The following is a 60,948-nucleotide window of genomic DNA, read 5'->3' as shown; positions in this document are numbered from 1 at the left end:
TAAACAATTACTCCTTTAGATACTACTACTATGTGTTTTTCTTCTGCTTTATATTACGACACGAGAAAACACGGCGACCACGTTAACATGCATACACACGCCTACTACAATATACAAGTTTTAATTTGATACAGGTATATCTATTTGTCCTCATGTTTCTGAATACATACTATCTTTATTGACCATTGACCTACTTATTATCTCCTGTGTCCTATCTTTCAACCGCAGTTGCCGTTCTACACAAAATGGCTCAGAAGCTAGCTGGGAAAATAGCGGTTGTAACAGCCTCGACGGACGGGTAACATATTTTTCTTCATAAATGTAGCCGGTCCGCCATAACCGTCGAAATGTTTGTACTCGTACAACTGTCTGGGAGCAAAGTTTTTCTGTTATAGTAGACTAGACAAGAGTGATCTACAATTCTGTGTTGTCCCGTTAGAGTGTACAGCTAGATTTGCATAGCATTTCGCCTCCTAAACAAAATAACGATTTGCTCATTTGGAAATTATGTAAGTAATGCAAGTACTACTTCACTCGTTGAACAAATTCAAAATGTACAAATGTACATAAAGACATGTGCATGTGTAACAGGGTGAAAACACCACGCCAAAGCTTGTTTTATTCTTAATAACATTTATTCAATGCATAAAAAAACCCTAGAAAAGAAACAAAGACAAACACTTAGTATTGCACACACAACATCAGGGGACATAACTCTCGCACTGTATAATTACCTATTTTTTCCTCTATTATCTAAATTATGGCGAATATAAATTGTTTACCAACTTTACAATATAATTAGATTATTTAAATTAACATTAATTATACAGTACTGTTATATGATTAAATAATACAAAACACAGTAAAATACTTCTATGACTAAATTGTCTTACTTTCCTGAAAAATACATATACTATCCATATTTCATATTCATTAACATCGAATATACATTTCAACGTAATAATTTTGTATAGTAAACTCACCCTACATATGGTGTAGAGGTTTATAGAGGTTCTCTAATATACACACTTGAAACTATGCTGTCTCCCGCTATCACTCTCCAATTATCTATAAAATTAATACAACTACTTAATACTTGTCATATACCGTTTAACATGACAATAGACAACACAAATTGAGAATTAAAAATATGATCAGGCAACTTTGTAGCACTGCAGATAAACTTGGGATAGCCAAACTTCCAAAGAGAAAAATGATACAAGTATTATACTATATACTTTATATTAAAAAAATACATTTATTCTACAGGACTAATTTATTGTAATATATATTAAACAATAAATTAACTACAATATTCTGAAATATTAATAAACATATAACTTACCAATTATAATGTATCTCCGTTTCTTTCTAATCAAAAATGCATCTTTCCCCTTGGGAATCTAAATCTGTTCTCTAACAAAGAACTGAATACCGATGTTCAAATCAAGCTTACTTTCCCTCTCATGATGGAATCTAGCCAATCAAAATCGTCAATGTCGGTTCACTGGACAGGTCAGTAGCTGTCATAGGTCAAACTTGTGCATGTACGTGTATTTACCATATATGGGATTCATACAGGTAATAGTGAGTACAATTCACATCACAAGACATACTTACCTGGCATTCTATAACTAAAAAAAAATACATATAAAGTTAACAACCTGACCCATGTCAGAAGATATAAAATATGCATTTCTGACATTGTCAAAACATGCCCTAGTACTTAGGTAAAATTAAAAAGCATAAATAACACATTGTCACACATGTATACTATTGTATTTACGCATCACCGTAGTACTTGGAGCATCATTCATATATGGTGGGCTATTCAAATCGTCCTACGTCCGTGGTTCGTGATCCGTCCGCCAGTCCGTCCGTAAACAAGTTTTGTTATCGCTATTTCTTCAGACGAAACCGTTGGATCTTTCTCACATTTCATCTGTAGGTTCCCCTTGGTCCCCAGTTGTTTCCGTTTGATTTTGGGACTGATCAGAAAAACAAAATGGTTGACAGGCGCCATGTTGGATTTTTCAAAGAAATCTGTTATCGTTATTTCTTGAAAAGAAATTGACGGACCTCTCTCAAATAACATATGTAGGTTTCCCTTGATTTCTAGCTGTGTCCATCTAATTGTGGGGCTGATCAGAAAAACAAAATGGCCGATAGGTGGCCATCTAGGATTTTGCCTAGTAAAGTTTGTTATTGCTATTTCTTGAGAAGTTCTAGATTGATCTACTTTAAATTTTATATGTAGGTTCCCTTTTGTCCCTATTTCTTGAGAAATGCTGCATAGATCTTTCTCAGATTTTATTACAGAATCCTCTTGGTCTCTAGATGTGCCCATCTAATTTTGAGACTGATCAGAAAAACAAAATGGCTGACAGGCAGCCATCTTGCATTTCGCCTAGTAAAGATTGTTATCTCTATTTCTTAAGAAGTGCTGAATGGATGTCTCACAATTTTCATACATATGTTCCCTTGGTCTCTACTTGTGTCTGTTTAATTTTGGGACTGATCAGAAGAAACAAAATAATTTTCAGGCGACCATGTTAAATTTAGCAGGTAAAGGTTGTCATCGCTATTTCTGCTAGAATGTTCAAATTTCTTATCATGAAGAGCAAAAACAGAGAAAAAAAGAGAAGAGAAGAGAAAAGAAGGGAAAAGATCCAACTTTCAAAGAGCAAGTAAAAATCAAACAATGATGGGCGCCAAGATCCCTCTGAGATCAAAACAACCGTCCTTATCCCGAGCATCCTTGGATAAAGTGGGTGGGGATAAATCAAAATTTCTCAACGAAAAATCTAAAACCCTTCTTCTTGTGAACAGCAGTTTGTGTCAAACATTTTTTTTTTTTTTGCATATTTTGTCAGTTTCATATTTTGTGCAAAATGTGTTTTCTTTCCTTCAATATCCTTTTGACCAAATTTGGTCAAATTCAATCAGGCGTTCTGGAATAGCAGAATAGCAATAAGGAGAAAAAAAATTGAACGATTTCTGTTGTCAAGTCCATGTCGAATAGAATGTTTCACGATACCACATGTATGATGTACATAAGCCACGGTATGTAGTGCAACTGTAATGTCATACGACTTTTCAACGGACTTTTCCATTTTCCTTTGTTGATGCAGTATCGGGTACGCCATTGCAGAGAGGCTTGCTAAAGATGGAGCCAAAGTGGTCGTGAGCAGCCGGAAGCAGGCTAATGTGGACGCTGCCGTTAACAAGCTCAAGTCACAAAACCTGGACGTCGTAGGTGTGGTATGTCATGTCGGGAAACAGGAAGACAGAGAACGACTTGTGACCACGGTAAGGGAGCTAATGTAGATAAAACAATGCTGTATATGTTAACAATGGAAGGATATGCGATATCACAAGGACTTATCGTTAAAGCCAAAATGATTGAAAAATAGACATAAAGAATGACATGGAAATTTGTTTTCAAACCATTCGCAGATCTTCTTGATCCATCTAAAATACATGCTCGCTACTCCCGGAGTTACGATCACTTCCGCTCTCTGCACCATGGAAGTGATCATAACCCCAGGAGTGTCGAGAATGTATCAATATGGTGTTCATTTTCTGGTCATTTATTACGAAATTTATGCTCTGAAATTCTTTTTTGCTTAATCAGCATTTCACAACTCACGCTTTTTTAAGACAGGTCAGATATTTTCTTAGCCATTGTTGATTATGCCCAGACTTTTTTTTTTAATTCGAACAATCAAAAGTTTTCCACACCCACTGGTTAATTCTAATCGAGCTTTTATCAAATAAGACCTGCTCCATTTGGCTGGCTGAATTAAAATGTAAGCACGAATGATGTTAATATTATTGTTCCTAAATGTTCGAGTAAAATTATTCACAGCCTATAAAAACCGAACAACATTCATATTTTAACATCGTTTCTTTAACTATGTATCTATCGTTATTTTGTTTACATTACAGGCCATGGACCAGTATGGCGGTATAGATATATTTGTGGCAAACGCGGCCGTTAACCCGTACTTTGGTCCTATACTGAGTGTGAGTTTATCGAGGTTATCTACCTACGGATATCCGCAGGCAAACCTGTCAATAAGCTATTCGAGGGAGCATTGAAATTGCTTCATACGATGTCCTGATATAAATGATTACAATCATTACATGTTTTATTACTGGTGGAAGCAAATCACACTTCGATGTTGATATGAAATTCAGATTGAGCTGCGTGCAGTATCCGCAGATAATCTAAATGTGCTATTGGTGAATCTTAACCTCTATCGCGCTTACACTAATGTATATTTTTTGTTTTCTACAAACATTCCGACAGGTCGCCTCCAAATGTCAATATCAATACATGAAAAGGAAATCACTTGTCATAGTAACAGTAATGACATCTATTTTGAAATCTTGTTATCTGTTTATGTAGATTACGTTTTCTAACACCTGTGTATATATATTACGTTTCCTAACACCTGTGTCAGTATATTACGTTTTCTAACACCTGTGTCAGTATATTACGTTTTCTAACACCTGTGTCAGTAGATTACGTTTTCTAACACCTGTGTCAGTAGATTACCTTTTCTAACACTTGTGTCAGTAGATTACGTTTTCTAACACCTGTGTATGTATATTACGTTTTCTAACACCAGTGTATGTATATTACGCTTTCTAACACCTGTGTATGTATATTACGTTTTCTAACACCAATGTATGTATATTACGTTTTCTAACAGCTGTGTATGTACATTACGTTTTCTAACACCTGTGTCAGTAGATTACGTTTTCTAACACTTATGTCAGTAGATTACGTTTTCTAACACCTGTGTCAGTACATTACGTTTTCTAACACCTGTATCAGTAGATTACGTTTTCTAACACTTATGTCAGTAGATTACGTTTTCTAACACCTGTGTCAGTATATTACGTTTTCTAACACCTGTGTATGTATATTACGTTTTCTAACACCTGTGTCAGTAGGTTACGTTTTCTAACACCTGTGTATATATATTACGTTTTCTAACAGCTGTGTATGTAGATTACGTTTTCTAACACCTGTGTATATATATTACGTTTTCTAACACCTGTGTCAGTAGATTACGTTTTCTAACACCTGTGTCAGTAGATTACGTTTTCTAACACCAATGTATGTATATTACGTTTTCTAACAGCTGTGTATGTACATTACGTTTTCTAACACCTGTGTATGTAGATTACGTTTTCTAACACCTGTGTATATATATTACGTTTTCTAACACCTGTGTCAGTAGATTACGTTTTCTAACACCTGTGTCAGTAGATTACGTTTTCTAACACTTATGTCAGTAGATTACGTTTTCTAACACCTGTGTCAGTAAATTACGTTTTCTAACACCTGTGTATATATATTACGTTTTCTAACAGCTGTGTATGTATATTACGTTTTCTAACAGCTGTGTATGTATATTACGTTTTCTAACACCTGTGTATGTATATTACGTTTTCTAACACCTGTGTCAGTATATTACGTTTTCTATGTATATTACGTTTTCTAACAGCTGTGTATGTATATTACGTTTTCTAACACCTGTGTCAGTATATTACGTTTTCTTACACCTGTGTCAGTATATTACCTTTTCTAACACCTGTGTATGTATATTACGTTTTCTAACACCTGTGTATGTATATTACGTTTTCTAACACCAGTGTCAGTATATTACCTTTTCTAACACCTGTGTATGTATATTACGTTTTCTAACACCTGTGTATGTACATTACGTTTTCTAACACCTGTGTCAGTAGATTACGTTTCCTAACACCTGTGTCAGTATATTACGTTTTCTAACACCTGTGTCAGTAGATTAAATGCGGATATCAAATAATTGGGATTTCAGATATTTTTTGACATCGACATTTTTATATTATTTATTTTTGATAGTGCCCGGATATTACAAAGTTTGTGAATAATCACCTGTGTATGTATATTAGTTGGTCTATTGCCTAGTGTATGTACACATTTTAACACAATCCTGTATGTATATTACCTTTTCTAACACCTGTGTATGTATATTACGTTTTCTAACACCAGTGTCAGTATATTACCTTTTCTAACACCTGTGTATGTATATTACGTTTTCTAACACCTGTGTATGTATATTACGTTTTCTAACACCAGTGTCAGTATATTACCTTTTCTAACACAATCCTGTGTATGATATAAGTACCTTTAACACAATCCTCTTACTCAGATATAAGTACCTTTAACACAATCCTGTCAGATATATTACCTTTAACACAATCCTAACACCTGTGTCTGTATATATAAGTACCTTCTAACACAATCCTCTAACTCAGATATATTACCTTTAACACAATCCTCTAACTCAGATATAAGTACCTTTAACACAATCCTGTGTCATGATATAAATACCTTTTCACAATCCTCTGTATATAAATACCTTTAACACAATCCTCTGTCAGATATAAGTACCTTTAACACAATCCTGTGTCAGATATATTTTAACACAATCCTCTCGTTAAATACCTTTAACACAATCCTGTCAGTCAGATATAAATACCTTTAACACAATCCTCTCAGATATAAATACCTTTAACACAATCCTCTCGGATATAAATACCTTTAACACAATCCTCTAACTCAGATATAAGTACCTTTAACACAATCCTCTAACTCAGATATAAATACCTTTAACACAATCCTCTTACTCAGATATAAGTACCTTTAACACAATCCTCTAACTCAGATATAAGTACCTTTAACACAATCCTCTAACTCAGATATAAGTACCTTTAACACAATCCTCTAACTCAGATATAAGTACCTTTAACACAATCCTCTAACTCAGATATAAGTACCTTTACAAAAGATCACGAAGCAAACAGAATAAAATGCATGTATTTTCATTTTTTCAGATTTTCGACATTAACGTGAAAACCACATTTTTACTCTGTAAAGCTATTGTCCCTTATATGCAGAAGCGTGGGTAAGTAGCTACATATCTTAAAAAGATTAGTTCTGGCCAGCTTTCCACTTAATAAACGTGATCATTTAAATTTCCGTATATTCAAGGATATTTTCTCCTACTCACGATTTTCGTGTAAGAAGCCGTTAACTGACAGACAAACTCGTAACACTGGGTTTCAAAAGATGAAAATTATGGGGAAGTTTTACAATGGTCATAGTGATCTCATTGAGACATATTTTATTTGCGCGATGCTCATTAGTTTGCCCGCTGGCTCCGTTACTGTACACCCTTTTGTCAAGTTAGAACGTGACAGTTGATATTTAAGTTGACTAAGAAATATATGATGGATGCCGTCAATGAAACAGAAGACGCTTACTCTTCCTTGTCTCATTCTCATCCCACTACTTCAGGAGTCTTTTGTTCATAGTTTGTCCTAGTTTTATGTTGATATGTTGGTATAATTTGTGATATATATGTGTTTTGTTACATTATAATAGATGTATACGATTACATATTACCTGATTTTCATTGTATCCATTTAGATGCTATAACATGAATTGACCTTTTGACATGTCTTTATGCCGATCGTGATGATTTGAATTTATACCGGTGTGTCTTGACCTCGCCATATACCAGTGTGTCCTGACCTCGCCTTATACCAGTGTGTCTTGGCCTCACCTTATATTTGTATGTCTTGACCTCACCTTATACCGGCTGTGTCCTGACCTCGCCTTATACCAGTGTGTCTTGGCCTCACCTTATAGCGGCTGTGTCCTGACCTCATCTTATGCCGGTGTGTCTTGACCTCACCTTATATTTGTGTGCCTTGACCTCACCTTATATCTGTGTCTCTTGACCTCACCTTAGACCGACTGTGTCTTGACCTCATCTTATGCCGGTGTGTCTTGACCTCGCTTTTTACCGGCTGTGTCTTGACCTCACCTTATGCTCTTGTGTCTTGACCTTACCTGATATCGGCTGTGTCCTGACCTCGCATTACACCGGCTGTGTCCTGACCTCACCTTGCACTGGCTGTGCCTTGACCTCACCTAATGTCGATGTGTCTTGACCCAAACATATACAAGCTGTGTTTTGACCTCACCTATGCCGGTGTGTCTTGGCCCCACCTTATATTTGTATGTCTTGACCTCACCTTATATTTGTGTGCCTTGACCTCACCTTATGCCGGTGTGTCTTGACCTCACCTTATACCGGCTGTGTCCTGACTTCATCTGATGTCGGTGTGTCTTGACCTCTCCTTATATTTGTGTGTCTTGACCTCACCTTATGCCGGTGTTTCGTGAACTCACCTTAGATTGGCTGTGTTTTGACCTCACCTTATGCCGGTGTGTCTTGACCTCACCTAATATCTAAGTGTCTTGACCTCACCTTATACCGGCTGTGTCCTGACCTCATCTTATGCCGGTGTGTCTTGGCCTCACCTTATATTTGTGTGCCTTGACCTCACCTTATATCTGTGTCTCTTGACCTCACCTTAGACCGACTGTGTCTTGACCTCATCTTATGCCGGTGTGTCTTGACCTCGCTTTTTACCGGCTGTGTCTTGACCTCACCTTATGCTCTTGTGTCTTGACCTTACCTGATATCGGCTGTGTCCTGACCTCGCATTACACCGGCTGTGTATTGACCTCATCTTATGCCGGTGTGTCTTGACCTCGCTTTTGACCGGCTGTGTCCTGACCTCATCTTATACCGGTGTGTCCTGGCCTCACCTTATACCGGCTGTGTCCTGACCTCACCTTATATCTGTGTGTCTTGACCTCACCTTATACTGGCTGTGTCTTGACTCACCTTATACAGGCGGTGTCTTGGCCTCACCTTATACCGGCTGTGTCCTGACCTCATCTCATGCCGGTGTGTCTTGGCCCCACCTTATATTTGTATGTCTTGACCTCACCTTATATTTGTGTGCCTTGACCTCACCTTATGCCGGTGTTTCGTGACCTCACCTTAGATTGGCTGTGTCTTGACCTCACCTTATGCCGGTGTGCCTTGACCTCACCTAATATCTGAATGTCTTGACCTCACCTTATACCGGCTGTGCCATGACCTCACCTTATGCCGGTGTGTCTTGGCCTCACCTGATATTTGTATGTCTTGACCTCACCTTATATTTGTGTGCCTTGACCTCACCTTATATCTGTGTCTCTTGACCTCACCTTAGACCGACTGTGTCTTGACCTCATCTTATGCCGGTGTGTCTTGACCTCGCTTTTTACCGGCTGTGTCTTGACCTTACCTTATGCACTTGTGTCTTGACCTTACCTGATATCGGCTGTGTCCTGACCTCGCATTACACCGGCTGTGTCCTGACCTCACCTTGCAATGGCTGTGCCTTGACCTCACCTTATGCCGGTGTGTCTTGGCCTCACCTTGGACGGCTGTGTCTTGACTCACCTTATACAGGCGGTGTCTTGACCTCACCTTATGCCGTTGTGTCTTGACCCAACCTTATGCCGGTGTGTCTTGGCCTCATATTACACCGACTGTGTCTTGACCCCACCTTTTACTAGGCTGTGTCTTGACCCCACCTTATACAGGCTGTGTCATGACCTCACCTTATACCGGTGTGTCTTGGCCTCACCTTAGACGGCTGTGTCTTGACTCACCTTATACAGGCGGTGTCTTGACCTCACCTTATGCCGTTGTGTCTTGACCCAACCTTATACAGGCTGTGTCTTGACCTCACCTTATGCCGGTGTGTCTTGGCCTCATCTTAGACCGGCTGTGTCTTGACCCCACCTTATACAGGCTGTGTCATGACCCCACCTTATAAAGACTGTGTCTTGCCCTTCCCTCTACCTACTCTGTCTTGACCTCGCCTTACATTTGTATGTCTTGTCCCCAGCTTATGCCGGTGTGTTTTAACCTCACCTTCTACCAGTTGTGCCTTGACATACCCTTATTGATAAAAGTGAATATTTGACCTTTTTAAACTAGAGGCACGTACATCGGTGCGTAGAGCTTGAATCTTATGCGGGTTGTATCCTCACCCATCTTCATCATAGCTGCGTATTAAAGTTATTTTATTTTTATCGTGACTAAATTAATCTTCTGTAACACAAGATTTACATGCTGTTTAACGTTGTAGAGGAGGGTCTATAATACTCGTGTCTTCTACTGGTGCATATGATCCAAGTGCGGTAAGAGATATCAATTTTCTAAATCCCAAAACATTACAAACATAAGAAAATATCTATTTGATACTTTTTACTTCCAAAACTTTTATAACACTAGAAAAATTAGCAAATAAGGTAGCGCGCTTTATAAATGTTATATATCATTTTCGTTTTTAGTGTAGGCTGTAATACATTATATATCATTTTCGTTTTTAGAGTAGGCTGTAATACATTATATATCATTTTCGTTTTTAGTGTAGGCTGTAATACATTATATATCATTTTCGTTTTTAGTGTAGGCTGTAATACATTATATATCATTTTCGTTTTTAGAGTAGGCTGTAATACATTATATATCATTTTCGTTTTTAGTGTAGGCTGTAATACATTATATATCATTTTCGTTTTTAGTGTAGGCTGTAATACATTATATATCATTTTCGTTTTTAGAGTAGAGGCTGTAATACATTATATATCATTTTCGTTTTTAGAGTAGAGGCTGTAATACATTATATATCATTTTCGTTTTTAGAGTAGAGGCTGTAATACATTATATATCATTTTCGTTTTTAGTGTAGGCTGTAATACATTATATATCATTTTCGTTTTTAGAGTAGAGGCTGTAATACATTATATATCATTTTCGTTTTTAAAGTAGGCTGTAATACATTATATATCATTTTCGTTTTTAGTGTAGGCTGTAATACATTATATATCATTTTCGTTTTTAGAGTAGGCTGTAATACATTATATATCATTTTCGTTTTTAGAGTAGGCTGTAATACATTATATATCATTAACTTATATCATAATCAAGTTTTGAATAATGTTAGAAATATGAGTATGTTTGCATTGACTCATTATATACACTGTTTGATATACTATAAGATTATAGGGCCATACGGAGTCAGCAAAACAGCCCTCCTGGGTTTAAAGAAAGCTTTAGTGCATCAGCTATCGCCGATGAATATTCGGGTTAACTGCCTCGCACCTGGACTAATCAAAACGAGGTTTAGTGAAGCGGTATGTTCATAACTACGATCATTATCATACCTTAACCAGTTGATATCTTATATAGATATAAATACTCTGCCAACACCATTGTAACGAGTTCAGCTAATTTAATTTATATACTAACTGCGAAGTATACTCTTTCATGTTTTACCTATTTAGCAAATAAGTATATTTTTAACATTTGAGAGTCAAATATATACAATTGATGTTTTCGTGATACACAGAGAACCAACATCTGTACAAAGTTCTGGACAATATGAAAAATTGCGTAATTTGTAATCTTTTCAGATATGGAAAGATCCCAATAACTTGAAGATTGTTTCACAAGGTATCAAGCTTGGAAGGTAATTAAGTGTCCAAACCTTATGTGCTCTTTTCAGATAAATGTCTTGAGACAAGTTTCCATAGAAATTGGAAGTTATCTTATAGTTATACAAACACTCTCAAAACCAGGAACAGGGACCGATTTCTGCTAAAAGATCCCAAATATTATATATATAACATGTAATATTCCATAACTAAAGGCCCTTTGATCTGGAAAGGACTCAACAATATCGACGATACTGTATTGTATGACTGTAATATTATAATATCATTGCCATCCAATGATCATTAGGTAATATTTATAATGTAATTATAGAATCGGCGAGCCACATGAGTGTGCTGGGATTGTGTCCTTCCTGGCGTCCGATGATGCATCGTACATAACGGACGAAACTGTCATGGTATCCGGCGGGGCAAACAGTCAACTGTAGTGTCGAATTTTCTTCCGTGAAAGTTCTGTTGCTTACCCTTGCCAATCAATTTATGACTGTTATATAATTCATTGAATTGGTTTATTCACCAGATATGCTGTTTTAACATACGTTAAATGTTACCTCGGGTAAAATCCGAATTTAAACAAATAAAGCTAGACGTGACATTTATTAAGTATTGTTTATTGCTTATAGGTGGTCGTAAAATAGTTGTTATTTCATGGTAGGGACGTCGTTGTTCCTTCCGATAACATATTACACCACAAGTTTTACAAAATATATACTTTTATTACTGGCTTCATTTTATTCCAAAATACTGTAAAATCTCTGAGATATGATATCGGAAAAAGTGACTTCCGTTACACGTTCACGGTCTAAAGATATAGAAAAAGATGAATGACCCATCCTGCTATTAAATTCAATAGTTGGTAAAAACGAAGGTTGATAATTACAGTTAGATATATATTTAATTCAATAGTTGTAACTATCTGTAATAGCAATGATACAACAGGATAAAAGACACAGGAGCATTCTTTTATTCTTTTATGAAATACATTTAGATTAACCGAAAAACACCATATATAACAAAAAATATTTTATAAAGCCTTTCTAATATCTTTTATCTAAAAGGCTTTGAACACAAACAGGTATAAAGAACACAAGGTAATTTTGATCGGTATTGAAAAGTGATTGCCCTTACCAGTGAATACAAAGTACATTAAACCAAAATATACTATATGATATTTTGATTTGTTTTAGACTTAAAACTGACATTAATCATTGCCATACTTATTAAATACGTCACTTGAAATACAAGATATAGACTTTGTCATACTGCTTTTTTTCACTTTCGTTGTCACATTTTGAAAACACAGAGATGAATAAGCGAAGAAAACAACAAGTTATCAATAACTCATGAGCTACAATTAAAAACGTAATATAAAATGCTGCCAGTGAACCTCACTTTATCATGAAGACTAATTTATTCTAACAAACATGTTACGAGTCAACCAAAACTCCATTATCACAGGGAAATTATATAATTGAAAAAGTATTTTGCAACACCTGGTCCGGATGAAATAGTTTGATAATGGTTAGTATGCTAGTCGCTTGTCCATGTTAATGGTTTTATTTTTGGTGAATTTGACTTCCGTGACGGTTTGTATGGTGACACGCGATGATACATAAGTGTGACTATAATGTATTGATACTTTCACTTCCGATTGTGTCATATCTATTTTGTAGTTCTTCTATATACAAATTAGTCATGATTACATGTTGTAGTCGATATTAAATGTTAGCAAAGTTTAGAATTAGTTTAATTTCATCAAATTAAAAGTCAAAATATATTGAAAAGAAAAATTCAAGAATAATTTTTAACTACAATATGAAATATCTACCATATCTGAAATTCATTGTTTCTACAACAAATTGATCTTAACAAGTTGGCAATATTATGTTAGTGCGATGTGGAATATAGAAAATACATTGGAAATGCTTGATTAAATGACGAATTGCTGTACTTGACATACGTGATTCTGAGTAATGTTTCCTGACAAAATGTAAAACAATAACATAACATAAAAATGATATATTTGTTGAGTTCATATCGTATTAAATACATATTGATTAACATTTATCTTGTCAGTTGGAAAATGAAACCATAGCTTGTTATCAAGGTAGAGACGTAGGGGCGGGGTGGTGTTTCCTTCAATGTTTATTATAAGATATGAACAGATTTGATGTTACGCACACATAATTGACGGCACCGTGCATGATACCATACCTTAGATATAAGAACAGACATTCTACTTTATCTTAGTATCCGATTAATTCAGCATTCAGAAACTGAAATGTTTAACTCTAATTAATGCCAAGAAATATGTAATGTTAATGATACAATTCTTCGAGATACATCACCACTTTTGATATAGTTATATAGTGGTGTGACGGTCTCCATATTTATACATGATAAAACTACATGGTGATATAAAAGCACATCAGGAATGTATTGATACAACTCTGTGACAGTTTTGTATTGTGATAGACAAGTTGATATTACTTGTCACCTAAAAGGTTATATATTCATGGTAAATGTTCCTCTTCATACAGATGTGATGTAAGCATCGGGAGGTCGTTTCTTTGCAGGAAGTGTTTGACTTCGTTGTGGCACAGGGATACTTTCCATTCGTTCATTAGGAGTTGGCATTTTCTCGTCCAGATTTCGGTTGGGTTTGTTAGACGACGTATGGAAAGTTTGAAGTAAATTGTTGCTGAACGTCTTGCTGTTTGAATCCCTGTTGATGTTACGAATTTCCGCCTCAAGGATCATATCGTACGTAGACACGCAATCACTTCTTGATTGACCAATCCTCGTGGAAAATCGTTCTGCGATCTTGTCGTACGTGCTGATTCTTTCTTCACTCAAACACTGTCTACCAACGTCTGACTTCTTTCTCATAGGAACTTTTGCTAGGTCAACACTGACGCTATCACAATCAGAGCAAAGACAAGATGCGCCATTGGTCTTATCACATGAGCAGTCAGAATCAGTTTCACCCAACATCTGCATGGATTCTGTGCGCTCCAATTGATGAAATGAGAGGTTGCTAGACGCCCTGTTTGCCAGTTGATTCCACGATATACTTCGCAAAGGGACTCTTCCAATCCTGTACATACTAGAAGAATAGGTCTTTTTATTGTGTTTCGGTGGCTGATGTAAGGAATCATAACAACCGTCCACTTCTACTGCTTTGCCGTTTAATCTGTATGTAAGATATAAATACAAGTTAATGGAACAGTGAAGATCACAACAGAGTCACGGTTTATTGGTTATTACGTTAGTCAGGGAACGTTATGCCTAATTAAGTACTTTCAATCTGTAAAAAAAATACAGAAATAAATAGTTACACGTAAAATTAAATCATTATGATGATCTCCGTCACAAATCCACGTAATTACAATCTGCATATAAAACTGTTGTTCGTGAAATTAATTGAACACGTGTTAACCTACCAAATGTTTAATGTTATTATATCCCACAAACTGTTGAAACCAAAAGCCATGAAAAAGGTTTAAAAACTAGAAAGTAGTATTTCCTAAATATAACGTTCTGGACAAATAATCTGTAATGCGTAATGACAAATGATATCATTATAACCAAAGTCAATGATCAAATTACCACACATTGATTTCCATACTCGTTTTTCATTGCAATGATCCATCTGTGGGTCAATAAAAGATAAAGGTTAACCTACCTGTTATGAATTATACGAGCTACTACATCAATATCCGGTCTTCGCGTACGGTCCCGGTCCCAGCATTTCTGCATAATTTCATACAGCCAACCTGGACACAAATTGGGTTTCACCGGAGTGTCTCCTCTGTATAAATGTTCCAGTAGCTGAAAAGCACAAAATCCTTTTTAGTATTCCCATTAAAATCACGAATACTTGTGTTGAGCACCACCTCGGTGAACGACAGCTCATTAAATAGGTTATCACTTGCACTGCCTAAATTCAGAACTAATATTTTTCTATGAGTTTCTAACTACATATATTTAACGCACCATTACAACGCTACAATTATTTTTTATAAGTTTTGTTTCTCAAACTTACCAGATCAGTCTTCACAGTTGCAAACGGGACAGTTTTTAGGACGTTGCTACTCGGGCTTTCATTCAATGCGTCGAGAGCCATACAGAATTCATACAACGTCATGGCAAACATATACATGTCGCTTTGTTTCGAATACTGAGCGCTCTGCAAGACTTCGATTGGCATCCTGTATGTACCAAATGTTGAAATAAAAACAGTTTGCATTTTTGCCATAATTATTTTGTTTAAGAAATAAGTTAATTGAAGACATGAAAATGTTACCATAAAATGAAGCGTTCTGCTCGTTAGGTTTGCCTGTTTCCCGTTGTTGTATACCTTGTTCGCATTTGAGGAGTGACATTACTTACTTGGACAGACCAAGGTTTACAAGGCGGGTGTCGTCGATGAATCAAAAGATGCTTACTCTTCAGGAACACCTGGTATTACTCTCCTTGTACTTTTTCAGGGGTCTCCGTGTAAAACTTTCTTTTGTTCATATTTTGCACTTGCTCTATGGAATTTGAGTTTGGGTCATTATTATGTTGCCATGCTGGCATTTTCTTCATGTTTCCTGTCTTTCCTTACATTCTAGTAATATTTCTATGTTGGGTTGTACTCACCAGCGTTTTCGGTTGGGTGGTTTTTCTGACAGTATGCTGTCGTCCAACGTGCAATTGGAGCCAAGATGAAGAATTCGACCAAGGCGTGGTATGAAGACCTAATGAGAACAAACATGATGTAACAAACACATCTTATAAAGCCCGTTGTTTATACGTATATATCAGTTATACAAGGACATGCTGAGTACCTATACACGATACATCTCAGTCAGGGTTGACTAACAACAGGTAACAGGTGGAAATGTTCTAATTAGATGGTTAAGTGAATATGAATGCGCGCGCACATGAAACGCCTGAACATACTGAATACCATGCATATCCTTTCCCCAATATCATTCTGAGTACTACTTCAGAGAGGTCCATCTCATAATGCAGCACTTAACATAATCTTGGACCACTGTCCCTGGTAAGGTATTTTAAATATAATCATTGTATTTGTTTTTATGTACTTTTTAGGTTATTAAACGTTACAACACAACCCAAGCGTGGTGTAATACTGTAACTATCTCACCGTTTACAAATGTTTGATGAACCATCGAAAACAACTACAGTTAGGAGAATTTCTAAATTCTAATATCGCAAAGTAACATTCTCAACATTCCTTTTAGCGTTTGAAGGTTACAAGTATTATAAGCGGCCAACCTTTCCAGAAGACTCGCAGTAGAACGTGTTAGCAGCACACAGGTCACGAAGGATGAAGTCCTTGGAATGCATAGAGCTTACAAGGCCTGTCAGACTTTGTATAATACCGTAGTATTTCGCCATGTTTTCAGATATGAACGGACTGCCAAGTCGATTGGCTAAAGCAAACTCCAAAATGTTTTCTCCAGGGTCGCAACCATACACCTACAACAATAGACATGTGTTGAAAATTGTGGCGATGAAGTTACCAATTTTAGAACATAAATGCAAATGGTCATGTTATTCACACAACCAAATATTAAACCGAAGTCATATCTTTCTTCTATATGTCGAAATAAAATCGTTTAAGCAATTGAAACGTTAAAGCAACTTTCATCCACTTGCCTAAATGAAACACAAATTAAGACCAGCGTGATTGATAATTAAGGATGATATGCAGTCCAATGCACTCGTTCGTTAAGATAAAATGTATAGTTTTCTGAGAATATATCATTTAAATCAACACGATAGTTTGAATACTTATCCTACCAGAGTACAGTTGAAATCCATAGCTCCCGTACTGGCATGATTCTGAACAACAACTGGCCAGTGTCTAATGTGGAACCACTTCATCACGTGACCAGTTAGAAGAGGATACACGTTCTCTACGAATGGCTGTGTCACGGGCTCTGTAACTTCGATGTAGCCACCCTGTAAAATGTTTAGCTACTCATTGAATAGATTATCGCGAATGAAAGAAGCAGGTTAAGTTCCGACATCATGCGCATAGAGAAAGTCAAGTTACTTGATAGACGCTGTTTATTCTATGTATTTTGGCAAAATCTTTATGATTTATTCATGTTTGATCCTCTCCCAAATATATTTATACATGTATGAGCTATTTAAGAACGATATCATTTATCACCATACAGCATCAATGTAGATTGTATTTGTCATTTGTTAAAAAACGTCATTTTGTGATTTAAGGTTAAAGGAAGAATCAAATGCTGACACCAATGCACAATTACAAATGTAGAATCACTTTTGTAGAATTTTGTTATCTATTTCATAAATCCTCTTATTTAATGAATTCTTATGTCCTCAAGATGGAAAACAACTTTAAAATTTGCGCTAAAGTAAGTGAAGTTTGTAAATGCTACTTTTCCACGAAATCAGTTGATAATAGAATAGTTGTTTGTTAACAAATATGAAATCTGCATTCCGCGAAAGAATATGATATGACAGTAATTCATGGACGATATTATCTATCGAATCATATAATTTTCATACTTGGGATGAATAGCTTGGCTGATCCGGAGCCAGGAGGTCCTGTTGTGTCGCCGCAAGGATTGTGCTCACTGTCCGCTGGTTTCGGCGAGCATTCCAGTAAATGTATGAACTCCGAGGCCCTATGAAACATACAAATACATAATTAATATATATTTACTGTAAACAATCTTATTATTATTATTGCATTATACTACAAAACAAAAATTCCAAAAAATCTGTAAGCTTGCATGTTTAAGATTCTAGCAGTGTTACTTCACAATAAGCATAATTTACCGATTAAGGTCCTTATCATTATATCCCAATTTTTCACAATCAAATTACTGAAGTTATTGACGATTTTGAAAATACTGAAGTGACTGTATATAGTGCTATAGCATAGTAGTGAACTTTGAGGTTGACTTCAATAGCAATTACAAATACAAATAAACCAGAAGTTAGAGAAATAATTAAAAACTAAATTTAAATCTAATTAAAAACTATCATCAGTATACACAAAGATATACCAGGAGTAAGCTAATTAACCAGAGCAGTCTACATTTTTAGTGTTGAAATTTGATCACTTTAATGATAATTACACAACACATTACTACGTATAAAGAATATCACGGTAACACTTGTATTAATGAATTAAATTTTAAAATTTAGGTTCCATCGCTACAATTTACATTAGGAATTTCCATTTGCTATTTAAGATAAATTATTTTCAGAAGCTTTGTTGATGGAAGCCCATGGAAAAGCCATTTCTTACTTTCTTCATAAAACATCAAAGAGAATGATCTTAAGAAACCTGTACCGGAATTAGACGATAAGGAAAAGGATGATATACCTGGTTTAACAAATAAGTAGAAAGAGCTGCGCGAGGCAATTAGAATACATGAAATAAAGGGGAACATTGTTAGATAAAGAGCAAATGAATAGATGAATGGGAGAATCCTTCAAGATACTTCTTCAGCTTAGAAAATAGAAATTATACATAAAGAATATCCCTAAAATGCAAACAGAAACCGATGAAGTAATAACTAACCATGATGATATTAATCTGATAAATTTTCAGAATTCCTGTAATGTTTCTTAAACTATATAATACAGACTCAGTATATTATTACAGTATCATAAATAGCAATAATAATCTTCAGCTGTCAATTAAAAAAGTCTCCTGTCAAAATGTTGTTTATCACACAGTCTCAAAATCAAATGAGCACAGCAAAGGGCCTACATATCATTTTTGAGAAAAAATAATTTCTCAAGAAATACCGAGAGCAAAATTCCAATATTCAAATCGGCCAATTTGTGTCTATGATCTTAAAAAAAGACTTGAAAGAAACATATAGATGAAAGTTGTCACACATCTGTTCAGTAGTTCCAAGAAAAAGTGATCAACAAAATTTGACTGCCAAAATCCAAGATGGCTGCCTGTAGGCCATGTTGTTTTTCGGATTAATAGAAAATTTGATAATGCACAACAATAGGGAGTAAGGAGTCCCTCCATATAAAGAATTATCTGTTCAGTTCTGCTCCAGAAATAACGATAAGATTTGGTCAAAAGTCACACAATTTAGTATTTTAGTCAGATAAGTAGAGCCAAACAATGAATTAAACTGTCTATACAGCTGTTTTGTCCTTCTAGAACTTGTCAGTGATGCTAATGACCTACATCTGAAACCTAGGATGAGAGTGAGAAACATCCAAATAGAAACGTTAAAGTCTTAGATAGGGAGTTGGCCTCTTTGTTCAAGTACATGCATATATTGTGAACCTAGTCACTATTCGAATGAATTAAAACATTAGGGACTAAAAGTGTCTAACATCTCAGTTCCGATTGTGCAAACTATTAGTTCCAAATTATCAAAGATGCCTTCTGTTGGCTATCTTGTTTTTGAAGTGGTCTGAAAACGAGACAATGCACAACTGGAGACTAAGGGATAAGTACATATGAAAAAATTCAGACCAAGTACTTCTCCAGAAACAGCAATAACAAGAATTGGTTAAAGACTGACGGACCATGAACTACGGACGCAGAGCAATTTGAAAAGCAGGTGGTGGGGCAAAACTGATAAGAACTCAGGTTCACGGGATAAAAGATAAAATGATAACAGTTGTTCAAATTATCACGCATTTTCTTCCGCTTCGTCTTGTTTTTCTTTGGAGGAAGGTCAGAGAAATTCTAGAAAGCATAACATTAAAAGCTCGTACCATTCGATTCATCACGTGTGTTGTTAATGAAAATACATGAAACCTCGAGTGTGACAGTGAAGTGTTACCGAATGTGTTATTTGTCATGTGAACACTTTTCTGTGATATCCCCAGGACTTAGATGATTTTCCAAATCTTAAGAAACTCGCGGAAAAATGTCTTATTAGTAGCAAAGCTTTCGAACGTGGCACGCAGTTAATGACTGTAGAACACTATATCTTCGTTCGTGACAGATGTGGGATTCCCGTGATACAGGTCTTACCTTGTTTGCCTTTGCGGAGATCGCGGAATAACTTCGGTATACCCTTTAATGAAAATAAATGAATATATACATATAAATTAAGAGAAAATGATGATTATATAGATATATGTACCACTGGTACACGTTATGAAATTTAAAAAAGAACAAAACCATTAGATATAAATGAAGCATTCTGATTGGACAATTTTAGAATTTACAAAAGTCATAACTATAATACCAGTGCATGTTATAGATAGGGGTTAAGTAACCTGTACGTTTATAATACGCCTACACTGTATCAAAGCTGCATCTTAAATTTAATGAAAGGATGAGACCAGCTATAGTTTCTCGTATATCATTATGTGTTTAAAACACGAGAGGCTTCATACCCGTTCAATGAGCATTGACTCCTTTTGTTTGACGGGAAGTTCTGGGTACATTCTGTCTTCGTCACATGCTCGGCTTACAGGCAACCGTGTCTCTGTCAAAGAATTTACATTATTAAGGCTAATTTACTTTCTGGTTTGATATTGATATCTTCTTCTTTGTGTTGTAGTCAACGAAAATGTTTCCTGTACGTGTAAAAAAGTGACATAAAAAGCATACGTTAATTTGGTTTGCTGAATAGTTAGCATGTGCATTAAGTCCTAGTATTGAACCATGCCACAAATTATTATTATAAGATAAGTAATGAAACATCTTAATCATTTTGATGAAGTTTATCCGATAAATAATGAACGGAATAAACATAGATATCAGTAAAGTAAAACAAAGGTTAGTTATCTATAACACTATTTATTTGGAGAACAATTTGTTGATTTATTCGTTTTTATAGTTTTAATAATGGAAGAATACACCCAAAATATGTTTTTTATTAATATTATAATTTTTAACAACAGTAACAAAACAAAACATCTTAACGTTTTTCTCTCTATCCTAATTCTGTATTTTATACCCAGAAAAAGAATAACATTATGAAGTACAAGGCAGCTTAAATCCATACATAAGTAAAGAATAAAATGGTCTCACCAGGAGCACAACACGCGATACGTGCTTTATTGTAAAAAGAAAATATATTTCTTGCTTAAACCATTTACTTTCCCCGTCGTTTTGCTCTTTATGGAGATAGTATGAAAGACATAAGTGAATAGCACATTTACAAGTTAATAGTTAGATAAAGTACAGATAAACAATGATTTAAATTGCATTAAATAGCTGTTTCGTCCATCTATGACTCGCCAGTAATGCTACATTATATAGGTGTTTCGTCCTTCTAAGACTCGCCAGTAATGCTACATTATATAGGTGTTTCGTCTTTCTAAGACTCGCCAGTAATGCTACATTAAATAGGTGTTTCGTCCTTCTAAGACTCGCCAGTAATGCTATATTATATAGGTGTTTCGTCCTTCTAAGACTCGCCAGTAATGCTACATTATATAGGTGTTTCGTCCTTCTAAGACTCGCCAGTAATGCTACATTATATAGGTGTTTCGTCCGTCTGAGACTCGCCAGTAATGTACATTATATAGGTGTTTCGTCCTTCTAAGACTCGCCAGTATTGCTACATTATATAGGTGTTTCGTCCTTCTAAGACTCGCCAGTAATGCTACATTATGTAGGTGTTTCGTCCTTCTAAGACTCGCCAGTAATGCTACATTATATAGGTGTTTCGTCCTTCTAAGACTCGCCAGTAATGCTACATTATATAGGTGTTTCGTCCTTCTAAGACTCGCCAGTAATGCTACATTATGTAGGTGTTTCGTCCTTCTAAGACTCGCCAGTAATGCTACATTATATAGGTGTTTCGTCCTTCTAAGACTCGCCAGTAATGCTGCATTATATAGGTGTTTCGTCCTTCTAAGACTCGCCAGTAATGCTACATTAAATAGGTGTTTCGTCCTTCTAAGACTCGCCAGTAATGCTACATTAAATAGGTGTTTCGTCCTTCTAAGACTCGCCAGTAATGCTACATTATATAGGTGTTTCGTCCTTCTAAGACTCGCCAGTAATGCTACATTATGTAGGTGTTTCGTCCTTCTAAGACTCGCCAGTAATGCTACATTATATAGGTGTTTCGTCCTTCTAAGACTCGCCAGTAATGCTACATTATATAGGTGTTTCGTCCTTCTAAGACTCGCCAGTAATGCTACATTAAATAGGTGTTTCGTCCTTCTAAGACTCGCCAGTAATGCTACATTAAATAGGTGTTTCGTCCTTCTAAGACTCGCCAGTAATGCTACATTATATAGGTGTTTCGTCCTTCTAAGACTCGCCAGTAATGCCATGGCCTAAATGATAAGACGACTAAGGAAAATAAGAGTAATCGAAAGAAAAGTCAAAGTTACAAGGCGAAGGTGTAGAAGTACCATAGTTAAACAGATTTCTGATTTTCATTTGATCATATTAATAGCTTGTTTTACCGACTTTAAATTAAATTTTCGACGTTACATCATAGTACTAGTATCGAGACATCATAATTAAAAACCAAAGTATCGAAACGTTTATATCTAAATACTCACGTGCATTAGCTGGGGAGTGGAAGTTTGTTAAGAACACATTTCTGGCAGAAGACAAGTCTACTCTTTCGTCTGCTTCAATATGGACGCATTTTAGTATGACGTTGTGAACGTTTCGTGGAATACATGGCCATTGTTTTGGTGTCAGTTTTTGGAATACAACCTGTTCGTGAATTGTAAGAAAGAAAAAAAATAATCATAATTATTTCATATTTTTTAGTATTTATTGATGTGAAAATAAAAGCATTCCCAAGTTCCAGCCAAGGATTACGAACATGTAAAGAATATGCATATTCTATTTATACCATTAAATGATGTGTGGGGAAATGTATGTACTTGTATGCTAAATATACATAACATTTTATATTTGTTGTAAATTAGTTATCAAGAAATATACATATGAAATATCCTAAATTCTGAGAATGTGTCCATGTGATTTTTCCTGTGACAACAACTTTTGTTCATGTTTTCATCAAATGAATTATTAATGGTAAACGGATCAATATAATCACACAAACAATCTCAGTCTTGTTATGGTTGTAACCAAATCACAAAACACTGCTTGAAAATTTATGTTGTTTGTGCCTTTATTGACACACAAGTTAAATGCAATGAGGTAAGAAGTATTGTCTATGCTATTCATCGATCCTTTATCAGTTTCGACATTCAGATACTTCAATGTTTTGTAAACGTACCCATTCCATGACTTTTTCCGTAGAAATGGTGTATAACTCAACAAATGGCTGACATCCGTGTGTGTATATCTCGTAGAGCAGTTGTCCAATCATCCAAGTGTCCGTCCGTACGTCAAACCGGCCTTCCAGCAAGGACTCTGGGGCTGTCCAGCGTGTCGGAACACCCGTGCTCTCCAGATCTACATAAAGAAAAAGACGTTTTCTAACGTTTATAAGAAATGCATTCGATGTTATTGCGATGAAATTAGTAAAACTAAGATATTGATACAACTCTTAACTATGTATTCTACATAATAAAATAGTTTTCTCTACTATTATCAAGCCTTGTTTAAGCATTATCCTTGAAGAAATATAGCAAACTTTTTTTTAGAATATAATAACATTTTCCAACTCATTTAATTGTTGATATAGTTGATATTCAAAACGGAATTTCGTATATCGAATATGGTTTGTAGGGAACTTATCACATAACGCTAGTCAGAAATAATCGTACCTGCAGTAGCATTTATAAAATCCATGTCAATGACCTGTTCTATCTCGTCACGTTATGTCGATACTTCTCTCAGAGCAGGCTTCAGATGCCTAAATTATTTTTTGGGGAAATAGATTTTGTGAATGCTCTTCAGAAGATACCGCTTGGGCAATTAACATAACTCGAGTAACAATGACTTCTGTATAGAAAAGGCTTACCTGATACACATAATTCAGAAGCATTGACGTGCTTAGCGATACTGAAATCTGTTAGTACTAGACTCTTCTTACTGTCGAGTGCGAAGCTGGTTGCAGTAAGATTTCGATGTATAACCTTCTTTGAATGAAGGAAATCGACGGCGCTGAGGACTTCTGATGCCAGTTTTGCTAGAGCAGACAAGTTTATCCAGTTGTTATCTTTCCGTCGTTGATGGAGATAAGAAAATAAATCTGAGCCCTTGTATCTATCTACGACAAAAAACAGTGGCATTGGTCTACACTGGTACGCATGCAGTGATAATATGCCTGGATGATTGTTCTCGGCCTGAATAATTCGGAGTATTTCAAGAGTGTTAATCTCGAATTTTGTGTCTTTTTGGTCAGCTTTGACCTTATAATCAGCCATAGAACCATCTAGAAGGCATTGCAAACTTGGAAGAAGGCAGTGTAATGTGACATCACGGGATCCGATAGCAGTCCCATGCAAAGTACACCAAGCGGGAGACAACGCAATGCTTGGGACAAAGTCTGCTCTAAGAAACCGAAAACTGAGTGGTTGTAACATTTGTTCGATGTACTCAAGTGTCTTGTTCTGTAATTGTTGGGATTGCATGCCACTAATGTTATGCCAATACCACACTGTATACACTACATCTTTGTCCTTCAGAAATAGCAGACACCCCACTTCTCTCAGTAGGTGGGTTCGCATCACCTGCCCACACTTGCGGGAGTCGAAATATAGACTCATTACATCAAGCAGTTCCATGATATCCAACTCCTCGCTTAGGCCTTGTTCATTCCCTACAAGTGGAATATACAAAAACAAATATTAAAGTCATGATACTATATACACAGGGTAAAAACTTTCTAGAATCAAATTCGTCAGAAAGGTACACGTTATTGCGTTTTGAAGGTAATGCCTTGGGCCGAGATAATATGTTGTTAGATAATCTAGTACTTCCTATTACCTACTAATGGACGAAAACTTTGTGCCATAACCGCATTTCTTACCACTACTGGAAGTACCCCTAACCCCAATTCTCAGTCCCCCCACTAAAAAAAAAAAACAAAAAAAAAACCCACAAACTTTAGTTTAACACTCACGTGCACACGTGTCTTTTATGAGCGTTACAACGCCTTGCGTTACGCTCATCAAGATGGCATGAGTCAGCGGTTCAGTTTTTCCTTGTTTGTGATGTTTGTCCAGAAGACAGCTGACCATGTATTTAAGTGTTCCAACGTCTTCAGGTATATGCTTTTGTTTCAGCTTCGATAATTAAAAGAACATATATGAATGAATTAAATGTATAGGTAAATAACACTATGTATTTGGCATGTATGGACTGTGGATAAATGTGTAAACATGAACACAATTACATAAAGTGTTTTGATGTTTGAAAACATATTGGTATAAATGTTTTTCTTTTTACCTATATCATTCAAACTTTATGATATAAGTTATGTAAGTACGTACCCGTTGTAGTATGTCCAGAAATAAAGAATACATATCCAAAAAGGACATTTTTTGAACATATTTGTGCAGTTTCTCATTGGAAACCACATCCTTGTATTTCCCCTTCTGTAGCTTGGAGTTGTTGCGGAGTTGATGTACTACACACGTAAGAATCTCAGTAATCGGATACATACAATTGGCTGTAGAATGACCCTTCCCTCGAACATCTGTAGTTGTGGTCAGCGCCTCATTACATACGGAAAGTGCATGCTGAATCGTCCCACTATCATGTTCCCTCTGTATTATACAGGACAACAAAATAGCGACATTGTTGAGAAGGACAGGGGTATATTTTTCCATCAAGTCAGTATCAGAATAGTCCCTTTGACAGACGTCCACAAATTCATTTATTCCTGTGAGAAGCTTTTCAATGTTACACAATCTGTCTTTTGTGTTGAGCTGAATCTCGAATGCTGCTTCTGCAAGGTGTTTCTGTAATCTAAGATCGCCCGCTTTCATCAATTGAATCAGTGCCACGAATTCATTTTTCTCCTTACAACTGGGTATAAAAGACGTATTGATGACTCTGGTATTGCGCTCTAAGTCATTCTCGTCTACAGACAAGAATTTCTTTAGAAACATATCAAAACTTTCACGGCATTTTCCTGAAAAAGGAAAAAAAACCTGACTTATGATATGGACGACGAGTAATGAATACTGATGTATCAATAAAAGAATTAGGTGGTTAAACAACAACCACCAGAATACCTATGATCTAACCTTTACGATATATATGTTTTCTTATTCGAAAAAACCCATAATCTTCTAGGATGGGTAAATCTGATGACGGAAAATGTAAGCGAAAAATACACCTAAGACTCAATCTATTCGATGTAGGTCAATGGGACCAAGAAGGATATAACACAAGAGTGAGTGAATTCTGGTTCAGTTACGACTAGTGCTGTCTACAGCTACTCACATGTTAAAATATCTTAGTTGAAGCTCAAAATCGGAGATGATTGAAAAGGTTCAGGGAGAATAAAATCAAGTGTTCCAGACGAGTGAAGGATCACCTGCTTCTTACACTGCTATGTAAATTATAGTCAATAAAGATAGGAAAAGTTCTCTGACGAGAACCACATTACTAAATGGAAGTATCGCACCGTGCTGAAATCGAAATAAGGCGAAGCGTCATTGAAACAAATAGGAATACAAACATATGTTGAACACGTGCGTCTTCGTGTCGCACAAAGTAGCTGAATAAATTGATAATTAAAGTTAAAAGACAGTTGATAATAATGTGATTTACTTCATTGAGTTAACAGAAAAAAAAATGAATCGACAATTTATTTGTTATCAACAGCTTCCGTTGTTATATAAGGAAATTATTGTTGACATGAGTATGTCGGTGATAAATAGGGTTTAATATATTTAAATTTCTCCTCCCGTCAAATATGTTAATCTTTTACTGAAGATCTGCTTTTGCATATTCGGCCCCTGGTTCGATCTCACTTGGTAGACTTGGAATGATTAGAACCTTTGAATCATATGATATTAGATATTACCAGGTACAAACTGCTCTATAATACACGATGATAAAAGTATCATTAATCATTTACCTTTTCTGGCATCAGTTGTAAAATTACTGCAAAAGCAAATCGAAGAATAAAGTATCTGAGTCACGTACTAGGTTCACAATCTAGGACCTTAGCCTCGCTCACGTGTCCTAGGATCTGTATAAAGAATCCGAGTCACGTACTAGGCTCACAATCTAGGACCTTAGCCTCGCTCACGTGTTCTAGGATCTTTACAAAATATCTGAGTCACGTAATAGGTTCACAATCTAGGACCTTAGCCTCGCTTACGTGTCCTAGGATCTTTAAAAAATATCTGAGTCATCTACTAGGTTCACAATCTAGGACCTTAGCCTCGCTCACGTGTCCTAGGATCTGTATAAAGTATCTGAGTCACCTACTAGGTTAACGATGTAGGATCTTAGCCTCGCTCACGTGTCATAGGATTTGTACAAATATCTGAGTCACCTACTAGGTTCACGATCTAGGACCTTAGCCTCGCTCACGTGTCCTAGGATTTGTACAAAATATCTGAGTCACGTACTAGGTTCACAATCTAGGACCTTAGCCTCGCTCACGTGTCCTAGGAGCAGCTAAAAGTATTTGAGTCACCTACTAGGTTCACGATCTAGGACCTTAGCCTCGCTCACGTGTCATAGGAGCCGTTAAAAGTATCCGAGTCACCTTCTACCTACTCAGTCAAAGGCATTTTAGTAAAATTAATAAAAATGTTAACGAATTTCACGACGGAAACAAAAACAAAATATGAAATCATCAAAGCATATGACTCCCACCCATTCCCGAAAGTATTACCTTAATCACATCTATATTTACAACTAATACTACCGGTCTTTCTCTGCTCTTCCACCCGAACCCAACAGTCTTCCTTTACTATCTACCCCTTATCACTCAACAACAAAATTATATCCTATCGCTCATTAGGTCAATAGGTTACCTCCTAACAATTAATTTCTTTAACCATTTAGCAATAAATTCAATTTATTTTAAACTGAATTTATAAATCGACATATATATAGTGTATAACCCCCATCCTCTCTAACCTTATCCAGTCCTCTTGCGGTGACATTTCTAATTAGTGTTATGTTATTGTGATGATAAAGCAAGGGAGGTCGTCTTCAAAATCAGATTTTTAGAGCCGATCTGATAGACGGTCCCTCTCTATATCATATCTGTGTCCTATTCTTTCCCATTGTTCCTTTCTTTTTCCTCTCTACTCATTTTTTTTTATCTTTTATCGCATGCTGAAAGGCCGAAAGGTCGTAATAGTAGACGTAAAATCCTTAACGTAAATAAATGAGATAATCTTATTTAACGATATGACATCAAGACGTGGTATACCCTCTATCATTACACGTATAGTTGAATTCGTAACTAAACCTCACAACTTTCTTCCAAGTTACGTTGAAATTGCAGAATAATGAAAAACAGTTTTTACGAAAAAGATATTACTTAATTTACATCCAGAGGGTAATTGACATTCTCGTGAAAAAATATGAGAGACAATTGCAGTTCTAAACACCGATCGACATACAAGTTTTATGACAACTCTGTATGATGAGTTTCGATTCATATGAACAATAGCACGGTTCAGAATTGGCACATGCATTATTTTTGTTGGATCAAAATCATCCAGGCATGTTAAATGTACAACATCTGTCTTATTATTGTTTTGTGCTCCTTTCTACTCCGCCGTTCGTTTGACTTTAACACCGTATTATCATTTGACGTATATGTTGTTGTTTATTTCACAATCTCACATTTATTTACCACTTACTTGTGTAGAAATGTCCTAAGCGGATGTGTCTTTGGTGTCCCGATTAAGATGTATCAACATATTTCAACAACAAAAGTGGTTTTTTTTTGTTTCTATCCTTTAAACATTTACTTTCATGTTAGAAATAGAGGTTAAATGTAAGTATCGATGAATATGGAAAAAGAAAACAAAAGGGAAAATCTCAAATTCTTTCATGGCGGTGTGACGTCATGATAACGTAATAAGCCTTTAGATGTTTATAACACGTGTGGTAAGATACAACAGGCTAATTATGCGATAAAACAATCTCCGACATGTTTTATATTTACCTTGGCTGGAGTACGTTGTCTGCCGTACAAACACTCCCCTCAGTCCCTCCTCCGGACAACCACTTTTCGTGTTAACGAATATATCTTCTACATCGTCGACTATGCTACTTGATCGAATACTTTCTTTCTCGGCTAAATCTATTTGCACGTGTCCTTTGAACGGAAAATACGCTCGTGCTGACAATTTGTCCGCGTGACAATCTTCTATCAAACTGCTGTGTGACAATGTCCTAGCTCGTGTCTTCTGTAAGGAAGAATCCATAGTACTCCCAACCGAAACTCTCGCTGGCGTATTTTCAGTAACATCGTTAGTATAGACATGTGGTTGTCTGGCTTTTGTCTTCAGTTGTATCATTCCAACAAGTTGTTTGGTATCTTTTGTTGGCTCCACTTTGTCAAAACCGTCAAATATTTCCTCAGTGTCAGGATGGGATGTTACTAAAACTAAATTGTTGATCTGCTCCAGTGTTAAGTTTTGGCTTGCCAACTTTAATTTGTTTCTGTTGTGATCACATATCACTATAACCATTATGTTATCATGAGTGAGTTCTGATACCAGGCGGGATACCTCCTTCGGTGATTTTACAATGCTGGTCAGCATTCCTGCATTCTTTAAAGCAGCGACTACATCGCAGTTTATATTTGTCCAACAAATCATTTTTGGACAGCACAGGACGCGAACTCCACGTGTCATATCGTTGTGATAGATGTCGGAATCAGAGGATATCCGAGCGTGTGTGGTCATTTTGCTATCGCTGTTAAAAATAGAGATTAACTATCAACAGCATTATAAAGCAAATTTCTTTGTACATTCATTAGTTCTGCTAATGTTAAACCAATATTGAACAAAACGTTTTATTCAGAGATTTATTAATAAAATTCTCTCTAATGTCGATGTAGTGCTGTATAAATGCTGGTATAACTCCCTTGCGGTGGTATTTTCTAATAGTATACGTAAAATTTCTAATATGTTCCTAGCTTAAAGATCATTAACAGGAAAAGTGTAATCAGTAATCATTAGTAGTCAACGAATCTTTTCCTTATAATGTCATAAAAAAAGACATTATGAAGTAAAGATTTCAAAACGGCGACTCTGCTATGTACATGGAAAATTGCCTTTGGTTTACATATACATGCGTTTTTTAAAAATTGTTTACTACCAATTCCTACCTCCTCCCCTAAAATAAGGTGACCTCCAATGGTTAATGATGAGAGCTCGTGTGACTCCCTTTCTATAAAGGTGACTTTAAGTTTTGTTCTTCGTTTGCCAATTTGAAGTTATTGGAGAACCAGTTTAATCCATAATTTCCAGTTTTTTTTTTGCTACAAATTCTGTTGAATTATTCGGATCCATGTCTCTGTATTTTTTCTAAAATAGCATACGTGTATATTATGACGTACATACAATACCACCATTTGTTCAATATAGCACACATGCTATTCACAAAGTGGAAAATGAAACTTACAACCATTAATTGAATCTAGGTCACATCATTATATCAGTAATACAGAGGAGATGTAAAGTCAAGGAAATAAGATCTTATAGACGGAAATACCAAAATCAGATGTTGTCACATAGAAGATAATAAAAAATCCGATTTTGCTTAATACCTTTGTTAAATGTGAGGATGGTTATTAGTACATCAGATATAAGCATCAGATCAGAGTCTCCTCGTGCTTATTATTCAAACACCATTCAATTTCTTCCTCAACCTGTCTGGTGCATAAAGCTTAGTAGATTTAGTAGATGAACGTTAATAACGATCATTGAAGAAAGATACATTTGCATAAATGTCAACCGCTGACAGTACTTACATGCTTATCTATGCTGAATTAACTACAAGTAAGTTTTTTCCAAACAGCGAATAAAGCCATGACGACGTGAACACTCCGGAACAGATATCGCTACTAGCTTGTAATTCACTAATATCACATGATAAAGTCGCCAAACAAAACTTCCGGGTGTAAATGAAAAATCCCCACTTACCTACATAGTTGTTTCCAATGCAGTTTCATTCTTCAAGTGAAATCTTAGTCATGCGTGACAGTGAAATTATCCAGGAAGTTAAACAGGGTAGATACCGCTTTTCATTCTGTGTTAATGTATTGTGTAATAATTTTAGCAATTTTTAGCAACGAACGCTTTGATGAGTGTTTCTCATGGGACAGCTACAAAGGTATTACAACGTTAATAAGATAATGCTACAAAGTTATGAACTATTTACTTAAATGGTAACAACGACTGACTTTAAAACCAATGTTTACTCAGATGAATCGCGGATGGTGGCATATATATGGACATTGTAATCTATTGATAAGAAAGTAATATTGACGCCAAAGTTTGCTGGTCGTTGATATATCCATATAGAACCGAGGTTAACGTTAGGCGATATGTCTAAATCAGTCTCTCCTGCTGTGTAGAAACTGGAACACTTCCCATAATGAGAGAATACATTAGAAATGTTACGGTTGACTCCCTCTCGGTATACATATATATTTTGTGAATACAACATCGTAATGTGAGAATAGATTTGCCACAGCAACAGCGGTTATGTGTAACATATTGTCGGATTTCGCCACATGCAAAAAATTTCGAAGGAAATAATTTGTAGTTACTGAAGTGTATACTAAAAGCAACAAATCCAACTACAACCTAAACATGATATTCGTCAACGTATTTAGATAGGCGTTTTCCTGTTGACTCCAGCACTAGAAACACATTGGTATTTACAGTTTGATTAATGTCTACAACATTAAACAGGTATGCATCAGTTTTGCTTGTGACACGACCATTAGACACTTAGACATGGGTAGGGTTTTACTTGTGACACGACCATTAGACGCGTATACATGGGTAGGGTTTTACTTGTGACATGACCGTTAGACACTTAGATATGAGTAGTGTTATACTTGTGACATGACCATTAGACACTTAGACATGGGTAGGGTTTTACTTGTGACACGACCATTAGACATGTATATATGGGTAGGGTTTTACATGTGACAATACCATTAGACATGTATACATGGGTAGGGTTTTACTTGTGACACGACCATTAGACATTTAGATATGAGTAGGGTTTTACTTGTGATACGACCATTAGACTTTTAGACATGGGTAGGATTTTACTTGTGACACGACCATTAGACATTTAGATATGAGTAGGGTTTTACTTGTGATACGACCATTAGACACTTACAGACGGGTAGCGTTTTACTTGTGACACGACCATTAGACAGGTATATATGGGTAGGGTTTTACTTGCGACACGACCATTAGACACTTAGACATGGGTAGGGTTTTACTTGTGACACGACCATTGGACACTTAGACATGGGTAGGGTTTTACTTGTGACACGACCATTAGACACTTAGACATCGGTAGGGTTTTACTTGTGATACGACCATTAGACACTTAGACATGGGTAGGGTATTACTTTTACACGACCATTAGACGCGTATACATGGGTAGGGTTTTACTTGTGACATGACCGTTAGACACTTAGATATGAGTAGTGTTATACTTGTGACATGACCATTAGACACTTAGACATGGGTAGGGTTTTACTTGTGACACGACCATTAGACATGTATATATGGGTAGGGTTTTACATGTGACAATACCATTAGACATGTATACATGGGTAGGGTTTTACTTGTGACACGACCATTAGACATTTAGATATGAGTAGGGTTTTACTTGTGATACGACCATTAGACACTTAGACATGGGTAGGATTTTACTTGTGACACGACCATTAGACACTTAGACATGGGTAGGGTTTTACTTGTGATACGACCATTAGACACTTAGACATGGGTAGGGTTTTACTTGTGATACGACCATTAGACACTTAGACATGGGTAGGATTGTACTTGTGACACGACCATTAGACACTTAGACATGGGTAGGGTTTTACTTGTGACACAACCATTAGACACTTAGACATGGGTAGGGTTTTACTTGTGACACGACCATTAGACACTTAGACATGGGTAGGGTTTTACTTGTGACACGACCATTAGACACTTAGACATGGGTAGGGTTTTACTTGTGACACGACCATTAGACACTTAGACATGGGTAGGGTTTTACTTTGACACGACCATTAGACACTTAGACGTCGGTAGGGTTTTACATGTGACACGACCGTTAGACACTTAGATATGAGTAGGGTTATACTTGTGACATGACCATTAGACACTTAGACATGGGTAGGGTTTTACTTGTGACATGACCATTAGACACTTACAGACGGGTAGCGTTTTACTTGTGACACGACCATTAGACAGGTATATATGGGTAGGGTTTTACTTGCGACACGACCATTAGACACTTAGACATGGGTAGGGTTTTACTTGTGACACGACCATTGGACACTTAGACATGGGTAGGGTTTTACTTGTGACACGACCATTAGACACTTAGACATGGGTAGGGTTTAACTTGTGATACGACCATTAGACACTTAGACGTCGGTAGGGTTTTACTTGTGACACGACCATTAGACACTTAGACATGGGTAGGGTTTTACTTGTGACACGACCATTAGACACTTAGACATGGGTAGGGTTTTACTTGTGACACGACCATTAGACACTTAGACATGGGTAGGGTTTTACTTGCCATTTGATGGTTTGATTTTTTACATTAGTTATCCCATTACCGCCACAGCTCAGGGTTTTGTTTCCTTGTTGGGGCGGTATACCTAATAACTGACACAACATGTCCCTGTTATCGTGCACACGGCACAATAATTTGTAATTATGTAATTTAATAGTTTAGTGTCACTACGTAATTAAAAAAGTGCTTGTTCATACCTTTCACAGAAGCTAAACCCTCATCATTGCCTTTTAGGTAAATACCATTGATATAAAATATTTAGATACCTGCAATATCAGAACCACATGTCTGTAAGTTCAGTTTTCTGAAAGGTTTCAAAGACAGTTGCTTTACCGTACATTACTATACTAAAATAATGAAATTACATCATTAAACTGTAAATCCAGATGGTTCACACGAGAAAGCTAACCATGCTCACGTATTTCAATATAAATAGCAATTGATGCCACCCTGGTATACCCTGTATTCTACAGATTCACAGTATTCGGACAAAGAGACTTGTAAAGCAGTGTTCGTATAGATTCTGTGTAAACTGGATGATTTTGTACATCATTTACTATTCACCGTATTGTTCATTAATGGCATATATATCTCACTGTAGCTGATGCACTGTGTCTTTGACAGTATTTTGTGTTGGCAGTGTAAGGACATCTCTAGGTCGGCTGTTTTGAGAATTTATCAGTATGCCATTGTATTCTGCATTCCTGTACCAATACGTATCATGGGAAAGGTGAGTAGATACATGACGTTGGCAGTTTGAAAAGAAATTGCATGCTACATCAAAGGCCTTACCTTTCTGATTCACTGTATCCAGGAAGAGACCATCCAGTGACAAAGAATGAGGTTAAATTGCTTGGATAGTTGGGCAATACATACAGGAAGTGATAATGTGGATATTGTAAGTATGGTACTTTAGTCTATATATCATCCTATACTTCATTGCAATAGTAACAGTTTTAGGTGGCAGCGAGGGAATATTATTAATATGCAAACGTGGTCAGAAATTGATAGCTATGTATATTGTATGTACCTGATGCTAGTACCCTGTACCCTGTACCCCCTACCCTCTTCCCCTTACCCTGTACTCCCTATCCTGTACCCCCTACCCTGTACCGCCTACCCTCTTCCTCATACCCTGAACCCCCTACCCTATTTCCCATACCCTGTACCCTATACCCTGTACCCCTACCCTCTTCCCCATACCCTGTACCCCCTACACTTTTTCCCCATACCCTGTACCCCTACCCTCTTCCCCATACCCTGAACCCCCTACCCCCTTCCCCATACCCTGAACCCCCTACCCTCTTCCCCATACCCTGTACCCCCTACCCTGTCCCCCTACCCTGTACCCTCTACTCTGTATCCCCTAACCTGTACCCTCTACCATGTACCCCCTACCCTGTACCCTCTATCCTGTACCCCCTATCCTGTATCCCTTACCCTTTACCACCTATCCTGTACCCTCTACCCTGTACCCCCTACCCTGTACCCCCTATTCTGTACCCTCTACCTGTACCCTCTACCCTGTACCCCTTACCCTGTACTCCCTACCCTGTACTCCCTATCCTTTACCCCTACCCTGTACCCTCTATCTTGTACCCCCTATCCTGTATCCCTTACCCTTTACCACCTATCCTGTACCCTCTACCCTGTACCCCCTACCCTGTACCCCCTATCCTGTACCCCCTACCTGTACCCTCTACCCTGTACCCCTAACCCTGTACTCCCTACCCTGTTCCCCCTATCACGTACCCCCTATCCTGTATCCCCTACTCTTTACCCCCAATCCTGTGCCCCCTATCCTGTACTCCCTAACCTGTACCCCCTACCCTGTACCCCCTATCCTGTATCCCTTAAGCTTTTCCCCTCTCCTCTACCCCCTACCCTGTACCCCCTATTCTGTGCCCCCTATCCTGTACCCTCTACCAAGTACCCCCTATCCTGTACACCCTACCCTGTACCCCCTACCATGTATTCCCTACCCTGTACCCTCTACCCTGTACCCCTAACCTGTTTCCTCTACCCTGTACCCCTTACCATGTACCCCGTACCCTGTACCCCCTATCCTGTACCCCCTACTCTCTTCCCCATACACCTTCTATCTCTACGACATTCGACACTCAATTTTCAGTATTCATATTTATTATGTTGCCCACCAGGAAATGCGATACATTCATTATATTTTAATGCCGTGAACCACGACATACATTGTACAACAACATTTAACATGGTTGAATGGTTTGCACTACGACACTCATATACAACAATCCAAATGTGTTTGTTGTGCAATACGAATTTAGAGTTTTTAGTTGGCACCCCATAATAAATAATATTCAGAATTCGACATACGACATACTTTTTAAGCGATTGTGAAACCTATACAACTTCACAAATAGGGTAATTACAAAATAATTACCATGGAAGTAAATAGAATAGGTATCACTTTTAAATTTAAGAATAGCCGATATTGCGTGTAAGCTGGAAGCATGAAAAAATGCGATAGGTTCCGTATTAAACAGTGAAGCCCCAAACAGTTAAACCATGTAATTATAATTACTGATACTCGCCTGTTAGCCATTGCGATAATGGAATATGTTTGATGTGTTTAATGCAATGTTTGAAGGAATCGAATAGAATGTAGAGGGTAGGGCATGAATAAATTCTGCATAATTCTATTGAAATGGGTTCAGTGATTTCCAACAAATAGTAACGAGTGTTATATACATGGACGCATGATGGAGAAATACGATCGCAACATGTCATCATGTACAGGGTAGGGAGGAGTGGGTACAGGGTACAGGATATCGGTACAGGGTAGGGGGTATCGATACAGGGTAAAGGGTATCGGTACAGGGTAGGGGGTATCGATACAGGGTACAGGGTATCGGTACAGGGTAGTGAGGAGTGGGTACAGGGTACAGGATATCGGTACAGGGTAGGGGGTATCGATACAGGGTACAGGGTATCGGTACAGGGTAGTGAGGAGTGGGTACAGGGTATCGGTAGAAGTTACAGAGTAGGGAGGAGTGGGTACAGGTTTACATTGTATCGGTAGAGGGTACAGGGAGGAGTGGGTACAGGGTATCGGTAGAGGGTACAGGGTAGGAGGGAGTGGGTACAGGGTATCGATAGAGGGTACAGGGAAGAGAGGAGTGGGTACAGGGTATCGATAGAGGGTACAGGGAAGAGAGGAGTGGGTACAGGGTATCGGTAAAGGGTACAGGGAAGAGAGGAGTGGGTATAGGGTATCAATAGAGGGTACAGGGAAGAAGGATGGGGTACAGGGTATCGGTAGAGGGTACAGGGAAGAGAGGAGTGGGTACAGGGTACAGGGAAGAGAGGAGTGGTTACAGGATATCGGTAGAGGGTACAGGGTAGAGAGGAGTGGGTACAGGGTACCGGAAGAGGGTACAGGGAAGAGAGGAGTGGGTACAGGGTATCGGTAGAGGGTACAGGGTAGGGAGGAGTGGGTACAGGGTTCAGGGTATCGGTACAGGGTACAGAGAAGGGAGGAGTGGGTACAGGTTTACATTGTATCGACAGAGGGTACAGGGAAGAGAGGAGTGGGTACAGGGTATCAGTAGAGGGTACAGGGAGGAGTGGGTACAGGGTATCGGTAGAGGGTACATGGTAGGGAGGAGTGGGTAAAGGGTTCAGGGTATCGGTACAGGGTACAGAGAAGGGAGGAGTGGGTACAGGTTTACATTGTATCGATAGAGGGTACAGGGAAGAGAGGAGTGGGTACAGTGTATCAGTAGAGGGTACAGGGTAGGGAGGAGTGGGTACAGGGTTCAGGGTATCGGTACAAGGTACAGGGTAGGGAGGAGTGGGTACAGGGTATCGGTACAGGGTACAGAGTAGGGAGGAGTGTGTACAGGGTATCGGTAGAGGGTACAGGGAAGAGAGGAATGGGTATACGGTATCGGTAGAGAGTACAGGGAAGAGAGAAGTGGGAACAGGGTAGGGAGGAGTGTGTACAGGGTACAGTGTATTGGTAGGAGGTAGACCAAACTGAAAGGTAAATACTGACCGGGTGTATATGACGCCAAGTGACAACAAATATGATTCCATTTGACAACACATATGATGTCAAAACTTCAAAAGGTTAAAAACAGATCAAGGGACATAAAAAACACATTTCCCTGTTACTGCATACTGGTTTATATCCGACTTGAAAACGGACCCAATAACAAACAAAGAGATCCCAGGGGCGCCAACCGTAGTTTGATCTTTTCATGTCTTCAAATGTTTCATCGTTCTCATTCTTTTCTCTTTTTCTCTGGTTTTGCTCTTAATGGGAAATTTGAAAATTCCTATTTTGAAATAGTCATAATTGTCATAATGTTTCGTTTAACCTTTACAAGGTTATTATATTTAACTGACACAAGATGTTTGTAATTTACCATGTCACTTATCTGTCATATACGCGTATATTCTGTAAAGGACGAGATCGAGTTAGGTCAGGACATGGGTCTACAAGGTGTGGCATTAACGGCTTTCATCAAACTTGACAAGGCCAGTGAAGGAGGCAAGCGTTGGAGAGACCGAAATGTCAAGAATAAGGATGCTGAAAGACATTTACAAACTGGAAATGCTGAAGGAAATCAAATTCCAAAATAAGGAAAAGGTTGCTCTTGAAATGCAAAAGGGCGCCAAAGTGAGGAAAGAAATGTCAGAAAGCATCAGAGGAAAAATGAGCTTTCAAAAGAGAAAGCGAAGTATGAGACCATGCCAGTTTCTATCGGTGGATCATCGCCGATGGTGAAAAAGCACACGTGAGATTGCTGAGTTTACCCGTAGAGACATAAAGACACTATACATAATGTGGGAGATTAATTAACCTTGGTGGACGCCTTCAGCGATGACTTCATGTTACGTGACACTCTATTATACATCAGCCGATTACATTGTACCTCCAAATGTTCCCTACAACGAAACCAAACCGGACAGTTTTCCACCATACTCTATGGCAAACTTGATGATATCGAATTTTCCATTTCTAGATCGCAACATCCTTGCTTCCCCGACTTATGGTGCGTATATGTCAGAGTCGATTCAATTATCCAGAGTTTGTTCTCAATATCACGACTTCCATGTGCAAAATGTCGACATCAGACAGATAAACCCACAACACAGGGTTTCAGAAGATGCAATTTGGTAAGGATTATAGAGAATATATGGTCGTAATTATACAGTAATCAAGTTGGAAAATGTTTCTATTTCCTAACGCGATATTCAGTCTTACGTGTTCGATGCTCGTTAATGTGCCTATTGTTGTTTACTAAGTAAGTATTTAGGAACGTGATATTATATTGTACTAACTTGGTTGACCAATTTCACACATGTCAAGACGGGTACCTTCCGGAACGTTTGCTCTTATTCTCCTTTTACTTTTTCAAGGGTCTTTGTGTAAAACTTTTTTTTTTATTTTGCTTGAGCTTCATCGAATTTAAATGCGAATGATGGTCATGTTGACTTGATTGTACTTTGTTTTATTTATATATTGGGTTATTTACCAATAGATCAAAAGGAACACTTTTTTACTGAAGGCAAATACAAATACAAATGAAACAATTGTTTTACTAACATTTAAACTGATACGTTGGTACATTCAATAATTTCATGCTAATAAACACGTGTATCGATAATGAAGCACGTGCCTCTTTTGTGTCAAAATGTGATTAAAATCGGTCGTTTGACATAATGACAATTGTTATTTGTTGGTGACGAATTGTTAGCGAGGAGTAAGCCTAGTTTTGACTCCAGTCGACAGAGTTATCTTTTAACAAATGAACCACATGTTTCCAGATCATTATCAGGTCTTGTTACCATTTAACATTTATAGTGCGTCGTCACAAAATGTACTTACGTACCTTATTTTTTTAACATCTTCATGTGTTTTCATTGCTGAAATATCCTAGCTCAAACAACGATATCAACAGTCTAATACTAACATTTACGCCTCAGTGACCAATCATAGCATAAAGGTATGCATTACATACACATGTATAAACACGTGCAACCTAGATACCAACCAGGAAGATACACGGCTGTCTACATGCTAAGAAAGCTCGACCTATTTATCTTTTACAGCTTTCAAATAAAGAGAAAACATTTTTGACGGTATATATAGATCGTAACAAGTAAAGTCCAATTTGCTTATACTTTTATGCATTTCTTTAGTGCTGACACTATCTAAAATCTCAATGCTATCATTGTAACGTTCAATTGTTCTATATTTATTTTATTCTGATTTTCACACTAGTTAGCCGACATTTTGTCGATATTTCGGCATCCTCATATGTTTTACTTCATAATCATTCCTCTAAATGTAAATCTTTTTGAACAGAATTAAGTAATAACGGCAACTTTTTTTTATTTTGTTTTGGTTTTTCTGTTTCTTGTTTTCATTCTTTCAAAACAAAGTATTTAGTGATCCTACATATGTTATCACAGGCTGGCGTGAGTTGCTGAAAATCGCATTAGGTGTTAAACTAAGTCTTCACGTCAAGCCACCGCGTCAGAATTTGATTTTGTCTACAACATATATTCAGCAAAAGATAAATGGACACAGTTACCTGCCCTTTAATTTCTGTGGTGACATAATCTCAATAATATGAAATAAACCTAGAATGGTGATTTTAATGCCGAGTTCGAGGAAGATTACTTAATTGGTAATGTTAAACATACAGCATTTATTTAACGGTGTGAATCATATGTAAATAACTTTCGCTTCTTCCTTGTGGACATGAAAAGTCAAACGATCATATCAAGTGTGGATGCAGCACAGGAATTTTGATATTATTTGCGAAAGAATGTCGAGCTTTTGAACGGAAATTGCTTTAATGTTAATGTTAAGTTATGTAAGTAACTAGATATGATCTCTGTCCCGAAGTAACAGCCAGGTGTGATATAACTTTTATAACATCGCTTGAAAACGCTAATTAAGCTCTGTTAATGAGTGTTTTTTTGGTTTCTGATTTTCAGAACTCCGGCATTGGCTTTTAACTCGTTTGCTAAGTCTATTTTACATGAATGTGATCGAATATTATGCACACGCATTGTAGTTTTGTCAAGAATATCCGTTTCTGCCCTTTTACTAAATTTACTGAATTTTATTCATTTATTGTGGAAAAACTTCCTCATTCACAGCAGTTTGTGCCTGAAACTTCCCCATTCTTACTTCTGCCTGTCCCTTCCTATCAGTGACATCCTTAAGTATGTGACATTTTGTCACGATTTGGACAGTGTGTCAGATAAACTTTAATTTGACTTGATTAATTATTTCGGGGACATTTGTAGTGTAAAGGGACTGCATAACTAAGGAAGAATAGTCCCAGGCACAAAAAACAATGGTTTAACGTCGCTTTCAGAGTGATTAGTTACACAATGGTTTATCTGTCAGCGTGATTAGTTACACAATGGTTTATCTGTCAGAGTGATTAGTTACACAAAGGTTTATCTTTCAGCGTGATTTGTTACATCATGGTTTATCTTTCAGTAAGATTTGTTACACAATGGTTTATCTGTCAGAGTGATTTGTTACACAATGGTTTATCTTTCAGCGTGATTTGTTACATCATGGTTTATCTTTCAGAGTGATTTGTTACACAATGGTTTATCTGTCAGCGTGATTAGTTACACAATGGTTTATCTGTCAGGGTGATTTGTTACACAATTGTTTATCTTTCAGCGTGATTTGTTACATCATGGTTTATCTTTCAGAGTGATTTGTTACACAATGATTTATCTTTCAGAGTGATTAGTTACACAATGGTTTATCTGTCAGAGTGATTTGTTACACAATTGTTTATCTGTCAGAGTGATTTGTTACACAATGGTTTATCTGTCAGAGTGATTTGTTACACAATGGTTTATCTGTCAGAGTGATTAGTTACACAATGGTTTATCTGTCAGCGTGATTAGTTACACAATGATTTAACTTCGCTTGCAGAGTGATTTGATTAAAACTCTAATATAGTCGCCTGTTGGCCATACTGAAAAACTCTAATATAGTCGCCTGTTGGCCATACTGAAAAACTCTAATATAGTCGCCTGTTGGCCATACTGAAAAACTCTAATATAGTCGCCTGTTGGCCATACTGAAAAACTCTAATATAGCCGCCTGTTGGCCATACTGAAAAACTCTAATATAGCCGCCTGTTGGCCATACTGAAAAACTCTAATATAGTCGCCTGTTGGCCATACTGAAAAACTCTAATATAGCCGCCTGTTGGCCATACTGAAAAACTCTAATATAGCCGCCTGTTGGCCATACTGAAAAACTCTAATATAGTCGCCTGTTGGCCATACTGAAAAACTCTAATATAGCCGCCTGTTGGCCATACTGAAAAACTCTAATATAGTCGCCTATTGGCCATACTGAAAAACTCTAATATAGTCGCCTATTGGCCATACTGAAAAACTCTAATATAGCCGCCTATTGGCCATACTGAAAAACTCTAATATAGCTCCTATTGGCCATACTAAAAACTCTAATATAGCCTGTTGGCCATACTGAAAAACTCTAATATAGTCGCCTGTTGGCCATACTGAAAAACTCTAATATAGTCCTGTTGGCCATATAAAAACTCTAATATAGTCGCCTGTTGGCCATACTGAAAAACTCTAATATAGTCGCCTGTTGGCCATACTGAAAAACTCTAATATAGTCGCCTGTTGGCCATACTGAAAAACTCTAATATAGTCGCCTGTTGGCCATACTGAAAAACTCTAATATAGCCGCCTGTTGGCCATACTGAAAAACTCTAATATAGCCGCCTGTTGGCCATACTGAAAAACTCTAATATAGGCCATACTGAAAAACTCTAATATAGCCGCCTGTTGGCCATACTGAAAAACTCTAATATAGCCGCCTGTTGGCCATATTGAAAAACTCTAATATAGCCGCCTGTTGGCCATACTGAAAAACTCTAATATAGTCGCCTGTTGGCCATACTGAAAAAAACTCTAATATAGCCGCCAGTTGGCCATACTGAAAAACTCTAATATAGCCGCCTGTTGGCCATACTGAAAAAACTCTAATATAGCCGCCTGTTGGCCATACTGAAAAAACTCTAATATAGTCGCCTGTTGGCCATACTGAAAAACTCTAATATAGTCGCCTATTGGCCATACTGAAAAACTCTAATATAGTCGCCTGTTGGCCATACTGAAAAAACTCTAATATAGTCGCCTGTTGGCCATACTGAAAAACTCTAATATAGTCGCCTGTTGGCCATACTGAAAAAACTCTAATATAGTCGCCTGTTGGCCATACTGAAAAACTCTAATATAGTCGCCTGTTGGCCATACTGAAAAACTCTAATATAGCCGCCTGTTGGCCATACCGCTTAGATCAAGGCTAAATCATACTCAGATCAACTAGGGACTAAAGGGATCCTAATTATGGTGTCTGAGCATAATCCATTCAGCACTTCTCGTAAAGTAGCGACAACAAACTACGATACATTCACAATCTCGGTCTTAAAATGAGACGGTGCACAACCAGGGACCAATGAGAACCTACAGTACCTAATACGTAGTATGAGCGTCAACATCTATGATGGCCATCTTTCGACCGTTCCGTTTTTCGAATAAGTCACAAAATGAGACAACACAAAATCACAGATGGCTGCCAGTCGGGAAATGGGATAAAGCACAAATAGGGACCGTGACAAAACCTATAGTTGAAATTTGAAAATGATCCGTCCAGTACTTCTTGACAAACATTACAAGCAAGATGGACTGATGATGGAAAACGGACCACAAACGAAAGGCGATGTCGCAGCGCGCCAGGTAATGGGCTACTAAAAAGCTAAACTATAAGTTGGTTATCTGTGAATATATGTACACTACACTAGCAATTCCTTTATTTCATTGGAAAGGGTACCTAACTAAATCGTTATGCTTGTAGTGTCGTACAAATGACAAAACAGAAATGTAAAAAAAGCATTAGTTTATTTTGTATTGCCACCAACATTTAATTATAATAATAATCATTATAATACCTGGACATTTTTTAGGGTCTATATATATATATATATATATATCAACTGACAATTCAATGTTTCGATGCATGTTAATAAAATACGTTATGTTTAAACTGAGGACAAGTAAGCAAAAAGATTAGAGCATAAATAGTAAACATCAAACAAGACATGTTGAGTTTTAAGTAGAGACAGTCATTGTAAAGTTTTTCAACAGAGTATTTATTTTGGAATGAAAGTATGATGCATACAGCCATCCTGGTCTTCCAGGGTTACTTCCCTTTGTTTCATTCTATCTGTATAAGTCATCAGCCAGACAACAAATAGGGGGCCGAGAATAACAGACATAATAAGAGTTTGAGTTAGCTGTCACATACAAATTAAATCTACTGGAACAACGATAGATTAAGGGCCTTGCTATGTCGGAGTGTAAATGTTGTATACTATCTAACATCAACCATGCTGTTCATTGTACCAATGAGAAAGGCCAATGGTCTGCCTGGAAATCTCTAGACACGGCATTTTTTTTATAATATATGTATATATATCTGAAATAAGCATTGACTGGAAGAAATTAAATGAAACTTTTAAAAGGAATCCTGCTGAGATTTGTAGACATACTAGGCAGTAACTATAGAACATTGTATTATCTGGAGTGTTTGAATCTAAAACAGATCCTTAAGTATTGCACCAAAATTGTTACAGATCTAAATATCTTGATATCAAAATCACTGATAAAAATATGACAATTATTCCAATAGAAGCATTCTCACACTATTAGAAAAATCAAATACCAAATATAGATAATTTTACATCATGTTCATACAGCATTATAGTCAGTCAAATGAAGATTGCACAATTACAAACCACACCTTTAATGACATCTTAGCTCATTTGCAACTTATCAAAAATCATCAATATATCATACTGATTGATGCATATAGGGTCACTTTGCAATACTACATGTATATGTCATAAATTCAATTATCTTACACACATTCATGAATTGATTAAAACACAATGTAGTAATTACTGTTGAAATTCATACAATATTTTTGTCCTTGCTTCATATATCTTCCTTCAACTGTTCTCATAGTTATCTCTAACTTTTCAAATCTAAAACTTGGGTCTGTTTTATCTGCATTACCCTTATATAATACCTTTCCCCTATCAAAGACCAGATTTCGACTAACAAAGGGAGAAAACTCATCTCACAACGTTAACTTGTTAAATTCATAAGTCATTGTACAATCAGTATCCTTCAAATTGATATTTGTAAAGGATATCACTTCAGACGAACAATTACTAATGACAGCATTCATGCTAACCAATGACAATATCACAAATGAACAACAAAAAATATTTGTGAATCTTAGAAAATGCAATGGAATGACTATTGAAACATAATTTTATCACAGATCTCTTCATTACCTCAGACCTAAAAATAAATTTGTATATAAAAACATCAAAGAATCGCAAAGGGTGGCATAATCCCATGTACCCAGCTGTTGGTGTAAAACCCAAATATGATGTAAATATATTGATATAAAAATTTATGATGTCACTCCATTATGTACTGCTGCTATCACCTGAAGATCTAATACAGTAAAAGCACTTAAGCAAAATGTAACATCTTCTTTTGTCAACTATCAAATAAATTTTCTTGCATCTCCTCAACTTCAACATTATATATATATATACATATATCTTATATATCAACCTTATAGGAAGAGTTTATATCTTGATGTAGATCCTGTATGTTTGACTGTTGATATTTGAATACAGCTTAGCGTTGTCCATGAACAAATTTATGCAACACTCTATAAGCTCTTTAAGTAATATAAAAAGTCACAAGAAATCGAAAATTTTGATGGTAACAGGAAAAATATATAAAAAAGTTTATAGAGAAAGTTTTGTTGACCTGAGTGGAATGGTTTTTACATTGTAGCCTGGAAAGGCAAGTAAACACTGATTTTGTGTTTTTTGGCTGTATTTCCACGGTAACAGAAAAAATATTTAAAATACTAAATGTCGTCGGAAGCAAAAAACACAACTAGGGCACTAACCTTGTATATACAGAAAGTTTTGTGGAGTTGAGTGGATTAGTTTCAAAGTTGTAGGCCTGAAAGGAAAGTTAACACTAATTTTGTGTTTTTGACTGTTTCAGTGGTAACAGAAAAAAATATCTATTTCAAATTATTGCCTTGAAAAGCCTTCAAACAGACGGATGCATGCACAGATGTACAGACAGACGGAGCCCAAATTAATATCCCCATAAAAGGATTTCACAGGGATCATAATTTATTATAGCAGTAAATCAGAAATAATTGATTAAAATAAGTAAAAACGTACACAGAATATCTCATTGACTTTGTAAATGAAATTGTCTAATCTGAATTATGTTAAATCAATTATGCTAAGATATGAGAATGAACACTGAAACCAAAGATGATTTCATTTATACAGATTATATCTAAAATATTCAAAATGATTGAAGACTTTTTATTCTTTCATCATTCTAAAAAGGAATAAGGATATGCATTCTGGTAAATAATAGGTTTCTCTTTTGATGTTTTGTTTCCATGGTCCCCACTAGAAGTTTTCTGGAACAATGACATCAGCATAAGTACAGCGGGATTCTATAGCCAGGTTGTATTCATTACCCTTTCCATCCATGTACTTGCTGGTGACAATACGAAACCAGCCATGTTCACCCTGCATAACAAAAAAAACGAAAGTAAATCATAATGACAGTGAATTCAAATATTTTTCATCACCAGCATATAAAGTTCATTAAGATACAACAGGGCTTTTAAAATCCTAAAAATATTTCTATATTCATAAAACTTTTGTATTTTGATTGCCTGAGTTTGCCACTAAGATAGTAAAGAAGACATACAAGTAATTAGCAGGTTTTGATAAAATTTCAGCACCAAATAAGGAATTAAACTACATCATAAAGTTGGTTTGTCATAATTTCAAAAGGATGTCAAGTATGTGTAAATTCTGAACCATGCCACTACTCGAATGAATTAAAATGGGCCGTGAAGGTCACAACAAACCTTAAGTCCTCCAGGAGTGTCTACTATCTTTGATCTCAAAGATTGTAAAAAACAAGATACATAAAGCTATATCCAGAAAATTGAACAAGAGGTCCAGAGGGCCTGTATTGCTCACTTGGATTTTTATGACCAACTGTACAATATCTGTGCATATGTTCCACAGTAGATGCTTAAAGCAATATGACAAATTACTCCAAATGGGTTCTGTCCCTTAGTAGTCCAAAATAAGTCATTTGTATATAAGCCTTTAATGGCCAAATACGATGGGGTTTTGGTTAATCAGAAGAAGTTGATTAACTATTTTACCAAATCTAACCCCAATGACCTTAATTATCATTATGGGTCAAGCTATTTTTTCACACACTATGTGTGCACCATTAAGGGAACCTTTTGGACAAATATTATGATCCTAAGCCTTTAGCTTAATCAGAAGTTGTTCAAAGGTTTAACACATCTGACTGTTGTGACCTTGAATATGGGTCAAGGTCATTTCTGTTCTCAAATAATACCGGGCATCATTGAGAACCTATTATGGAATAATATCACTATCCCAGATGTCTTGTATCATCAGGAAATGTAATTTAAAGGTTTAACACATTTGACCCCTGTGACCTTGACTATGGGGCAAGGTCATTTCTTTTTGCAAACTTTCTTGGACTTCATAAAAAGAACATACTGGTCAAATATAATGATTTTAGGCTTTTCTATATTTCATAAGAAATTGTTTAAACGTTTTTAACACATTTGACTCCTGTAACCTTGAAGATTGGTAAAGGTAATTTCTTTTATAAAAACTTTGTATTAGACCATAAGAGGAACATAGTAGCCTAATATAATGATTGTAGGCCTTCCGGTATTTTGGAAGTTGTTTAAAGGTTTTAATATATTTGACCTCTGTGAACTTGAATAAGGGTCAAGGTCATTTCTTTTTTGCAGACTTTATTGGGCTTTTTCAAGGAAACCTTCTGGCCAAATATAATGATTCTAGGCCTTTTGGTATTTTGAAAGAAGTCATTTAAATGTTTTACCACATTTGACCTCTGTGACTTTGAATAAGGGTCAAAGTCATTTCTTTTTACAAATATTGTTGGACTTTAAGAAAGGAACCTTCCAGCCAAATATAATGATTCTAGGCCTTTTGGTATTTTGAAAGAAGTCATTTAAATGTTTTAACACATTTGACCTCTGTGACCTTGAATAAGGGTCAAGGTCATTTCTTTTTGCAAACTTTCTTGGACTTCATAAAAAGAACATACTGGTCAAATATAATGATTTTAGGCTTTTCTATATTTCATAAGAAATTGTTTAAACGTTTTAACACATTTGACTCCTGTAACCTTGAAGATTGGTAAAGGTAATTTCTTTTATAAAAACTTTGTATTAGACCATAAGAGGAACATAGTAGCCTAATATAATGATTGTAGGCCTTCCGGTATTTTGGAAGTTGTGTAAAGGTTTTAATATATTTGACCTCTGTGAACTTGAATAAGGGTCAAGGTCATTTCTTTTTTGCAGACTTTATTGGGCTTTTTCAAGGAAACCTTCTGGCCAAATATAATGATTCTAGGCCTTTTGGTATTTTGAAAGAAGTCATTTAAATGTTTTACCACATTTGACCTCTGTGACTTTGAATAAGGGTCAAAGTCATTTCTTTTTACAAATATTGTTGGACTTTAAGAAAGGAACCTTCCAGCCAAATATAATGATTCTAGGCCTTTTGGTATTTTGAAAGAAGTCATTTAAATGTTTTAACACATTTGACCTCTGTGACCTTGTATATGGGTCAAGGTCATTTCTTTTTGCAAACTTTGTTGGGCTTCATCATTGGAACCTTCCAACCAAATATAATGATTCTAGGCCTTCCGGTATTTTGGTAGAAGTCGTTTAAAGGTTTTAACACATTTGACCTATGTGACCTTGAATAGACTTTGTTGGGCTTCATCATTGGAACCTTCAAGCCAAATATGATAACTCTACGCCTTTCAGTATTTCAGAAGAAGTTGTTTATATGAAAAGTTGGACACAGGACGGATGGACGGACGGACGACGGACAACGCGCTATGGCATAAGCTCACTTGGCCCTTTGGGCCAGGCGAACTAAAAAGAAATCCAGTGAAAATCCTTACTAGGTGTCGTATCTACATCAATCCCTACAGGTGCTTTAAGGAGAAAATCATGAGTTACCTCTTCCTGGTTCATGATCGCCATGTTATGAGAGAGAAACCTAATATAGCTGCCAAGAAACTCTTCCATGAAATTGCTTAAACAGATAGGCAAAAGAAGAATATATATACCCATGGTTCACCCCAGGAGTTTCTCACAATCCAGTATTCTGTGTTGGTGTCCTCATCTACTCCCCATCCTGCTACAGATATGATGTGGTTCACCTATTGCACAAATACATATCAGAATCAAAAGAGAGAAAGTTACTCAAAAACTGTCAAAACATTCATATGCATTAAACATGTTACCTTCACAAAAAGTATGTTTAATTTCAATATTTATGGAAAAAAACTGACTTTTCTAGCTGTATTAACTTTCTTAAGGATAACAGGTATATGAAATAGTTGTTTGAAAGTAATATGTAATTGTAGGACTTGTAAACATACCCAGTACAATACTAAGATATTCACACTTCTGGTAAAGATCACAATCATTGCATACACTCTATATATTCAGTGCATCAAACAGTCACATATCTTGGAATGATACAACATCTTAGATTTCAGTACAATGACTAGACTCTAGATCTCTCTCATATCTGCAACAAGAATGGATAATTCTGATCGGAAAAAAATAATTCAAAAGGCCAGTACAAAGCATATAACACTCATAACCATCAGAATAAATCCTGTTTTATACTCACAATGGGGTCTGCATTCTTCTCCTTGTAGATTCCACCTCTGTAAGCATCTAAGCCTGCAGTGGCCATTATGCCACAACTATAATAGAGAACAACAAACAACTTCCATGTCAAAGTATATCACAAGCAGTTAAAAAATGCCTTTCTGTGAGCAAATCCATGTGTCCTATTCTGAAAAATTAAAATGCAAACAAGAAAACACATATGCAGTGGGCACTAATCTTTCAGCAAATTTCAATTTCAACTGAAAAAGGCAAGACCTCTCATTTTTGTACTATTTTATCAAAATGTGAAAGCTACATGTATGTTTAACAGTCTGCAAAACCTTTTGAAGAAATTATGCTTGTATCTTACGATGGAAATGTTATAAACCACTAATTGTTCATAACAAGATTGTTTACAACATGTTTTGTTTTTTCAATCTCTGAGCAGGCCATAAGGTTAAAGGTTGCCAATGTCTAGAGGCTACTATGAAATCGCAGGCTTAGAAATTTACCATGTGATCATAATCCTCAAGATTTTATACTTGTTTCCATTCCCTATAATATTTCTAAAACTTGACATATTTGTTTTCCATTTTCACTCACCAGAGACTAGCTAAAGGGAGTATGTCACAGGCTTAATGTGCCATAAATGTTTCATAGATTTCATAAACAAATTTCAGCTATTAGTAAAGACTGTTTCCAAAATGTATCAAAATTATTTGAACTTTAAACCTGATGTGGGATTTGGGTTTGCAACACATCAGGCCAAGATAAAACCATCAATAAAGTTAGTAATCAAATATTACCTTATAGGTCCATTCTCATTGATTTCTGCCATCATATTCTCCCTTCCCGCCACATTTCCAAAGTCTCCCACTTTCCATAAGGTGTAATTTGTAAGCTGGCTACACTTGCCAAATGTTGTGCATGTTCCACAGGAATTAAAGCCATTACATTCTAAATAAACAAATAGTAAAGAATATAGAAGTTAATAGAATAATCCCAACACTAATCTAGTTCCATCAGTGCTTGTAGGTACTGTGTGCTTTGTTTTGGATGAATTAGCTTAGTCTAGAGAAAGAGCCTACATTTGTACATCCACATGCATACCAAAATATTTCTCATTGTCATATATAAACTTTATATATTCAACAACAATTGTGAAGTAAGTTATTTCAACTTACTAATCACTCTTGTTGTCCTGATGTAAGAGCACAAGGGGTCTTATTGTAGGAGGAAACTGGAGTACCCTGGGAAACCCACGTGGTCGGGCAGGTGACACCATCCCTTTTCGTTCTTGGAGCTGAACCCCGGATGGCTAGGTGAAAGGCCAGTGCATTACCACTGCCCCATCCGAGCACCATTTGTCATAAAATCTAGCACAATATTATCATTGCCTGCATAATTAGTAAATTTTGGATATAAGGAAAATATTTAGTCCCGTCTATAACCTGAAAATAGTCTAACCAAGTGTGTTGTGTTAACTTTCCACTTTTTTCTGCCTGATGTGTTCCAGTGTTATTACAAGATACAAATCATGCCTTGCAAATCTATATAACAGGTACTATTAATACGGCCAGGTGGTGTGAATGAAGTATTAGACAAGTGATAACATGAAAATAGATTTTTGCTAAGTAAGCAATGAAATACTACCTTGATTCTTGGCCTGGTAGTTGTTGCATGTTTCATCTGGGATGCCATGTTTGTTGGCATAGTCATACACAGGCAGGTCATCACCTCCTTCACAAGAGCCAGCAGAAGCACAGTCAATAACTTGCTGTACAGAGAGGTAAGCTGATGGCCAGGCTCCCTTTCGCTTTATGTTGATACGATCTGCAAGGGCACTTGTAGACCCCATGGCCCAACAGGAACCACAATCTGTAAACAAAAATATATTTTATGTAAAAATACAATTAGAAATTAGACTTGCTCAACTGTCAGGTACCACATTCAATTAGTCATTGCAGTCAATGTAAATATTTCAGGAGAAGTAAATAAAAATTAAAACTTCTACCATTTTTAGTTTAACAGAAAACATCATAACATGAACATTAACCAAATGCTCTAGATTATTGGAAGGACACATGTATGTAAGTTAATAACTTTAGAAAAATTAATTTTCTTTCTGAAAATCTTGATATGATGTTCCAATACACTAATGGATGTGTTAAATGATAACAAGTTGTACTACATATGTTTACTTTCATTGAGGGATGCATTGGTTACGAGTTGTAAAACAGATATTCTTTGTGATATGGTAATTTCTTACATTGAGGGATGCATTGGTTACGAGTTGTAAAACAGATATTCTTTGTGATATGGTAATTTCTTACATTGAGGGATGCATTGGTTACGAGTTGTAAAACAGATATTCTTTGTGATATGGTAATTTCTTACATTGAGGGATGCATTGGTTACGAGTTGTAAAACAGATATTCTTTGTGATATGGTAATTTCTTACATTGAGGGATGTGTTGATTCCGAGTTGTACTACAGAAGTTGGTCCCGTTTACATTACGCCAGTCCAACGCCTTTGGCAGGGGGCCAATGTCAGTGTACTCATAGCGTCTGAAATATGTCCTGAAAGTAAAATTCTACCTTTAATGATAGTAGTTTGCTGAAAGTCTTTGTCATGTGCTTGCACAAAATTTACAGATGCCACTAATTGATAACTCATATAAAAGGACAAAGTTTGGTTAATTTGCAAATTTGATTTTAGCACTGGTCTTGTCTGCACTTAATCACAGAAACACACATGAAAAATTATTCTTTTGATGGTCTTTTCTACACTTATTCTCACATAATGAATACTTTTAACAGTGTTTATTTTTGTTAAATTTATACATAATTACTTTATTTTCACTCTACGGAATGTGATCCTACCAAAACTGGGTTAGCAAATATATAGGAATATCAGCAATATGCAGAAAGTTTGTGGTTAGTGTGGACTGCCCTGATATCAACTCGTACCCTTACTTCTATTTGTGTTACCAGGTATTTGATTGTCATCTGGTAAGACTTCCGTTTTGCTCTCCACATGATCCAAATGTACAATGTAGGTTAACACCACATGTATATCAATGATATTAATTATTAGTAATTGTTATAATCGTATTATGTTCTACTGATAGTCTCAGCATATATTACCAATGAGTACCTAATTTGGATAAAAGATTTAAAGTTTATTTACAGAATAAAACAAACTGCCTCAACCAATCAAATTTCAGCAATCAGTTCAAATCAATTTCCTTGTGATCATTCTGGCAGTTTGCGATCAGACAGCAGACAGTTAGTACCTATTTCCATACGTCTGAGTTAGCAATACAGCAGACAGTTAGTACCTATTTCCAAACGTCTGAGTTAGCAATACAGCAGACAGTTAGTACCTATTTCCATACGTCTGAGTTAGCAATACAGCAGACAGTTAGTACCTATTTCCATACGTCTGAGTTAGCAATACAGCAGACAGTTAGTACCTATTTCCATACGTCTGAGCAGACAGTTAGCAATACAGCAGACAGTTAGTACCTATTTCCATACGTCTGAGTTAGCAATACAGCAGACAGTTAGTACCTATTTCCATACGTCTGAGTTAGCAATACAGCAGACAGTTAGTACCTATTTCCATACGTCTGAGTTAGCAATACAGCAGACAGTTAGTACCTATTTCCATACGTCTGAGTTAGCAATACAGCAGACAGTTAGTACCTATTTCCATACGTCTGAGTTAGCAATACAGCAGACAGTTAGTACCTATTTCCATACGTCTGAGTTAGCAATACAGCAGGCAGTTAGTACCTATTTCCATACGTCTGAGTTAGCAATACAGCAGACAGTTAGTACCTATTTCCATACGTCTGAGTTAGCAATACAGCAGACAGTTAGTACCTATTTCCATACGTCTGAGTTAGCAATTTGATTTCACAGTAATATATCTGTTTATGATTTATTGTGTATAAATATAACTGAAAAGTAGGGACTATTAGTACGTGTTAATACAACTTAGTGTATTTGTAATTGCTGCTACTGATTAATATTTTACCTGTATCTACATATATGTAATTTTATTGTAAGTGTCAATCAGTGTATTCCCTTCATTACTATTTGATAACGTCTGCGATAGTGTAATGGATAAGGTTGTGGTGCTGTAATTTGAGATGATTTTTAATTCTCATAGCCGAGGTTCGAATCAAGGAAGTTACTGATTTTCTTCTTGAATTTTTCATATATTGTAAGTTTCTGTTGAAAAAGATTGGTTTGTCCATCTCAGGTGTTCATCTCAGCGAGATTTATTGTGAAGCGATGAAGGATTATGTGATTAAGTCTTGTCTACCTTACCCAGGGCGAGTTTTGTTAAAACTGTTCTGATAACTGTTGACATAGGTCATGTTTATACACACTGTTTCTTGGTGTAACTTACAACAAATGTGTATGTAATCATATGTGAGATGTGAACCATTAATGTGATTGTATGAGTGAAATGATTATTATGTTGTCAATTGTATGATGCTGGTCAAAATGTTAATCATTCTCAATCTTCGGCTTCCAAATTCCTCTTATCAGAGCTGGAATCTGTCTCTAGCTCAAACATACATGGTTGTGTTGCACCACTATATGCTGTTTCATCCATCTCAAACTCAGAAGATCCATCGAACATCAGTAAATCTACAGAATCATCATTGCTAACGGAACGGAGAGAGGAGCTATCTTTAATATTTGCCATTTTCTTGTATAATTTGCGTGTTCCATTTGTTACGTCATCAATAGATGAGCACAACTTTTCTCAATGCGTGGCAGGCTTGATTAAGATTTCGGCGTACAGGTAAAAAGCTCTATTTTAACCCACCATAACATCGTAACTGCATGACCGATTTCCAGGCAATTTTCGATAAAATGATCATTCAGACACAGGTTCTACTTACTAACAAAAAAATGACACTAAAGTTACACTTTAGTTTGTTAAATGCGCATTGTTATCTGTGTTACTATTGAATGTTATGTTTTTCGTATATTGCAGGGAAATGCCTTTCGTCTGTACCTAAAATAAAGAAGAATCGAACTGAAAGACTGAAGCAGAAACGCTGTTGGTTTTTTTTTTTTTGCTGGTCACATGAATAAATGTAATTGTGTAGGGGTTATCGCCCTTCCGAACAATATCGGGAGCTATTAAAATGTTTATAAAACTGATTTTTCGTCTTCTATGAGTTGTCTGGGTGTATATCGTAGAGTAGTTTTGGTTTTATGGAGTAATTCAGCGAGTTTGTGGGTTATTTGGGGCGTTTTCGAGTAAATCTTTCCGCCCCATTGATAAAAAAAACATGATCATATTAATTTATAACCAAAGACATTATCCACAATTAAACCGAGTGTGTACTTTCATTCAGGTGCGTATATACTTGTATACATTACAGTTCTATCTAAGAAGTCTTTTGATTGATCAAATAGTCAGCATTGTCTCAAGTGACTTGTGTAGAATTTACAACATTTCTACATCCTGTTTGATCGGCTGTTAGTAATACATAATACCAAGTTTAAACTTTTACCTTACTGGCATAATCCCTTCTCTGAATTTAGGGTCCAGACATGCTGGTTTTCCATTGAAATCAACTCTAACGTTTGGTTTCATCTCATATTCGAAGACCTTCGCATGGACTGTCATTAGGATTGTTAACACGACTATTAAAACAACGCCCATCTTCGACTGATCCGGTTTTCTATTAAGGTTCCGCATATCAGTTTTACAATCACGAGACAATAATCACGAGACACTAGTAAACATCGCTTATAATGCTGAAAAAATTGCAAACAGATTGTCGCTTAAGGTATACATGAAAACATAATATACAACTTTATGCATCTATATTTTGTGATGATGGTATGTATTTAACTTTACAAATTAAAAAAAATAATACACATGTACGTGATGTCGAATAACGTACGATAATTGTTTTCTAACATAGGCCTCTAGATGTTGTATAACAAAAGGGCAATAACTCAATCTACCAAGTCTCGTCCATCTAGAAGTTTGACACTTTTGTGGTTATTTGTGGCCCTCTAGGGTAACCTGTGGTGTACTGTGGATAGGGATGGACCTCTAGGGTAACCTGTGGTACACTGTGGATAGGGATGGACCTCTAGGGTAACCTGTGGTGTACTGTTGATAGGGATGGACCTCACGGGTTACCTGTGGTACACTGTGGTTATGTGTGGACCTCTAGGGTAACCTGTGGTGTACTGTGGTTATGTGCTATTCTCAATATTTAACCAATAACAATCATGTTGTTTATTGAAAACTTAAGCATAATAACAAAGCCACAAGAATGAACAAACGAAAAATTTATACTTAATCTTCATAACCAATTTAATATTTCACAGTAACATTATTTTGTTGGCCAAAAAATAAAAGACTCGCCGAATCCACCGGCACTAGCCTCCACTGTTCCAGTATGTAATCAAGGTTGGTAACTCTATCGACCTAGAGCGAACCGATTTGTTTTAGGCAGATTTCAGGAAAAAACATTTGAGATATACGGCCTGAAATGATATGAATGCATAGATACATGTCCTGGCGTAAAATAAATGCCAGATTTCAGGAGACATCATATAAATGTTAAAACCACATGTCATTTACTCGATTCAACTTAATTGTAGAGTTTTTTTTTTGCTTAGTTATGCCATTAAAAAAAAAACTTCTGGTACATAATCTTCTTGAAGCTGCCTTTTTGGCCCGTGAAAACGGAAATTCGTCTTCCAACTTTCGAAATTTTCACACATTGATTGTTTCGTGAAAGAATGCCAATTTGTCTGTTCGCGAAGCAAAATCTTTTATAACACGTAAACCATTCCGATAGAAGAAATGGTGAGAGACGTCTCTGAAAGTAGCTGATGTAAAGGAGTATTCATTAGCGTTGTTTAAATCTCCTGCTGGTATATAAAATAAGCTCGTTCATTATGAATATGTTATAATAAATGAGAATGTTTCACAACCGTTTTTTTTTTGCTCTTACATATTTAGATATCAAAATTTGATAGCCCTCAAAGTTGTCCTGTTGGTCTGAAGATTTTTTTAATTCAAATTATTCAACAACCCAATATATACAACTTATAGATACATTGATGTATAGATAAAGAAACCAACAAAAACAAAACGAAAGCAATAAAAAACCGAAAACAACCACAAAGTTAATTGTAATTAGGTTGAGTGTAGAACTTTACGAGTTATTTCTCTTATATCAGGGAACTCGTGGCCTAGAATGAGAATAGGCAAAATATGAACAAAAGAAAATGTACATGTTGCCTCATGAAAAAGTATACAGAATAAGACCAGGTGTTTCGGAAGAGTCTTCTCCTTGGTCAACCAAAGTAGGAAATGTCACGTTCTCAAATGAAAACAAGTTATAACCAATGAAACTAACAGGCAAACTAACGAGCATCAAACACGCCACTTTTTGTCGCAGAAAGAAACGTAATATAACATTTCTCAGTGAGATCACCACGAGGATTGTAAAACTTCCCCATAATGTCATCAACCTGCATCTTTTGAAACCCTGTGCTACGGGTTTGTCAGTCAGCTGACGACTTCCTGTATGAAAATCGTGATGATGGGAACACACCCATGAAAAAAGCAAGAATACCAAAGAGCCAGAACTCGTGGTGTTATGCGGCACAAAGCTGTATATGATACATACATACCAGTATACCGGACAGAATGGTGGACATTTCAAAGTGGAGGATTTGTTGGATTTGACAAGAAAGAAAAAGTTATAAGCTTGTTGTTGGTTGTACTGATATATTATTATTTTTCGCGGGGTTTTGTTTCCCCTGTTTTTATGGGTACTCTTATATGAATTCTTATGTCAATGTCACGATTTTAATATGAGAACGGGGTAGAATCAACGAAACAAACAGAAGTACTAATTGGAAATTAAGAAACAATGCACAAGGAAATTATGACGACAAAACGTATCTGCTAGAACAAGAGGAAACACATTATAGACATGTACATAGGAAATTGTGCAAAAGGCAAGTGAATAGCACCTTTCCATGCAAAATTGTAGTTAGATACATTACAGCCAAACAACGCTTACAACTCCATCATACGGCTGTTTCGTCCTTCCAGAACTGGTCAGTGATGCTACATCACACAGCTGTTTCGTCCTTCTAGAACTAGTCAGTGATGATACATCATACAGCTGTTTCGTCCTTCTAGAACTAGTCAGTGATGATACATCATACGGCTGTTTCGTCCTTCCAGAACTGGTCAGTGATGCTACATCACACAGCTGTTTCGTCCTTCTAGAACTAGTCAGTGATGATACATCATACAGCTGTTTCGTCCTTCTAGAACTAGTCAGTGATGATACATCATACAGCTGTTTCGTTCTTCCAGAACTGGTCAGTGATGCTACATCACACAGCTGTTTCGTCCTTCTAGGGCTCGTCAGTGATGATACATCATACAGCTGTTTCGTTCTTCCAGAACTGGTCAGTGATGCTACATCACACAGCTGTTTCGTCCTTCTAGAACTAGTCAGTGATGATACATCATACAGCTGTTTCGTTCTTCCAGAACTGGTCAGTGATGCTACATCACACAGCTGTTTCGTCCTTCTAGGGCTCGTCAGTGATGCAAAGGGCCTAAATTTTAAAGCCTCGGAGACGACTGAGGTAAAATCCAAAGTGATCGGGGAAAATGTGAAAATCTAGATGGAGAGAATGAGAGAATAAAAATGTAGATGGAGAGAATGAGAGAATAAAAATCTAGATGGGGAGAATGAGAGAATAAAAATCTAGATGGGGAGAATGAGAGAATAAAATTCTAGATGGGGAAAATGAGAGAATAAAAATCTAGATGGGGAGAATGAGAGAATGAAATTCTAGATGGGGAGAATGAAAGAATAAAAATCTAGATGGGGAGAATGAGAGAATGAAATTCTAGATGGGGAGAAAGAGAGAAAGAAATTCTAGATGGGGAGAATGAGAGAATAAAATTCTAGATGGGGAGAATGAGAGAATAAAAATCTAGATGGGGAGAATGAGAGAATAAAAATAAAAATCTAGATGGGGAGAATGAGAGAATGAAATTCTAGATGGGGAGAATGAGAGAAAGAAATTCTAGATGGGGAGAATGAGAGAATAAAATTCTGGGGAGAATGAGAGAATAAAAATCTAGATGGGGAGAATAAGAGAATAAAATTCTAGATGGGGAGAATGAGAGAATAAAATTCTAGATGGGGAAAATGAGAGAATAACAATCTAGAGAATGAGAGAATAAAAATGAGAGAATAAAATTCTAGATGGGGAGAAGAGAATAAAAATCTAGAGAGAATAAAATTCTAGATGGGGAGAATGAGAGAATAAAAATCTAGATGGGGAGAATGAGAGAATAAAATTCTAGATGGGGAGAATGAGAGAATAAAAATCTAGATGGGGAGAATGAGAGAATAAAAATCTAGATGGGGAGAATGAGAGAATAAAATTCTAGATGGGGAAAGAATAAAAATCTAGATGGGGAGAATGAGAGAGAAATTCTAGATGGGGAGAATGAAAGAATAAAAATTCTAGATGGGGAGAATGAGAGAATAAAATTCTAGATGGGGAGAATGAGAGAAAAAAATCTAGATGGGGAGAAAAATTCTAGATGAGGAGAATGAGAGAATAAAAATCTAGATGGGGAGAATGAGAGAATAAAAATCTAGATGGGGAGAATAAGAGAATAAAAATCTAGATGGGGAGAATGAAAGAATAAAATTCTAGATGGGGAGAATGAAAGAATAAAAATCTAGATGGGGAGAATGAAAGAATAAAAATCTAGATGGGGAGAATGAGAGAATAAGGAGAGCATCTGAACGCTATATAATCTAAACTTGTGAGGTAACTCACAGATATCTGCGTATTCAAGAGAAGTGATGGAAATATTAACAAAGTCTTACATCGAACTTAAAAATGACGAAACTATTGCAAAATACGATAAAAAAAAAAAAAAAAAACAAAAAAACGAACAAAAAATAAAAAACCATAGAGAATCCAGAATCCTAAAAAGTACAGAGAGATGAAGACCAGGTGTTCTCTAAGGGTGAGATCCTTATGTTTCATCGACGAAAACCGTCATGTAAATATTGATCAGTCCAAGTAAATAATGTCACGCTCCCCAAATGAGAGCAACGGCGGAATGGTACTTAATTGCACAAAGAAGTACTATTTCAAACATTTTCTGATGAGGTCATTATGAGACTAGATAAAACCTATCCCATAGTCTTCATCAACCCATTTCACTGTAACTATCAAAGGAAACACAATCGATAGAACACGTCCACGTCGATGACACGTTTTGTTGACCTTTTTAACCTGGCAGGTTCAAAGGTCTACCTTTCTAACAGACGTTTGTTTCACTGCCATTGAAATAGAGACTGAAACTGACAATTTTTGTCCGGCTGTCTTTGTAGTTTTTCCCCAATGTCAATATCAAATTAAATTAATCTGTCATTCCCACTCTTGGGTACAACAAACTCACTACGACGGAGCATTACCTGACTACATTCTATTAGATTTGATTTTCTAAAAGACTACAAAGGGATCCCTTTTTAATTCAGTTTTTTTTGAGGAAATATAGGTAGGAATGGCTATTTAGACATTTTCCAGTCACTAACAGGCATCTCAATAGCTATGCCGAAATCCCAAAATCTACATTTGTGATGGTTTACAGTATCCATAACCTAACAGAATGTCTTGTAGTGGTGTTACGTCTCGTACGTTGTGGAAAAACATCTAGGTGTCCACTTTTCCGACAACATCCGCCATCTTTTTTCTTTTACGTCGCAGATGATTGATTGACCGTACCCGGTCTCGGCCCAGCCCCAAAACCCAGTCCAGGATTAGAATAGATAAATTATACCTCAAGAACGCAAATAATACATTTTGTACTTTGAATGAAATATTTACAATTTACCCCCACCCCCCGCATGAAAAATGCAATAC

The 60,948-nt window shown here is 36.5% G+C and overlaps 3 protein-coding genes across 3 annotated transcripts; 1 reads left to right on the top strand and 2 right to left on the bottom strand.

The window, feature by feature from the left end:
- Nucleotides 1-245: 245 nt before the first annotated feature.
- LOC132561132 (dehydrogenase/reductase SDR family member 4-like) lies at nucleotides 246-11,856 on the top strand. Its single transcript, XM_060225863.1, has 8 exons — nucleotides 246-298; nucleotides 3,132-3,309; nucleotides 3,949-4,026; nucleotides 6,865-6,965; nucleotides 10,060-10,111; nucleotides 10,976-11,110; nucleotides 11,390-11,445; nucleotides 11,742-11,856. The coding sequence occupies exons 1-8, from the start codon at nucleotides 246-248 to the stop codon at nucleotides 11,854-11,856; spliced, it is 768 nt and encodes a 255-aa protein (XP_060081846.1).
- Nucleotides 11,857-13,960: 2,104 nt separating this feature from the next.
- On the bottom strand, nucleotides 13,961-30,193 carry LOC132561138 (uncharacterized). The gene is made up of 15 exons (XM_060225867.1): nucleotides 29,449-30,193; nucleotides 25,793-26,436; nucleotides 25,423-25,585; nucleotides 24,319-25,119; nucleotides 23,629-23,807; nucleotides 22,937-23,096; nucleotides 20,807-20,898; nucleotides 20,439-20,481; nucleotides 17,984-18,102; nucleotides 17,243-17,404; nucleotides 16,715-16,918; nucleotides 16,073-16,170; nucleotides 15,474-15,639; nucleotides 15,114-15,259; nucleotides 13,961-14,621 (listed from the first exon to the last, which is right to left on the bottom strand). Exons 1-15 carry the CDS (start codon nucleotides 30,191-30,193, stop codon nucleotides 13,961-13,963), a joined length of 4,383 nt encoding a protein of 1,460 aa, XP_060081850.1.
- A 13,823-nt stretch (nucleotides 30,194-44,016) lies between these two features.
- Nucleotides 44,017-55,717, bottom strand: LOC132561133 (cathepsin Z-like). The gene is made up of 7 exons (XM_060225864.1): nucleotides 55,515-55,717; nucleotides 52,433-52,551; nucleotides 51,625-51,849; nucleotides 50,778-50,928; nucleotides 49,991-50,066; nucleotides 49,419-49,511; nucleotides 44,017-46,777 (listed from the first exon to the last, which is right to left on the bottom strand). The coding sequence occupies exons 1-7, from the start codon at nucleotides 55,700-55,702 to the stop codon at nucleotides 46,655-46,657; spliced, it is 975 nt and encodes a 324-aa protein (XP_060081847.1). The 5' UTR covers nucleotides 55,703-55,717; the 3' UTR covers nucleotides 44,017-46,654.
- Between the last annotated feature and the right edge of the window lie 5,231 nt (nucleotides 55,718-60,948).

The sequence above is a fragment of the Ylistrum balloti genome, unplaced genomic scaffold (genome assembly GCF_031769215.1).
Source record: "Ylistrum balloti isolate Yb309-2 unplaced genomic scaffold, AGI_CSIRO_Ybal_v1 Utg371150, whole genome shotgun sequence".
Lineage (NCBI taxonomy): Eukaryota > Metazoa > Mollusca > Bivalvia > Pectinida > Pectinidae > Ylistrum > Ylistrum balloti.
This window is presented reverse-complemented; position numbering and strand designations above follow the sequence as displayed.

Bases quoted from the DNA above. Each gene is read 5' to 3' on its own strand.
- LOC132561132 (XM_060225863.1), top strand. From the start codon at position 246: ATGGCTCAGAAGCTAGCTGGGAAAATAGCGGTTGTAACAGCCTCGACG. The intron at 299-3,131 runs GTAACATATTTT...TTGTTGATGCAG, and splicing joins GTAACAGCCTCGACGGACGG to TATCGGGTACGCCATTGCAG. The intron at 4,027-6,864 runs GTGAGTTTATCG...CGAAGCAAACAG, and splicing joins ACTTTGGTCCTATACTGAGT to AATAAAATGCATGTATTTTC.
- LOC132561138 (XM_060225867.1), bottom strand. From the start codon at position 30,193: ATGACCACACACGCTCGGATATCCTCTGATTCCGACATCTATCACAAC. The intron at 25,586-25,792 runs GTACGTACTTAC...TAATTATCGAAG, and splicing joins TTCTGGACATACTACAACGG to CTGAAACAAAAGCATATACC. The intron at 16,919-17,242 runs GTAGGATAAGTA...CTATTGTTGTAG, and splicing joins TGGATTTCAACTGTACTCTG to GTGTATGGTTGCGACCCTGG.
- LOC132561133 (XM_060225864.1), bottom strand. From the start codon at position 55,702: ATGCGGAACCTTAATAGAAAACCGGATCAGTCGAAGATGGGCGTTGTT. The intron at 52,552-55,514 runs GTAAAAGTTTAA...TTTTACTTTCAG, and splicing joins GAAGGGATTATGCCAGTAAG to GACATATTTCAGACGCTATG. The intron at 50,067-50,777 runs GTAATATTTGAT...TCTCTATTATAG, and splicing joins AATGAGAATGGACCTATAAG to TTGTGGCATAATGGCCACTG.